A 72,089-nucleotide genomic window follows, 5' to 3' on the forward strand; every position below is an offset into this window, starting at 1 on the left:
GGGCTGACTACCCTCGTAGCAGAATTAATGAAAAAAAGAAAAAAGAAGAAGAAAACAATGTGGGAGTAAACTTGTAAATGTGATGGCAAAACAAGAAAGCTTGCGTAGAAAATTTTTAGGTTTTTTAAGCATGGACTGGATACAAACACTCACACACCCACACAAAGAATCTTGCCCTAGGGGACAATACTTGATTTCCCACGGCAAGTAATTATTTCTTAGTGGTAGTGTAGTTCAATTGTGCCTCATTCAAGGTGCGGCTAGCATAATATATAACATGGAAAATTTTACCTCTACGTTGCCCAAGCACAACTCCCACGGTAAAATCACTTGCATCACACATTAATTCGAACGATGACGTCCAATCTGGGAGAACCACGATAGGTACAGAGATAAGTCTTTGCTTCAACTATGTGAATGCGTCATGGCAATTCTGATCGAACATGAGCTGTTGATTCTGTTAAAACAGGGTGCACAAAGGCTTGGATATCGTGGAGAAGTCCTTGATGAATCGTCTATAAAACCCAGCATGTCCAAGGAAACTTTGAATGCCATTGATAGAAGTTGGTGGGGGTAGCTTCTCGATAACCTCGATCATGGATCTGTCCACTTCAATTCCCTTTGCAGAAATTTTATGGCTTAGAACAATGCCTTCGGTCACCGTGAAGTGACACTTTTCCCAGTTCAACACGAGATCGGCTTCCTCACATCACTTGAGTACCGTTTCCAGATTACCAAGGCATTTTTTTGAAAGTGATCTCTAGAAACATAGAAATCATCCATAAAAATTTCTAGACAATCCTCAACCATGTCTGAAAATATGGCTTGCATGCAGCGTTGAAAAGTTACCAGGGCATTACAGAGTCCAAAAGGCATTCTTCGAAAATCATAAGTTCCATAGGGACAAGTGAATCTTGTCTTCTCTTGGTCCTCTAGTGCGATGGCAATTTTATTATACCCCGAGTATCCGTCCAAGAAACAGTAAAATGCCTTGCCAGCTAATCGATCCAACATTTGATCGATGAATGGCAAAGGGAAGTGATCCTTCTTGGTGGCCTTGTTGAGTTTACGATAGTCCATGCAGAGTCGCCACTCGGTGACAACGTGTGTTGGTAGCAACTCATTGTCTTCACTTGTCACCACGGTCATGCCTTCCTTCTTTGGCACACATTGAACTGGACTCACCCACGAACTATCAAAAATAAGGTAAATCACTCTAGTGTCAAGCCACTTGAGAATCTCTTTCATCACAACTTGCTTCATAATTGGGTTTAATCTTCGCTGCAGTTTTATGGATTCGCCATGGCATTCTTCCAGCAGGATTTTATGCATGCAAATAGTTGGACTTATTCCCTTCAGATCTGCCATCGTCCAACCTAACGCTCTTTTATGCTGTGACAAAACACCTAGCAAACTATATTCTTGGTTAGGAGTAAAGCCAGAGAAAATAATCACAGGTAAAGTTTCATTACTACCCAGATAAGCATATTTATGATGTTGTGGAAATTTCTTTAGCTCTAGGGTAGGAGCATGTTGTAATGAGGGCTTAGGAGGAACAAACTCTTCGAAATTAAAAGGTTCAAAATGCGTACATGGGCTAGCTTTGAGGAAGCTAGCCTGCTGTTCCTTGGATGAAAAATCATTAGGCTCTTCGGCCTTTAAGTCTTCAAGTAGCATCTCATCAGTGAATGAAATTGTCATGGAAAAATTGATCCGCTTCTCTTGCGATTACTGTATCTACTTCTAAAATGCTCTGGTATTCTTCAGAGTCATCCGTGTATTTGAGAGATCGGAAGCCATTCACAGTGACATATTGGTCGACCACTCTCATGGTCAGCTCACCCTTCTCGCAGTCGATAAGAATGCGACCAGTAGCTAGGAAGGGTCTCTCCAAAATTATGGGTACTGTGGCATTGACCTCATAGTCCAGAATCAGAAAATTGACTGGAAAAATGAATTTGTCAACCCGCATAATAACATCTTCGCCCTTCGGGACGAATAGTCTCTGAGTCCAATATGCTCCATCGTGGAGCTGAAATTTGACTTGAATATAGTTAGAAATAATTCACTGCTATTAAGTTGAATTACGGATGACTCCTTCATCATGAAGTTGAGTCGATCTTGAGATGTCTTTGAGCACTATATGATTTGTCATGAAGTTGAAATCGTTGTTGACCTCTTCATTGTGAAGTCGAGTCAATCATGGATGTTTCGAGCATGATATCCTTCGCCGTGAAGTTGAAAACTAGCTTGATGACTGGGCTAGGTGGTAATTCCTTGTCGTTGAGTTAAGATAAATCGTATTTGATTTTAGGTCTTCTTTTAATCTAATATCCTTCATTGTGAAGTTGAAATTTAACTAGATGACCTTAGTTGAGAAATAATTCTTAATCATTAAGTTGAAGTATGTTGTAGATGACTCATTCGTCGTGAAGTTCAGTCTATCTCGAGTATATTGGGCACGATATCCTTCGTCGTGAAGTTGAAATTGTGGGTGACTCCTTCGTCGTGAAGTTGAGTCCAGATAGAATGTTCTTCTAAGTTGGAAATCATTCGTTGAGAAGTTGAAATCCAACTTTGATACGTTTTTAATCTTGAGTCTTCTTTGAGTTCAATATCCTTCGTTGTTAAGTTGAAATTGGCTCTGACATAAATCTGCAAAATTATATAAATGTGTACAATGATATAGATGCGATGTCCTTATGTATGCCTAAAAAGTATATGCATAATATGTTAGGATTTTCTGTTTTTGGTGAGAAATCTCAATCTCTTTCTGTCAGTCTTTATTTTTCTGACGTTTCTTGATTCTTGCCAATCTTTATTTTCTGATTCTTGATTCTTAATTTTTGGTCCTCAATGGATTTTGAACTAGTATCCTTTTTGGGAACTCTTGTTTTAGAAATAAGACTTTATTTTCTTCGGTAAATCTGATTTTGATCTTTAATCAATGCCTTTTCTACTCCTTAGTGAGTTTTAAACTAGTACATGTGCCATTCTTTCGAGCACTGTGCAATAAACATGTACTTATCAGAAAATCTTTGTGCAATAATACACAATTATCTTTTTTAAGGTGAATAAATCATTTTTATTTAAATTCAATTCAAGATGCTGAGAAATTGGGATTCTCTAAAAAATGGTCCTATTTATTTATGAGGAAAATAAAATACATGACAAACATTCTGAAAAGAGAAGACATTTGAAAAGATAAATAGATTCCCTAAATATTGATAATATGGACGCCTATGAACTGGGACGTCGTTTAATGACATTGAGTGTAGCTTTTGTCAAGGGGATTTGAAGATTGTGACAACGTTTTAAACAGTGTAAAGTTCCTCCCAAATTATTAAGTCTCCAAAGACTTGGATGTGATGCTTTATTGCCTTGATCCTGAACCTCCCCGTGGCAAATTCTGGATCGTTACCTAAGCTGCCCTTTTGGGTTTTCAACTTGGATCCTCCTTTGGTTTCAAGATGCCCTTTGTGGGTTTTCATCTTGGACCCACCTTTTATTTTTCTTTTTCCTTTTCAATTTAGAGCCCCCTTTCAAGTTTTCACTCTAAACATTTCATTTTTTATTTGAATCTTTGACTTAAGGCACCTTTTCAGGTTTTCACCATAAGAAAAATATCTTTTGACTGCATATGAGTTAACTGGAATGGATAGTTCTTGTCCTTCTATTTCAGTCAAGATTAGTGCTCCTTCGGAAAAGGCATTTTTCATGACATAAGGCCCTTCCCAATTCAACATCCATTTTCCTCTGAAATCTTTTTAAATTTGCCAAATCTTATTTAGCACGAGATCTCGTTCATAGAATACTCTTGGGCGCACCTTCTTATTGTGTGCTCGAATCATTTATTTTTGGTAAAGTTGACCATGGTGAATGATTTTCAATATCTTCTTCTCAACTATGTTCAATTGATCATAACGAGTTTGTTCCCATTCCTAATCGTCCAACTTTACTTCTGACAAAACCTAGAGTGATAGAATTTCTACCTCAATGGGCAACACAACCTCTATCCCATAAGCTAATGAAAATGGGGTTGCCCAAGTCAAAGTCATTATCGAAGTTCGATAGGAAAACAAGGCAAAAATTAACTTCTCCTGTCAGTGTCAGTTATTTTCTCTACTATTTTCTTGATATTTTTTGTTTGTTGCCTCTACCGCTCTATTCATATTTTGTCGATAAGTAGTAGAGTTGTGATTCTTTATGTTGAATTGTTCACATGTAGCAACCATCATCCTATTATTTAAATTGGTTGCATTCTTGATAATGATCCTTTCTGGTAAACCATACCTAGATATGATCTCCTTTTTCAAGAAATTACAAATAGTGAACTGAGTGACATTAGCATATGATGCAACTTCCACCCATTTGGTAAAGTAGTCGATTTCCACAAGGATAAATCGATGTTTGTTTGAAGTTTTTGGATGGATTTTTCCGATAACATCCATGCCCCACATAGAAAAAGGCCACAGAGCTGTCATGACATGAAGAGGACTAGGTGGGACATTTATTTTATCTCCGTAGACTTGGCACTTATGACACTGTTTGGCGTAGTTGATGCAACCACTCTCTAATGTGGACCAAAAGTATCCCATCTCTTGGTTTGTATTGTTATCATATGCCCATTTTCATGAGTTCCACATACTCCGTTATGTGATTCTTCTGAGATCATCTTTTTTCAGATGCATCCACACATCTTAACAAGACTTGATCATGACTTTTCTTGTATAAGATTTCTCCATCAAAAACATATCCTGCTACCATTCTTCTGATTGGTCTTTTGTCATTATTAGTAGCATATTATGGATAGCTTTAATTATTGACATACTGTAGAATGTCATTGTACTATGGGTTCTTGTCTTTTACTTCTTCGATGTGATTACAATGAGTCGGGTACTCGTATGACTGTATGCTAATCAGTATCATGTCGGATTCCCTACTAGCCTTGAATGTTACTACCATGGTATCTAAGGCATCTACCATCTGATTATCTTTTCTAGGCACGTAATGGAAAGTGACTTCATTAAACTCTTTAAGTTGATCCAAAATGAGCTTTATGTATTCCACCAATTTGATATCTTTTGTTTCCGATTCTCCTCGGAGCTGATAAATCACCAAGGCGGAATCACCATTTACTCTCAAAAGTCTTTATGTTATGTCCAATATCAACTCAAATCCCTAAAACACAAGCTTTATATTTCTCCATTTTGTTAGTGCAATCAAAGTTCAATATGCTAGTGAACGGGTAATGGTTTCCCTTGAGTGAGACCAAAATAGCCCTAATACCATGTCATAACACATTCAATGCACCATCGAAGTGCATTTTTCGGGAATCACATGTGGAAGTATTTGCTTATTATAAAGATATGACCATCAAGTATTCATCTAGGAAATCAAAGTCTAATAGTTCATAGTTTTCAGAAGCTCTACTTGCTAAGAAGGCATATATGATACTTCCCTTTATAGCCTTTTGACTCACGTACTCAATGTCGAATTTTGATAATAGCATCTGCCATAAGGCTAACCTTACAGAGAGAGCGGGTAAACCCATAATGAATTTTAGCGGATCTAACTTGGAAATTAACCAAGTGGTGTGGTAGAGCATGTATTGCCTGAGTGTTCATGTAGGCTAGACCAGAGTGCAAAAAACCTTTTTAATTGGTGGATATTTGGCCTCACAATCAATAAACATTTTCTATGGTCATAAATAGCTCTTCTCCCAAATTCATCATGTTTCCCAAGGAAACATCCCATTGAATTCTCAAAGATTGATAAATATAGGAACAAAGGTTTGCATGTAATGGGAGACACTAAAACATGGGTGCGAGAAAAATACTCCTTTATTTTCTCGAATACGAATTGAGAATCATCATCCCATGCCCTAGAATTATTCCTTCGAATAAGACGAAGAATCATATCATACTTACCTGCCAATTGAGATATGAACCAAGCAATGTAATTTAGTCTAAACAGAAAAACCTCAAACTTATTTTTGTGTTCATGGGAGAGGTAAACTTTGGATGGCTTTGACTTTGTCTCAATCAACCTCGATGTCTTTCCTGCTAACAACGAAGCCCAACAGCTTTCCAGATGTTACTCTAAAGGTGCACTTGTTTGGGTTCAACTTCAATTGAAATTTTCTCAGTCTTTGAAAGAGTTTCCTCAGATTCTCGATATGTTCATCATTAGTTTGTGCTTTGATAATCCTATCGTCAACATAGACTTTATTCTCTTTATGAATCATGTCATGAAAGAATATTACCATAGCTCTTTGGTTTTTTTCCCCAACATTCTTTAATCTGGAGGGAATCACCTTGTAACAGAATGTTCGCCACATTGTAACGAATGTAGTCTTCTCCATGTCGTCTAGATGCATCTTAATCTAGTTGTATCCTGAGAAATCGTCCATGAACAAGAAAAAAGAATTTTTGCCTGTATTATTCACCAAAGTATCTATGTGTGGCAATAGGAAGTTGTCTTTAGGACTTACTTTGTTGAGGTCTCGATAGTCAACACATGCGTACTTTTCCATCATTCTTTTGCATCGACACTATGTTAACCACCCATTCTGGATACTTGGTTACTTGAAGAAAACCATCATCAAACTTCTTCTTTTATCTTAAGGAGCACTTCAGGCCTCATCCTCAGTTTTTGCTGTACGAGTTTGCATTCTGGCTTGAATGGTAATTTGTGAACCACTATATTCGTGTCTAATCCAAGCATATCTTGGTACAACCATGCAAACACGTCTTTGAACTCCTGAAGTAAATCTATCAAACTTTGCTTTACTTCAGAGGAAAGTGTTATGTAAATTTTAACTTCATTCTTTTCTTATTCAATGCCCAAATTCAAAACTTCAATTTTCTCTTCATGGAGTAAGATTTTTTTCTCCTCTTTCCATCATTCTTAATAATATGGAATGTTAGTCTCACTTTTCTTCATTGTTACTTTCATCAATTTCCCCTAGACACTTGAGGTGCTAAAAATTGACATTCAGGTCAGAATCATCATTATCCACATATTAACATCCAAAGATCTGAAAGGAAAAGAGGGGGAAAATTATATATATATATATATATATATGCGAGAGGAAAAATATCCACATAGAATGTAGGAACAAATATATAGAAGAAGTAAAAGGAAAAAAATGTTTGCCAAAAAGGAAAATTGCATCTTTTATTGAAATATAAACAAAAATAGTTCATCCACTCTTACAAAAGATCACGTATTGCCCCGTGTATAGGCAAATAGGGAAAGTTTGAGTATTACTCTGAAAGAGATTTGTAAACCACATGTAGTTCTTCAACAGTCTAGTTGTTAAGAACGAACCCACGTGGTAATGGATGGATTCCAAATCTATCAACATCCTCATCATCATCCACTATTATGGCATTGATATTCAATTATTTCAGAGCTTTCTCCAAATAAATTAAGGCCATCATTGCTTCTCCCTCAAATACATAATCACAAGACCTAAATGTATTGTGTAGAGGTGGAAATATCATTGGTTCCCATTAAATTTCCTCCTCGATCAATCTTGCCCTTCTTCTTTCTTGGCATTTATGAATTTCCTTCTTTCTTTGTTGATGACTGGGCTAATATCCAAGCCCAAATTGATCCAAATTGGTAAAAGAAAAAATAAGGTTGATTTTTTCTTGTAAATAGCTCCTGAACCCTCTTTCTAACCTTGCACCTCTCCCCAAAGTCTGCTTGATTTCCATCTTGGTGCATTATGAGAGTGTAGGATTGGAAATCTTACCCCCTACAGCCACAAAGGTGGCATTGACAAACTCCAATGATCAAAATGAACACTCTAGGGCTTCGTCGTTCACATCTATATAAGGGGAATCAGTGGACACACTTTCCATTATATATTCCTCAACATTAATGATTATAAGATTCCCGTTAATAACGAACTTGACATTCTGATGAAGTGTTGATTGTACTGCCCCAGCTTGATGAATCCAAGGCCTTCCTAAAAGGAAGTTATACAAAGGGATAATTTCCATCACTAGGAACTCTATTTTGTACGTGGCATGACCAATAGTTAATGGTACTTTAATTTTTCCAAGCACCTCCCTCTTTATTTTGTCAAATGCTCGAACCTCACTCTGGCACATTCTTATGTGGGAAGTATCTATTGGTAGCCTTTTAAGAATGACCAAAGGCATTACATTAAGGGCAAAACCATTGTCAATTAATACACTTGGCAAAGCATGCCCTTTGCAATGTGTAGTGATGTGTAATGCTATGGATTGGCCCCTTCCTCTAGATGGAATCTCATCATCAGAAAATAAGATAAGGTTATCGGCTTGAATGTTGTTAACCAATCGATCGAGCTTATTGAATGGTATTTCCTTTGGCATAAATGTCTGATTCAAGGCCTTTACTAGTGCATCTCTGTGTGGTTTTGAACTCAACAATAATGCCTACATTGAGATGCGTGTTGTTAAGCTATGAAATTGTTCCATGATGCTATATTCGTTGTGCTTTAGAAACTTTAACAACTCCACCACTTCATTCTCTTTTATTCGCTCGTTTACTACTAGTTCATCCCCTCTAAATGGATCAAACGTTCACTAGGGTAAGTTAGACTTTTGGGAGTATCAATTCCCAATAGTATGCCACACTTTATTGATATATTTCTTCAAAGAGCTCACTTGGTATTCATACTTCTAAGGCACTTGTTTGCTGTCATTATAAGGAAAAGGTCTTGGTGCTAATATCACTACTTTTGATGATGCCTTATCTACTATTTTCACTTTAGGAGTGATTATCAAAGGGTGGCATGTGCTATATCTCTTATCAGATGAATCTCTAGTCGTGCAAACATCCGCTTCTGGAACGTCCTTACTTTTCTCGTAGAATTCCAACTCTTTCCTCTCTATCTTTAGCTGGATCAAAGACATAAATTCATAATATTCTTGCAATCATATCCTTCTTCATTTTGATAACATCAATGATTACCACCTTCATATTCTGATGTGGTAGGATGCGGAGTAAGAAATCTTACCTTTACCATTTACTTCCGTACCCAAGCCAAAGGACTTCTGAAACTCTGGTCTTGACTTTCTGGCCTTTCTCCTTGATGATTGCACTAACCCCATTTTCATGGTGATTAGGCAGAGGGTTCTGTGTAACATTACGTGGCTCTGAATTATTGAAGTGAATGTAGTTCTTGTTGCGTATTCTTTGGACAATCCTCTTAAAAGTGAGGCAGTTGTCAATAGCATGGCCCCAGACACCACCATGATATTCACAGTTTCCATTCTCATCATATCACCACATGTGTGTCGAAAAACTACTGGTAAAGTTCCTTATATGTCATGGGAATATGATCGAAATGCTCATTTTTTTCTTTCTCTCCTTGGTTCCCTCGAATCTTGCCTAGAAGTACCTGATGGTACAGTTGCAGTTGGTTTTGATTTAGAGATCATAACACTTTACTGATGTTGAAAGCGTCGATGTTGTTGATCTCTCATTCTCTCTTATTCATGGTATGCCTTCTACTTGACTCATATCCCTCTATCTTTCCTTTTCTTAAGGTCGTCTCCACCATTTCTCCTGTCATAACTAGATCAGGAAAGTTCCCTGATGTGATTGCGACCAGGTGCCCAAAGAAATGATCTTTCAAAGTATGCACGAAGAACTTCATTGTTTCTTTTTCATCCAAATATGGATGAACTTGCACGGCTAAATTCCTCCACCATTTTGCGTATTGCCTGAAACTTTTGTTATGCTTCTTCTCCATGCTTTGCAGCATAACATGATCTGGTCTCACGTCATTTACATTCTTGTATTGCTCCAAGAATGACTTGGCAAGATCTTTCCATGTCCTGATGTGAGAACGTTTCAGTTGATTGTACCATCAGATTGTTGAACCTGCCAGACTCTCCTAAAAGCAGTGAATCAGGAGCTGGTTATTTCTGACATATCCTATCATCTTTCGATAGAACATGGTAATGTGAGCTGAGGGGTAACTATTCACATCAAACTTCTCAAAATCTGAGACTTTAAACTTAGGAGGAAGAATCAAATTTGGGACCAAACTTAGTTCCAGAGTGTCAACTCCATAATAGTTGTCCTCTCCTATATATGTCTTCATTTGATCTTCCAAATGCTTGATCTTTTCTATTATTTTCTTTGCTTTAGCGTGCTCATCAAAATTCAAAATATGGTAATCTTCTGAATTATTTTGAGGTTAGTTATAGAGGCTTGTTCTTTTTGTAGCAGATGAATCCCCTTGAAGTCTTGGCAAGATTACAGGTAAAATAACCAATTGTGGAGTATGTGGTACATCTACCCCTTCATATGCCCTTTCCCCATGAGTATTCATTTGATTCAGACCAGACAACCTTGCAACAATCTGGTCAACCAATGAATCTTGGTTCCTAGTGATGGAATCCAAAGTATTTTGTTGATTTTAACTTATTCTCTCCTCAAGCTCCTTTTCCAGTCTTAGCATGTTTTCTTCAAGTTGAGCAATCTTTGTTTCCATCTTCTTTTTCTTTGTACGAGTATTGTGAGGATGATGTGTGTCCAGTGCTTGATGAGTTATGTCCAATGTTTGTTCCTTTATTTGAAAAGACATTTTCTATTAATTAATTTGAATGTAAATAAATGAAAATGCAAAAAAATATTAAAAAATGCATGATGCATGAAATTTTCGAGGCATTAATCTAAAGTGTGTATGTTATTATAAATAGTCTTTATTGGGACAAAAGTGTTATTTCTAAGAGACCAAAAAAAATTAAAAGGCACATTCTAGCTAGATATTTTAGACCCCGAACGGTTTCTAATAAGTTGACAAGTCTTATTGTTTCTTTTGTCACTGGAAGAATGCCTTGTCGAGCCACCCCTGCTTATTTTTCCAAACCATGTAAGTGACGACTCGCTTTCTGTACCTAGTCTAGGAAATCCTGAATGACAGTATCTCTAGCTTTTACCCTTTGTTGAGCTTGTTCCAAATGGAAATGCCACTGATGCCCTCCGTAAAACGGAACTATTTGGAGTTCATTTTCCTGCTTCTTAAATTCGTCCATGATGACCTCCAGTTCATCTATAGTTTTTCCATCTTGTTCCTGTTGCCTTTGAAGGGACTTTTCGAGATCAGTTACCTTGGTCTTCAATCGCTTGTTTTTGTGTTGACTTTATGATAATTGTCTTTGGGAAGCCCTTAACTGGTTTTTAGTGTTTCCCTGTCATTATGTCCTTCAAATTTTCTTTTTAGGTTGTCGGCTTCATCTTTCCAATACTCAGAAGATCTTTTCAAGCTGGTATTTGTCTGAAACTGTTCTTGATATCATTTTCTCAAATCTTTCAGCTTAAAGTAATCTTTCTTATTTTCATTTTCCAATCTATTTGCTCGGTCCATTTAAGTATCGACATCTATCTTCCATTGGAACTTTTTAGCTTCTAACACTCTCAATCTTTATTTCAGTTCCTCTTTTTCAGCTTCAAATTCCTTCTTTGCTATTTCTAACTAAGAAGGATCTTGTTTAAGATGTTATTCAATGGTCGGAGTGTCCTAGTGATCTATTATGGGAATAATGTCCTTTTTTCTTGACTTTCTCCATTCCATATAGTCTAGAGTAAGCATGTCTTTGGCATCCATAACATATGTATAAAATATCTTCTTCCATGAATCGACTATATCTTTTAATTTCTTATTGTAATTATCTTTATGATATGCATACTCGGATTCAGATATCTCAGGTGTGAGTGGAACAAACTAACATGCCCCGTACTATCAAAGTGCTAAAAATGAATAACCAACTCCTCCCCATAGTCTGAGTAACATTACTATTCCCGAATCTCCACACTAATAAAGAATGTCACTTTGAGTCAGTCAAGGGGCTCTCCATATGATGTCTTTGTCCTGGAAGTGTAATAATACCTTTACCCATTTCTCTTTTGGAACGCCTTCTCACCATTTTTGTGTAAGGAATTCCTCCAAAGGTGAATATGTCATATTGAACCGATGGTAAGAAATCCCCTCAGTTTTCCAAAAATGGCTATGAATCCAAACCTGAAGAAGTTGTGTGCATCCTATAAAACGTTCTCCACCAGTCTTTCTATAATGGTTTAGTGAGTAGAAAGTTTGAGCTAGGATTGTTGGTGCAGGGTTCACACGCTTAGGAAGTTGTTCGAACAATTCCACCACAACTACCTCAATGTGTCCCAAAGTTTTTGGGAAGAAAAACAAGCCATAGATTCCTAATGCAAAATGATCGACCAACTTCCATTCATCAGGATGATTCTTCATTAGTTTCCTGACGTGAGCCTAAGAAATTAATTCTTCTTTACCCTTGTGTTGAATTTGGTCAATTACCCATTTCTCATCAACCCCTGCAACCTTTTCCAATCCATTCTTAAAAGGTTGACCTTTGATATATTTAATGAAGACAAAGTCCATTCTGATTCCTTCACAACTTAACAGGGTGGTGTACTCCTCAATTGTGGGCACCATGTCTTCTTGGTTGAAATTAAATCACTTGTATCTTATATTCCAAATTTACACCAGGGATCGAATTAGGGGTTTCATCTATCTTGACATAAAGAAAGTGTGCAATTTCACCATATCACTGGTAAAACTTCTATTTTCTGTCAGTTTTCTAACTATCCCAAATATTTTGCAATTCCTAAGTATCATTCTATTTGAGGCTAATGGAAGCGTAGCCAGCCAGGTCTTACACATAGTTGTCTTACAAACTGTCCATTTTTTCCTTCTGAATATTTTTAACCATAGCTGTACTTCTGCATTTTTGACCTCTTGCATTATAACCCCTTTGTCTATTAATGCAAATTGTTTAAGTTTTAACGAACACTTTGTGGATCAACACCTCTTTGAATGATGCAAATGAAAAAAGGAAATAAAACAAAAATGAAAGGAAACAAGTTAGGAAAATAGCAATAATAATTAAAAATAAAAATAAAAACTCCTACCACACATAATATTTACCCCAGATGCTTTTTACTCCTACTCGGACATGATCTCTACCCCGCATGTTATTTTCTTACACAAATCCTAACCACATATATTTCTAATTCACATGCTTTGAACATAAATAAAGCAGGAAATAAATTAAGCATCCTAGGTTTTAAAATGAAGTTTTGGGTTGGGCTCTAATTCCCTGAAGCATCATGGTTTAGTTCTAAAAAAAGGTACCCCATTTCTCCTTGCTGGTGCCCTCTTGAGCCTGCCAGATGCTCAGTCCTAAGCCCATTACATGCTCATGTGGACCGAGTTAAACTCAAGAAGACACATTCCCTTATGTCTGTACGGAGAATAAACTCACACGAAGACATAAGGTATATGAATCCCGAAGGTTACTTGCTAGGCCTATACGGAGAATAAATTCTCATGAAGGCATCATTTTCAGCCCCATTTAAAAAGAGTTTGAAGCTCAGGAATAAAGCATGAGATGAATTTTTTGAAAAAAATTTGAAATCATTAAAAAACATTAGTAACAATATTTATTCGAAAAAATAATAATCAAAAGTAAATAACAAGGATCGAAAAGACAAATTATAATCTAAACTTGCAATTTTTGCTTAAAAATACAACATGAAATCAATTTTGGGTGTAACATCCATTTCCCGTATACATTTCCGTAGACGAGACACAAATGTCACATAACTTTTAAAGTGTTTCCTCTTTTGTAAGCTAGTAAAATTTTGTTTATATTCATAAAACAATTTAATTTAATAATAATAAAACTTTCATTAAACATTAGAATCAGTTAAATACTTTTTAGAGCGTGATCTTGATTCTATTACATGCCAACTAATAATATCAAAATGGACTTAGCTGATGTACAGTTACTGATGAGGTGACTCATGATTTACGATGTCAAATGCACTCCTTACTCTGCTTACTAACAGTTACGCGTGAAATAAATACACGTTAAGTATTTACTTAGAGAGGCAAGAACACTAATAAGGTGAAATCAATACATCATTATATCATATCTATCAATTATGAATTTATTGTTTTCAAATCATTATGATTTATTTGAGGTGTGCACGTAGTGTCGATACGGTCGTTCATAAACATATTATGAATTCCATGGGTTTTTCACACTTATTGATGATATGGTCGTTTATAAACATATTATGAATTACGTGGGTTGCACACTTAGTGCCAATACGGTCGTTCATAAACATATTATGAATTTTGTGGGTTTTGCACACTTAGTGCCGATATGGTCGTTCATAAACATATTATGAATTTCATGGTTTTGCACACTTAGTGTCGATACATTCATTCAAAAACATATTATGAATTTCGTGGGTTGCACACTTAGTGTCGATATGGTCATTCATAAACATATTATGAATTATATGGGTTTAACACACTTAGGGCCTATACAGTCGTTCATAAACATATTATGAATTACGTGGGTTTTACACACTTAGTACCGATATGGTTGTTCATAAACATATTATGAATTTCGTGGTTTTTGCACACTTAGTGCCGATACAGTAGTTCATAAACATATTATGAATTTCATGGTTTTACACACTTATGGTCGATAGTACACATAGTACTAATATAACACTGCAACATATGTATTTAACCAATTAAAACTATAACTCGTCATGTACATATTAAATGCACTCACCTGGCATGTCTCGTAAAATGCTTTAACGATGTCCATCTATTCAACAACCTTATCTTTGCCTTTTTTCTTGCTTGACTCGAGAGCTTGGTTACATTCTACACAAGCATCCAATAAGTACACATACGATACCAATGTTAGTATACTTTCTATCATTTATACTTTTAATAATACTTAAAAGTACTATTATATTCAATTTCTATCAAAATTCGTACTATCTTAATTTTCCAAACTCAATAGTATCGGTACCCCTACTATGGTATCGATACTTCTATATTATGGTACCGGTACTCCCTTCAGTATCGATACCATTTCTGTATTCTGGAATCCAGGATATCGATACCTTCCTCTTAGTATCGATTCCCACAGCAGTATCGATACTAATTGCATCGGTATCGATACTATTCATCGTAATTCTTCAAATTTAAGCCTATAGTATCAGTATTGTTCTTCCAGTACCGATACCCTTACCCATATTTTCCATTTTGCAGCTCAATTTTTTTTACCCAAATTCCCTTACTTTTACCTCCAACAATACTATTAAACTCTTCTTTACTTATCCCAACTAACTTTCCTTCATCTAGCTTCTTATAACATCTAAAATCTCCAAGAATCATCTCAACCGAAGAATTATACTACTTTTTCATACATGTTTTTAATCACATCAAATTCTTTTAATCTCTTATTTACTTATTTGACAAGTCAAATATACTAGCAAGCCTCAATAAAAACTCATGTTTCGACATAACATTCAAAAACTAATTTTCTTCAATATTCCATAAATCATTCATCTATTGGTTTTAATCTCAGTAACCCTTCCTTAAGCCTCTATAATACTCAAGGTTTTAATATCAGCCATTTAACTAAAGGAAAAACCAACTTGGAGGAACTCACCTTTGGCTATGGAGAGAACGGGCACACGAGAAGAAAGAGAAGAGAAGATAACTTAGCTTCTTTTTCTGTTTCCCCCGTTTTCTTATTCTTAAATACCCTATTAAAATGAATTTTAATTCCATCTCCCTCTAAAGGACTAAAATACCCTTTCATTATTCCTTTCTTACTAATTGGTCTTACATAAAATATCTAAATCATTTTCTTATACTTTACCTTTTATTCAATTTAATCATCTTTATTTTAAATTTCTTTCAATGTAGTCACTGATCTAATATTTGGGACATTACAATTCTCCCCTTCAGAAAATTCATCCTCAAATTTTAAAGAAATACTTGATATGAAGAGGTGTGGAAATTGCCACCTCATGTCCTCTTCTCTTTCCCAAGTAGCTTCTTCTACTTTGTGATTTTTCCAGAATACTTTAACTAGAGGAATCTTCTTGTTACGCAGTTCCTTGCTTTCTCTATCCAAGATCCGCACTGGTTCTTCCTCGTAAGTTAAATCTGGTTGAATCTCTATTTATTCGGGTGTAATCATATAGGATAGATCTGATTGGTTCTGTCTAAGCATCGACTCCTGGAAAATATTGTGGATCTTGTCCATATCAAGAGACAAAGCTAATTGATAAGCTACGTGTTCGACCCTTTTCAAGATCTATTAAGGTCCAATAAATCTCGGACTTAGCTTTCCTTTATGCCTAAACAACAATACTTTCTTCCAGGGCGATACTTTTAGAAATACCTTATCCCCCACGTGATATTCAATCTCATTCCTTTTAAGATTAATATAAGATTTTTGTCGATCTGAGGCTATCTGCATATTATCTTGAATAATTTTCACCTTTTCCTCCATTTCTTTCATCAAATCCGGGCCAAGTAAGTTTCGATCTTTTAACTCAAACTAATTTAAGGGTATTCGACACTTCTTCCCATACAAGGCTTCATACAAGGCAATCTTAATACTCGAATGGTAACTGTTATTATAAGCAAATTTCGCTAAAGGCAAATACCTTTCCCATGATCTTTTAAACTCAAACACACATGCCCTTAACATATCCTCTAATATCTATGTAGTTTGTTCTGACTGTCTATCTGATTGAGGATAAAAAGTTATATTGAAATTCAATCTAGTACCCAATACCTCATGCAAGGACTTCCAAAATCTTAATGTAAACCTTGGGTATCGATCGGACACTATCGATATAGGCACTCCATACAGCCTAAATATCTCTTTTACATACAATTCCACATATTTATCCATCGAGTAGTCTACCTGAATTGGAATAAAGTGAGCTTTATTGGTCAATCTGTCCATAATTACTCATATCGAGTCCCTTTTACCTGGTGACAAAAGGTAGCCCCAAAAAAACATCCATTGTAACTCTTTCCCACTTCCATTCAGGAATATATATCAATTGTAGCAATACGGAAGGCACTTGATGTTCAACTTTCACTTGTTGACATGTCAAACATTTTGCAACAAACTCCGATACAACTCTTTTCATGTCATGCCACCAATAATGGCTCTTTAAATCCTGATACATCTTATTCCCACCCGGATGCATCGTCAAAGTACTATAGTGTGCCTCAAAAAGAATATATTTCTTCATTTTATCATTATCGGGAGTGTAAAGTCTTCCACGATAATATAAACATCCATATGCCCTCATTTTAAAGTTTTTGACCTCTTCTTTTTCTAGTTGCGCCATTCTCGCCAAACATTTCTTATCTTGACCTTGCAACTCTTTTAGCCAATCCAAAAGCATCGGCTTTAACTTAAGTTCAACAATCAAGGCACCATCTTCCTTTAAAGATATACGCGACAAATCATAATCTTTCGGCTAAGTGCATTTGCTACCACATTAGCTTTCCCGGGATGAAAATCGATGATCAAATCATAATCTTTTAAAAGCTCGATCCATCTTCTCTGTCTTTAATTTAGTTCTTTTTTAGTCATCAATTCCTTTAGACTCTTGTGATCCGTATAAATATGGCACTTCTCACCGTATAGATAATGGCACCAAATTTTCAAAACAAACACGACCGCTACCAATTCCAAGTCATGTGTCAGGTAATTTCTCTCGTGAGTTTTCAACTGTCTTGAGGCATAAGCCACGACTTTTCCATCTTGCATAAACACACATCCCAACCCATTATGCGATGCATCTCTATAGACTACATAGTCTTCACCCGATTCATGTTGTATAAGAACTGGGGCTTTCGTTACGATTCTTTTTAGCATTTCAAAACTTTCTTGGGATTTCTTCGTCCAAAAAAAGGTGCATCCTTCCGTAACAACTTAGTTAGCAGAGAAGCTAACATTGAGAAGTTTTTCACGAATCGTCTATAATAACCAGCAAGCCCCAAGAAACTCTGAACTTCAGGGATATTCTTTGGGGGTTTCCAATCCAGTATAGCCTGAATATTTATAGGATATACTCTTATGCATTCTTTGGAGACTATATGACCAAGGAAACCAATCTCAGCTAACCAAACTTCACACTTGGACAATTTGGCATACAACTTCTTCTCTCGAAGTGTCTGAAGAACCACTCGAAGATGAGCATCATGTTCCTCTCTTGACTTGGAATACACCAAAATATCATATATTAATACCACCACGAATTGATCCAAGTAAGGTTGGAATACTAGGTCCATCAAGTCCATAAATGCTATAGGAGCATTAGTCAATCCAAATGGCATTACCATAAATTCATAGTGTTCATACCGAGTCTGAAAAGCTATCTTTAAAATATTATCCTATTTTATTATTAATTGGTGGTACTCGACCTCATGTCTATCTTAGAGAACATTACCGCGCCTTTCAATTGATCGAATAGATTATCAATCCTCAAAAAATGATACTTATTCTTTATCGTTACTTTGTTTAACTGACGGTAGTCAATGATAACCTCATAGACCCATCATTCTTTTTCATAAATAGCAAGGTGTTCCCCAAGGAGAAACATTGGGTTTGATAAATCCCTTGACTAGTAATTCTTGTAATTGGGCCTTTAATTCTCTTAACTCCGTTGGAGCCATTCGATACAAAGCCATAGAAAGAGGTTTGGTACCTGGGTAAACCTCAATCTTAAATTCCACCTCATGATCTGGAGGTAAACACGGTAATTCTTTTGAAAAAACCTCTGGAAATTCCTTAACCATTAGGATATCGTTTAATCTCACTTTCAGCACTCGAGTGTCTATCACATTAGCTAGAAAAGTTATGCATCCCTTTGACATCATTTTCTTTATAGTCATGGCTGATATCACATTCAATGGTGATTTTTCTTTTTTGTCGATCACTACTATTTTGGAGCCTTTCGCATCCTTCAAGAATAATCACTTATTGCGACAATCAACCCATCCATGATATGGAGACAACCAATCCATACCCAAAGTGATTTAAAACTCATCAAAGGGCAACTCCATCAAGTTTACCGGGAACACAACCCCTTGAATCTTTATTGGGCATTTCCTACGTACCTGAGTTACTCTCTACTATGGCCTATGGGGTTTACCACTATCATCTCGCTAAATATTGGTTCTAAAGGAATTCTTATAGCCTTAATCAACTTTGTACTAATATAAGAGTGTATAGAACTAAGGTCAATCAAAACAAACATAGGTTCATCAAAAAGATGGAATGTACCTATTAAAATTGTCGAGTCATCCCGATCTTCATTAGTCTTAATATTATAAATTCGAGCCACTCCCCGCGTCTCTTGTCAATGATTAGACTTAGATTGACCTCCAGATCTTCCTCTTCCTATGCTTCTACTAAGTGTTGCTACTGATATCTTGGTTTGTACTGATCTATCTCTGGATCTTTGTGGACAATTCCGAGCATAGTGACCAGTTTCTTCATAATGAAAACAAGCGCCAGAGAGCAATCTGCACACTCCTCGATGAAATTTGCTACATGTCTAACATGGATTAGTTCTTTCCCCATATACTATACCCGAGCTAGCAGCAAAAGATTATGATTGCCTAGTTCTCTTAGAAGCTATAGCAGAACTATCTCTGTCAGTATATCAGAAACTCGAGCCCTTGCCTCTCTTAGCATGATGGGAAGTTGAAGACATTTCAACTCTTTTTCCCGTCTGCATAGTTTTCTTTGCTGCTAGAGTCTCCTCGTTTATAACTTCTTGCAGGCTATGCAAATTTAACACCAACATCATCTTTTTCAACTTAGGCCTCAGACCCTCAATGAACCAATCACTTTGGGCTTTATCATTGGGAATTACCTTAGTAGCATAATGACTAAGCTTGTTATATTTAGCCTCATACTCATTCACTGCTTGATCACCTTGTTTTAAATTAAGAAACTTCAATAACATTGACCGCATAAACTACTCCCTGATGTACTTGTTCTTAAACTCATCTTGAAAGAATTGCCAGGTCACTTATTTAGGTGATGCATACATCGTAGTATTTGACCACCACACTCAAGCTGATACTCGAAGTAAATATATAACTCTGCCCAGGTTTTCCGAATCTGAGCCTTCAAGACTTTTTAGCATCACCATAACATCATTTAGCCATAAATCAACATCCATTGGACCTTTATCCTCTTCTCTCTGGAACTCAGGATCTCCCAAACTTCTCAACTCTTTTGGGATTAACATCTACGATGCTGGAGGAGTAGGGGGAGGCATAGGAGGTTGGATCCGTGTCAAGATGGCATTGAGGGCTTGCATGAAAGCTTCAAACTCAAGCACAGACATACCGTGATGTGCCGATGTGCTAGCATTTTCAGAAGGGATCAGATGCTCACTATTTGCTTCATAGCTCTCGCTACCCGACCCTTCTCTACTTTCTTGACTAGTCACTCTTCTCAAATATTTAGAATCTGACATCGAATATAACATACATAAGGATAATACTTAAATTATTAAGGAGAGACATCGATCATATTCTAACAATACCCTATCAGTAACCTTAACATCTTAGTGGCATGTAAACCCTTTTTACATTCAAATACACTCGATTTTGGCAGAGAATCAGCTAAACCTGTAGATCTAATACCAATAAATATAACACCCATTTCCCGTATATGTTTCCATACATGATACACAGATGTCACATAACTTTTAAAGTATTTCCTCTTTTGTAAACAAGTAAAATTTTATTTCTATTTATAAAACATTTTAATTTAATAATAATAAAATGTTCATTAAACATTAGTATAAGTTAAATACTTTTCAGAGCGTGATCATGACTCTATTACATACCAACTAATAATATCAAAATAGACATAACTGTCGTATAGTTACTGATGAGGTGACTCTTGATTTGCGATGTCAGATGCACTCCTTACTCTGCTTGCTAACACCTACGCGTAAAATAAACACACGTTAACTATTTAGTTAGTGAGACAAAAACACTAATAAGATGAAATCAATACATCATTCTATCTGATAAGTGCTTATTTTAGTTAATATTTTACTTTTAAATTACTCTTTAATCATTGATTTTTGTGTCTTATTTGTTCATTTTAATTCATTTTCAGTACAGGACGTAAGATTATGGAAATTGCACAAAAAGGACACAATTCTGTAGATTTTTTTATTTTTGGAATCAAAGCTGGCTAAAATTCGAATTTGGATTAAACTCAAATTTAGGATAATATTTTAAACATTATATTTATCTTTGTATTTTAGTTTAAATAGGTTTTTAGTATTTTAATTAAGTTTTAGGATATTATTTTATTTTTATCTTTGTTTTAGGTATTTTAGTTTAAATAGGTTTTAGTATTTTAATTAGGATTTAGAATATTATATTATTTTTTATAATTTTTAGGTATTATAGGTTTTAGTATTTTAATTAGGATTTAGAATATTATATTATTTTTTTAGGTATTTTAGTTTAAATAGTTTTAAGTGTTTTAATTAGGATTTAAGATGTTTTAGCTTGTTTTTAGGAATTTGAATGCTATAAATACCCTCTAAGGGTGAGCCTAGAAATATATCTCTCTCATTTGAGAATAAATTTTTTTTTTCCTCTCTAACTTTCTCACTATATTTCGTATACTTTTCTATTATGCTAAGTATGACTTTGATCGTGTTTAGCTAATTTTCTTTCAAGCCGAAGACAAAAACGAAGGCTCGATTCCAAATATGAGAATTGTAAGGTACTTAAATCGCTTCGGATTTTCTCTATGTTTTCTGAGCTTACTTTTCAAATCAAAACGATTTCAACATTGGTCCAGATATTGTTAGTGTTTGAAGAAGGGTTTGCTTATTGAAGCATATTCAACTTCCCGAGAACACACTTAGCAAAATTGTTTGCTAAGAGGAAACTGAGATCGGAATCAATTGTTATTGAAACGACACAATCCGAGTTGGCAGTGAAGAATTGTCCTTATAAGCTGACGTGAATCTTAAAGTACAAATCTATTTCGATGATCCGAGAAATTTGAGATGAAGCTAAAGTCTAAGGCTGCTTTCACAATAACTTTCTTTTTATCTTAATCTCTTTAACTTGTTTATTTAATTATTTTTCTTTTATTTAATTCTTATCGTTTATTTTAAAAACAACCTTTAAAAATCCCCTTTTATATTCATTACTATTAATATTTATTATTATATTATTTTTATTTTTTATTTTAATATACTTTTTAACTTTACTTGGAATTTTATCTTTTCCTAAAATCAAGAAACAATTTTATTAAATCATAAAAACCATAGTACCTATGGATCGATCCTGCTTCTATATACTACCTTTTCCTATTTATTTTTTAAGAAGCCAGGAATTATTTTGATAGCAAAACGACGTTGATCAAATTGGCGTTGTTGCCAGAGACTAACAACAAGTACTGATTTATTTTTCTAGTTTTTTTATTTATGACCAAAAGAAACCCAGGTGAATTAGTAGATCTAGATCCAGAGATAGAAGAACGAGCACGAAGAATCCACAAACAAACGCTTCGAGAAAAGAGAAAAAGACAAGAAGAACAAGAGAAAAATCAGAAACAAAATCAAATCCAGACTCTGAAGCAGTCGTAGACAATATTCCGATGGCAGAAGAAGAACAAACGATCTGATAACTTGCCACAACTCTTGTCACTCAGACGCCATTATGTAATAATTTTTCTAGTGGTGGGACTCCGTTTCAATTAAAGACGTGACTCATTCATCTTCTTCCCACTTTCCATGGCTTTCCCACAAAAGATCCATACAAACACTTGATGGAATTCCACATGGTTTACACTAGAACAAAACCACAGGGAGTTACCGAAGATCAAATTAAATTGAGAGTTTTCCCTTTCTCTTTAGCCGACTTGGCTAAAGATTGGTTATTTTATTTACCTCCAAATTTAGTTAATTCATGGGCTGACATGAATCGAATTTTTCTTGACAGGTTCTTTCTAGCGGCTAAAGTAAGCGAGTTACGAAGGAGCATTCTTTCCATTCAACAAAAGAGAGAAGAAAGTCTTTAGGACTATTGGGAGCAATTTAGAAAGCTTTGCGTATGTTGTCCACAACACGGATTAAGTGAGAAAATGTTGCTTCAATACTTTTATGAAGACCTTTTGCCAATGAAAATTGAAATGGTGGATGCCACCAGTGGAGGAGCATTAGTTAACATGACCCCAACAACAGCAAGGAAATTGATTTCAACCATGGCAGTCAACTCTCAACAGTTTTCAAGTAAACCCAGCCGACGGGTTCAGGAGATAAGTACCTTTTCCCTTGAGAATAAGTTAGACAAATTAACTGAAAAAGTTAATTCACTTCTTGCAGGAAAATCTGGAGCAACAAGAGCATGTGGGGTATGTACAAAGCTAGACCATCCGATAGATTACTGCCCACTGATACAAGAAGGAGGCAATGCAGAAATCAATGCCATAGGGAACTTTCCAGGTCCTACACAAAGACAATACAACCCATACAGTAATGCTTACAATCTAGGATGGCGAGACCACCCAAACTTCAGCTATGCGACAAATCAAAGACCAACTTACCAACCAAGGCCTCATCCTCAACAGAAAACACAAAACTTATCATTATAGGAACTCAAAGGAAAGTTAGCAATTTCACAAAAAAGTTGATTGCATCCCAGGAAAAATTCCACAGCCGAACCGAAACACATCTTCAAGTAAGCCGACTAGCTTAAACTATGGGAAAATTGGAATCACAAGGAAGACTACCTTCTTAAATGGAGTTAAATCTGAGAGATAATGTTAGTTCCATCATACTCAGAAGTGGAAAAGTTATCTCACCCGAAGTTCCAGCAAAAAAAGATGCACATCAGGAAGAAAAAGAGGAAACACCACCTCCATAAATACAAGTTAGGTCTGACTCACATCCTTCTCTTTCTTCTCATGAAATAACGCCACCACCATTCCCATCAAGGTTGATGAAGCGTGATAAAAGAGCTGAAGAAAATGAGATCTTATAGGTGTTCCAAAAAGTTCAAGCCAACATACCTCTTCTTGAAGTAATTCGACAAGTACCAAGGTATGCTCGATTTTTAAAAGAACTTTGCACTACAAAGAGGAAATTAATGGGGCACGAAAAGGTAAATTTGGAGAACATGTCTCTGCAATTTTTCAACTAAAACTCCCACTAAATATTAAGGGTCAAGATATGTTCTCTATATCCTGCAAAATAGGTGATTTTAAAATTAAACGTGCAATATGTGACTTAGGAGCTTCAATCAACATTATGTCATTATCTATTTATAAAATGATTACTAACGAGCCTTTGAAGAAAACGGGAGTAACCATACAGTTGGCTGATCGGTCCGTGATTTATCCAATGGGAATGATGGAAAATGTCTTAGTGAAGGTCGATGTATTAATTTTTCCTGTACATTTCTGTGTCATTGAAATGGAACATGATAGGTCGGATACTTATTCCGAAGTACTCTTAGGCTGACCTTTCCTAAGCACCGAACATATAAAGATCGACGTTAGAAGTGGCATACTGACAATGGAATTTGATGGTGAAATCGTTGAATTTGATGTTTACAAAACAATGAAATGCCTTGATCATGTTGAAAGAATTAATTCTGTTGATTTTATAGATCCTTCAATTGATGAATATATTGAATCTAATATTTCCATGGATCCTGAACTTTGGCACGAAGAGGAAGAAAGAGAGTTTGAAAATATTCATGCAATCAATTCTGATTTATTTTGACCTTCCTCTAAAACTAAAATTTTGCCTTTTGTTTTGCATGCACCTGAGATAGAACTGAAACAAATGCCGAAAAACTTAAAGAGTGTCTCTTTAGGAGAAAATACTACTTCACTGATTATTTTTGGATAAGTTTTCAAAGCTAAAAAAGATACGAAGAAAAGCCTATGAGAAAGCCAAAATCTACAAGAAAAATATAAAAGGATTATACAATCATAAAATTTCTCATAAGGAAGTTCTTAGTTGGAAAAAGCATATGAAGTGGAGGAAGTATTTCTCTCAAAACCTATAGTCTGAATCAGGTCGTCGAGCTAACGACATTAAACAAAAGCCCTTGATGGGAGGCAACCCATTTCGTTATATTTTTGTTTTTATTTTTGTTTTATTTCGTTTTATTTTTATTTTATTTTTTTAGTGAACTTTATTTCATTATATTTATTTTATTTTGATTTATTTTATTTTATTTTTCTCTGAACATATATGAATTCCGATCGAATATTTAACAAAAAGCAGTGTAGAAAAACTCACTTGGTTCGAACTGTGCAGAAAAATTCGAACAGAACAGTGCAGAAAAACTGATTTCATTCGAACAGTGCAAAAAAATATACAGCAGATTTGAATAATGCAGTGCAGAAAAAAACAGTCTAGAAAAAAAAAGATTTGGTTCGAACTGTGCAGAAAAATACACAATAAGTTCGAACAAAACAGTGCAATATCGGACATTCTACTCTACAACAGCTCGTCTCGACGTGGCCGTGGTCGCCACTAGATTGGGGAGTATTCTTTTTCCCTCTCTTTGTTTTTAAATTTAATATACGTTTTGAGAAAAAACGGAATAAGTGAGGGGGATGATAAGCATGTGTCAAAATTTTCCTTGACTTGTTTAATTGTTTGAAATGAGTTATTCTGATGTTGATATGTTGGGATCATTGGTTGCTAGTCTTGAATTTCGCTTTATACTCTTGCTTCCTTTTGGATTTTGACCATGTTTTTTATCGAATTTAATTTGCATGACTGGTGATTGATATAGCTAGTGAATTTTCGTTGAGTATTGATATCTCATGCTTTCGTCGATAGAGATGAACTTGACTCAATGCAGATAAATTTTTCTTGTGAGATTTGAGCGTAACGAGCATACATTTTCTTTCTTTCTCATTGTTTAACTTGTGTGTGCCGAACTAATTAGGATATTCTAGAACTTGTAATCACAATGCATATCGAGACTACATGTTGAACGTAATGTTTTAATATGATATGGCCACCTAGGATAAACCCACTTTTCCCAAAAAGCCTACCCATTTATATATCCACTGGTGAACCACGTTTGAGCCTATTTCTATTTTTTTTTATTTTTCCTCTCTATTCACACCCTTAAAGAAACTTAATATCTTGTATCATTTTTGTTCCACAAAAAAATTCAATGTTTAAAAAAATCAAAAAATAAACAGAAAAAAAGAGACCCTTTGTTCGAAAAAAAGGGAAATTGATCTCTTCAATTATCTTTCATCTATTCTTTTTCCTTATTTTGTTCTTCATTACACTTCATGTTAATTCGTGGATTGTTCTTAATTATTTTGATCTATTGTTTTGGTATTTTAAACCCTTCTTTTCGGCCTTTCCCTACCCTAACCTAAGCCCCGTTACACCTTTTTTAAAGAGCCCTTGATTATTGCATTATGTTCATTTTTCATAGTGGAGACTTGATTGGATTCCAAGCCTATGGTAATATTTTGTTTAGTTTCGGTTTGAGCAATTTCATTTACCCCAAACACTTTAAGTGGATATGTGTGAATCTTTGTGAGGTATTGAGTCATGTTTCATTGAAATTGGCAATTAATTGGGATACCTTACTTACTTTAAATTTTCTTGGTTATGTCTTTGCTTGATTGTAACTTGAATTCGGCAAATGTCATGGATTTAATTCAATTGGAAGTTTGAGGAATAAATTAAAATTGAAGATGACAACTTATGATTTTGATATGTTAATTGAGGAATGCTTGAGGACACGCATTGAATAAGTGAGGAAGAATTTGATAAGTGCTTATTTTAGTTAATATTTTACTTTTAAATTACTCTTTAATCATTGATTTTTGTGGCTTATTTGTTCATTTTAATTCATTTTCTGTACAGGACGTAAGATTCTGGAAATTGCACAAAAGGACATAATTCTGCATTTTTTTTATTTTCGGAATCAAAGCTGGCTGAAATTCGGATTTGGATTAAACTCAAGTTTAGGATAATATTTTAAACATTATATTTTATCTTTGTATTTTAGTTTAAATATGTTTTTAGTATTTTAATTAAGTTTTAGGATATTATTTTATTTTTTGTCTTTGTTTTAGGTATTTTAGTTTAAATAGGTTTTAGTATTTTAATTGGGATTTAGAATATTATATTATTTTTTATTATTTTTTAGGTATTTTAATTTAAATAGGTTTTAGTTTTTTAATTAGGATTTAGAATATTATATTATTTTTTTAGGTATTTTAGTTTAAATAGTTTTAAGTGATTTAATTAGGATTTAAGATGTTTTAGCTTGTTTTTAGGAATTTGAAGGCTATAAATACCCTCTAAGGGTGAGCCTATAAACATATCTCTATCATTTGAGAATAAAATCTTCTTTTCCTCTCTAGCTTTTTCTCTATATTTCACATACTTTTCTATTATGCTAAGTATAACTTTGATCATGCTTAGCTAATTTTCTTTCAAGCCGAAGACTAAAACTAAGGCTCGATTCCAAATATGAGAATTGTAAGGTACTTAAATCGCTTCGGATTTTCTCTCTGTTTTATGAGCTTACTTTTCAAATCAAAACGATTTCAAAATTGGTCCATATATTGTTAACGTTAGAAGAAGGATTTGCTTATTGGAGCATATTCAACTTCCCGAGAACACACTTAGCAAAATTGTTTGCTAAGAGGAAACTATGATCGGAATCAGTTGTTATTGAAACGACACAATCCGAGTTGGCAGCGAAGAATTGTCCTTGTAAGCAGACGTGAATCTTAAAGTAAAAATATGTTTCGATGATCCGAGGAATTTGAGACGAAGCTGAAGTCTGAGTCTGCTTTCATAATAATTTTCTATTTATCTCAATCTCTTTAATTTGTTTATTTAATTATTTTTCTTTTATTTAATTCTTATCTTTTATTTTAAAAACAACCTTTAAAAATTCCCTTTTATATTTATTACTATTAATATTTATTATTATATTATTTTTCTTTTTTTAATTTATTTTAATATACTTTTTCAACTTTACTTGTAATTCTATCTTTTCCTAAAATCAAGAAATAGTTTTATTAAATCATAAAAACCATAGTCCCTGTGGATCTACCCTGCTTCTCTATACTACCTTTGCCTTTTTATTTATTAAGAAGTCATAAGTTATTTTGATAGCAAAACGATGGTTATCACTATCACATCTATCAATTACGAATTTATTGTTTTCAAATTATTATGATTTCTTTGAGGTGCACACGTAGTGCCGATACAGTCGTTCATAAACATATTATGAATTATGTGGGTTTTGAACACTTAGTGTCGATACGATCTATCATAAACATATTATGAATTCCGTGGGTTGTACACTTAATGTCGATACTGTCATTTGTAAACATATTATGAATTCTGTGGTTTTGCACACTTAGTGCCGATACGGTCGTTCATAAACATATTATAAATTCCGTGGGTTGCACACTTAGTACCGAAATGGTCGTTCATAAACATATTATGAATTCCATGGTTTTTCACACTTAGTGTCATACGGTCTTCATAAATATATTATGAATTTCGTGGGTTTTGCACACTTAGTGCTGATACGGTTGTTCATAAACATATAACGAATTCCATGGTTTTGCACACTTAGTGCCGATACAGTCGTTCATAAACATATTATGAATTCTGTGGGTTGCACACTTTGTATCGATACGATCGTTCATAAACATATTATGAATTCCATGGTTTTACACACTTAGTGCCAATACAGTCGTTCATAAACATATTATGAATTATGTGGGTTTTACAAACTTAGTGCCGATACGGTCGTTTATAAACATATTATGAATTCAGTGGTGTTTGCATACTTAGTGCCGATACAGTCGTTCATAAACATATTATGAATTTCGTGGTTTTTCACACTTAGTGTCGATAGTACACATAGTTCTAATATAACACTGCAACATATGCATTTAACCAATTACAACTATAACTCGTAATGTACATATTAAATGCACTCACCTGACATGTCTCGTTAAAATGCATTAAGGATGTCCATCTATTCGACAACGTTATCTTTGCCCTTGTTCTTACTGGACTCGGGAGCTTGGTTACGATCTACACAAACATCCAATAAGTACACATACGATACCAATGTTATTATACTTTCTAACATTTATACTTTTAATAATAATTAAAATTACTATTATATTCAATTTCTATCAAAATTCGTACTATCTTAATTTTCCAGACTCAATAGTATCGATACCCCTACCATGGTATCGATACTACTATACTATGGTACCGATACTCCCTTCATTATCGATACCATTTTTGCATTCTGGAATCTATGGTATCGATACCTTCCTCTTAGTATCGATACCCACAATAGTATCGATACTGTTCATCGTAATTCTTCAAATTTAAGCCTATAATGATACCCTTACCCAAATTTTCCATTTTTCAGCTCAATGTTTTTACCCAAATTTTGTCAAATTCCCTTACTTTTACCTCCAACAATACTAGTAAACTCTTTTTTACCTATCACAACTAATTTTCCTTCATCTAGCTTTTTATAACATCTAAAATCTCCAAGAATCATCTCAAAAAAAGAATTATACTACTTTTTCATAAATGTTTTTAATCACATCCAATGCTTCTAATCTCTTATTTACTTATTTGACAAGTTAAATATACTAGCAAACCTCAATAAAACCTCATATTTCAACATAACATTCAAAAACTCATTTTCTTCAATTTCACATAAATCATTCATCTCTTGGTTTTAATCCTCTGTAACCCTTCCTTAAGCCTCTATAATACTCAAGGTTTCAATATCAGCCATTTAACTAAAGGAAAAACCATCTTGGAGGAACTCACCTTTGGCTATGGAGAGAACGGGCACATGAGAAGAAGGAGAAGAGAATATAACTTAACTCCCTTTTCTATTTTCCCCTTTTTCTTATTCTTAAATACCCTATTAAAATGAATATTAAATCCATCTCCCTCTAAAGTACTGAAATACCCTTTCATTTTTCCTTTCTTACTAATTGGTCTTACACAAAATTTCTAAATCATTTTCTTATTCTTTACCATTTATTCAATTTAATCCTCTCGATTTTTAATTTCTTTTAATATAGTCACTGACCTAACATTTGGGGCATTACAGGTCCCCAACGGAGTCGTCAAGCTGTCGTAACCGTCCTTCGGGTGGTCCTAGAATCGAGTTCCAACTTAAATTGATGTGTTGGATCCGCCAACTTAAATTAATGTCGTAACCATCTCGATTTTTATTTTTTTATTATTTAAAATTTATTGTGCATAAAAAATTGAGAAAATATATTTTAAAACTAGTTGACAAACTTAGTAGGACGGAAGTATTAAGCACTTTAGATATTTGTTATTCATTTGACAAGTTAATTTCATATTTTTTTTTAAAAAAAAATCGTCATTATCCTGTTTGGTTGTTTGTTCGAAAACAAACAGAACACCAAAAATTCATTATTATTTGAAGACTAATAATTTTTTTCCATTAAAAATGTAATGACTAATTATTATTTCTTATCGATCTTTGATTTTGAAGGTCTAATACAAGTGATGGGAAGATGAAATTGAGAGCGATATTTCCATCAAACATGACATCTAAGATCGTAACAAGGAGTGTACATAACAAGGGTCTCATTAAAATTCTTGATTATATCCTCAATATTATCCCCAACAAATCATAAAAGTAACTGTTGACTACCCTTCACTATTTATTTGTTTATTTTAGATGTTTCTTGAACATAATGTTTGAAATGTTGACTATGCACCGAAAGGTGTTAATAAATAATAAAAAATTCCATCGAAAAAAAATGTCAAAAAGGGTTGGTTTTGTTTAAAATTAGAAATGGTAAAATCTCAATTTTTGTCAATGTACTTTAGGGTATTTACAAGATTAGTCCTTAAGCTTCAATTATAAATACCCTAGCTCATTTAGCTTCAAAACCATCCCAAATCATTCTAGCTTTCTCATAATACTAGAGAATTTAGAGAGTTTCTTTAGAGTTGTTTTCTCATTTTTATCAAGAGATAATTATCATTGTTTTCTCCTTGGTAAATTGATCGCTTTTGAATGTATATGCTAAGGCAAGCTAATCTGTGCAAGTATACACAATCGATGCAAGTAATATAGTAGTGAGTGAGTATCGTCTCCATAGGGATTGGATTAGAAATATCTTTTCACCACAACTAGAACTAATGCCACAAATTAATCCTACTAAGTATTAAAGCTAAGAATAATGATTCAATGATTGTAGACAAGTGTGGTTGAGGCAAAGAAAATATACAGATAGATAAAACAAAACAAAACAAGTATTGGATTAAATATAATGCAAACAACCTCAGATATTCAGACGTTTCACAGACCACTGATGCTAAACTATTATCTCGACAACAATTATTTTAAGCCCAGAATGAATTATTATGACTCACTAAATTGCCCGATAGGGTTAATAGGTATTCTTAGATGGTTGATATGGCAATACCTCTCGGCGTTAACTATAGATTTTGTCTCAATCTACTCTTGCCTTTATTCTTTTTAGTCGTTTAAAACTCACTCCTTATCTCTAAGGTAGACAAGTTAGAATTTCACCATCCTGGATTCATTCATTTGCTCACATTGATCTCTCTCAATTCCCTCTAATTCAAGAATCACTTTCTAGACAAAAGGCTATCTCTTAATGCTCTTACAATGCCCAAACATGCTTTACCGAAACCCCAGACGATCTCTCGATGCTCTTACACTGTTAAGGCAAAATATTTAAACTATGAGCAAAACAATCATAAGCAAACATAATTCATTATTCATAAACATAAAAATTTTGTTTAGGCAAAACAAAGTTTAACACCAAGTAAAACATTCATGGTGTTATAAAAGATCATCCAAGATTAAATCGTTTAATACAACCCCAAATAGAATTAGAGTTTAGGAAAAAAGGAAGAACGACTCCCAAAGCTGGGGCTCTGTCGCGATAATCTTGATTAGCACCACGCCTGCCTTGGTTATCACCCTCTCTTGAGGCATGATCACCGCTCTGCTATCGTCTGGCTATGGAAGACACCAAGGAAGACTGGGGGTAGACGGAGGGAAAGCACTGCAGCTAATTACTCACGCCTAAGGTAAAGATCTTCTTTCTTCTTCTTTGCCACTTTCCTTTTGCGACTACGGCTGGTAATTATAAGGAGAATATCCTAGGGCTTTGCATGATTTTGGAGTTTTCTTAATTAGCATTATTAATTTCCCAAACTTAAAAAGGAAAGGCGGCTGGTGGTTGGCGGCTGTCAGAATAATCAAGGATTGCTTGCACGTGAAGTAGGTCATCTAGCTGGCATGTGACATAGGCGGTTTCGCCACATGTGCTTCAGACTTCTTTAGATAAATCTTGCCTTGGCAAGATAAATATGCTCCTCACGTTCGCATCTGGTCCGTTGGCCTTGCACTTTTCATTGTCACAACTTAAATGTTCTTCGTCTGTAGAGTTCCTGCACAAACACAACTCAAACAACCCCTTCTCCTCCGTAGCATCAGTTAAGCCAAATAAATCTTGCCTAGGTAAAACTTATCCACCACAAGCAAATATAACCTATATACAACTAAATACAACTAAAAATGCAATGCGTACTTTGTTTAGACGAGCAATAACTTAAGTGAAAAGACTATAAATTAAGTCTTTTTAAAGAGTTATCATATCCCCAAACTTAGGCTATTGCTTGTCCTCAAGCAATGGATAATAACTAGAAGAAAATTAAAATTGTTATGGCAAAGCAGTATCAAGAACATCATCAGGTTTGTGATTTTAGCCCTCAGCAAAAATATGTGGCCTCAACATGTTCGACAGTCATATTAGTCAAGTCCCTTCCCTAGTTAGGATCATTTGCTATTGTGTGTGCACGATTGTAACCAGTCTATGCATAGAGGTAATTAGAAAACTTAAAGTAAGCACTTTTAGGTTGTCAGGGCAACAAATTATTCATCAGGCTTAGTTTATACTCCTAGTTATTTATCAACTTTTATTCTCATTATTCATAATTTTTTATAGGGAAATGAGCTTATCACAATTACCGTTCCACACTCTAGGTGAAAGAGAGCATACCTTCTACCCCCAAGCTAGTCGAGAAGAGTCATCATGTGACTACTTTCATTCACTCATATGCCTTGGCTACTCTTAATTTCTTTTGGAGTTTTTATTATTCATTCCTTTGCACAGAGGAGTATCCCTTTGTATTTTCTGAGTTTTCAAGTTTTTAAACATTAGAGAGTTTTTACCTTATCCTTAGAATATTTTTGAAGTCTTCGCAATTAGAAAGTTATTTCCCTAAAATTTTACAGATTATCTAGAGCAAAGACCACCTACAATCGTGTTTATAAGTTTCAAAGGATCAAGACTAGGGTTGGTTCTCTTCTTTAGACAGTCTTTACAATAATTCTAGATTAGGCAATAGAATTTTGCATTCATCATTGGGCATCCCTAATTCATTCCTAACAATAATCTTAACCTACTTATGTCATGAAAACCAAAATTTTTAATCAATTAACATCAATTACTATTTAACAAAGTAGGCAGAATAGACAACACCTACCCCAAACTTGAGGGATACATTATCCTCAATACATGAAAACTACACTAAATATTGTTATATGCAAATGCAAAAAAAAATGAAGACAAAAAAACTTACTGTGGTGGTGTGGCTTGACTTGACCCCCTTGTGTGGCATCGTTTGGGAGGGGAAGGGCTCTCGGATCATGAGTCTACTACTTCTGGCTGAGAAGGAGATGGCTGAAGTATACGACCAACCGTTCTCTTATATCGCTTCTTGCTGGTCGAAGCGCGAGCTGGAGTGGACTGCTCGGTCGCGGGAGTCGGTTGTGCTGGAGCTGGTGGTGGAGTAGGAGCTGCTGTTGGGGCTGGTGGTGTCAATTGAACTGGGGATGGAATGGGATCCTGCTCAGGCTGCTTCGATGCTAGCATGAAATCTTCATCAGAAAAGAAGTGGGGTGAAGTATCATTGCTGATTTTGGTGGTGGAGAAAGATGAGGAAGTGAGGAACTCCTCGGTGTCACCATGGCTTTCTTTTGGTACGGGTGAGACATGGGTTACCAATGGTGGCACATCAGTGGGCACCCCTGGTGGAACGTTTGGAGGGACATAAGATATCGATGCATGGAATGTGTTGCCACCCGCATTGTAGTTGAGGATGACACTAGGGAAGGTTGGCAGTCTGATAATTGTGGTTGGGAGCAACTCCTTGATGAAGGCGTTGAGTTGCATGTCCCTTGCCTTAGCTATTCAAAGTAAATTTTCATGTGGTCCTCCAGGCACCCGATATTTTCACACGTCTCACACGTATGTGTGACCACAATGGCCATTCTAGTCGCGGCAATCGATTTTGCTCCTTGCTCCAGACCCTCCTTTGGGTTGTCATCATTGAAACCCATCAACTCGGGGAGTTTTTTCTTTACAATACCCTCCTTGGGTTTGATGAAGTCTTCGAATGGGTCCTCAGGACCTTTTTCTTTCTGTACAGTGCGGTTATAAGGTTTGGGAATAGTAGGTTACCACAGTTCCTCTTGGCACAATCCTGAATCTGCTCAAAGATGATTTCACCCACATCGATTGTCCTGTCGTATATGATCGAGTGCAATAGCATCAATCGCTTGACGAGGACAGTGGTGTTGCGGGATGTTGGCATCAGCTTGCCTTTAATAAAATGGTTCCATAGTTTCATGTGTGGCTTAAGGGCTCGGTGATCTTCTTTCTTTCTTGTGGGGGCATTCCCTTTGAACTTGGCCCACCCAAAACATAAATCCTATAGAACTCCACTGTACATTTCTTGATCTGCCTCGACCATAAATTTCTGGTGCTGATCATCCACCTTCCCCAACTTAAGTATTTGTTAAGTGCAGAAGGGGAAACGCGAATGAGTTTTCCTCGAACACATACCGTGTGGTTGGAGGTGTCTGTGAGGTGGGCATAGAACTCCCTCACCATTGCTGGTGCTACGGCGTTAGGATTACGAGCAAACTTCTCCCAGTTATGCTTCTTTATGAAGTCCATCACCTCAGGGCCAAACTGCTTTTCTCCCTCGGCTAGAAAAATGAATCCATCTTCCAAATAGACTTGGTGTTACTGAATTGTGTTGAAATGTGCCTCTGCTTTGGCTGTTTGGAAACGTTTAAAACTCTGTCTGGGGGGTGGGGGCGGTCTCGATCTCACCATTTTTCTTGGCTGATTTTTGTGGTGGCGATGGGGAGTTATTTTTGAGATAAAGAAAAAAAAATTTTGGTTTGTAGAGAAAGATAGAAACATGATGAAGAAGAAGAAAAATAGTGGGTAGTTTTTTTCTTGGAAAGTGATGGTTGGTTTCGGGGTATTTACGTCTTTTCTTTGTGGGGAAAAGATTTCTCATTAAATGAGAAATATGTGATTTGATATAAAGAATGGGAAAAGATTTCTTTCCCTTTTGTTATGTCGCCAAAACCTTTTGCCCTGGTTCATCCTTTCTTCTTCATGCATGCTTCAACTCCCCATGTTGCCATGTGTTCCTTGTTTGCCTACAATATGATAGAATAGAATAATAAAATAAAATGGATTAAAGCATAAAATAACTTAACTTATTTATGTATAGAATTCAGATTTTCGTTGCCTAGGCAATGAATATTTGCTCAATTAAGAAAAGCAAACTCTTGGGCATCGTGTGCCAACGATGCCGGTTTGTCGCGCATGACTAGGGTTCCTTTGTACTCCTTGAGTCTCTGCCCATTCACTTTGAAGATGGGACCATCGTTTTGGTTCTAAATTTCAATCACTCAATTGTCATGGACTTGGTGTACGATAAATTGTCCTGACCAACGTGATTTTAGGTTGCCTGGAATAACTTAAGGCGTGAATTGTAGAGCAGTACTTGTTGTCCATAATAAAATTACCTTGGCAATATTTTTCTGTCATGCCATCATTTTGTTTTCTCCTTGTAAAGGCGGGCATTCTCGTATGCATGTGCTCTAAATTCATCAATCTCATTTAGTTCCAATAGTCTTCTTTCTATAGCAAGATGAGCATCCATATTTATCTTTTTGATGGCCCAATAAGCTTTGTGTTCGAGTTCAACCAGTAGATGACATTCCTTTCCATAGACTAGCTTGAACGGGGACATTCCCAGCGGTGTCTTGAATGAAGTGCGATAGGTCCATAGTGCTTCATCTAGCTTCGGCGACCAATCTTTTCGACTTGGGTTGACCACTTTTTTGAGGATCTGCTTGATTTCTTGGTTAGATACTTCGGCTTGTCCAGCGTCTGAGGGTGATTCGCCATAACAATTCTATGTCGTACTCCATATCTTTTCAGTGCCCTGGCAATCAATTTATTATCAAAATGTGTCCCTTCATCACTAATGAGAGCTCATGGTGTCCCAAAGCGGATGAATATATTTTTGTACAAAAACTTCAACACCGTCTTGGAATCGTTCTTAGGTGTTGCAATGGCTTCAACCCATTTTGATACGGAATCCACTGCCAAGAGAATGTACATATCTCTGAATGATGTTGGAAAAGGTCCCATGAAATCTATGCCCCCATACGTCAAAAAGTTCGATCTCCAGAATGTTTTTCCATGGCATCTCATGCCGTTTTGAGATGTTTCTTGTTCGTTGGAATCTATCACATGACTTGTAGAATTCGTGCACGTCTTTGAACAGAGTTGGCTAATAAAATCCCGACTGAAGTACTTTTGTTGTTGTTCTCATCCCACCGAAATACCCTCCATATGCTGACGAGTGGCATTGGACTCTGATATCTTGCTGCTCTTCTTCTGGAATGCACCTTTGGATTATTTGGTCTCTGCACTGCTTGAATAGAAATGGTTCATCCCAGTAGTAATGTCGCACATCATGTAAAAAATTTCGTTTGCCCTGGCTAGATAAATCAAGAAGAACAATAGCACTAACAAGAAAATTAACGATGTCAACATACCACGGTGCAGCAGTGACAAATAATATTTTTTCATAAGGGAAATCCTCTTTAATATATGTGATGTCATGATAATCAGGGTTGTTATCTAGCCTAGACAAATGGTATGCTACTTGATTTTTTATACCTTTTCCATCCTTGATCTCTAAATCAAATTCTTGCAGTAATAATATCCACCAAATTAGTAAAGGCTTTGCATCTTTTTTATTAATCAGATATTTAATAGCTAAGTGATCTGTGTGCACAATTACCTTAGTGCCTATTATATATGACCTAAACTTATTGAATGCAAATACTACTACTAAGAGTTCCTTTTCAGTGGTGGTATAGTTCACTTGAGCATCATTAAGTGTTCAACTTGCATAGTAGATAACATGAAAATTTTTACTTTTTCGTTGCCCTAGCACTGCTCTGACTGCATAGTCACTAGCTTCGTACACAAGCTCAAATGGTTCGTTCCAGTCTGGTGGGATAACTATTGGCGCTGCTGAAAGCTTTTTCTTCAAATCTGTGAAGGCATTCAAATAATCATTAGTAAACTTAAATGGATGATTTTGTTGAAGCAAAAGACATAAAGGTTTAGAGATTTGAGAAAAGTCTTTTATGAACCGCCTATAGAATCCTGCATGTTCAAGGAAACTGTGTACACCTCGCACATTAGTGGGTGGGGGAAGATTTACAATTAAATCTACCTTGCCTTTGTCGACTTCGATTCCATGGCATGAAATTTTGTGTCCCAACACTATTCCTTCAATTACCATAAAATGGCATTTCTCCCAATTCAGTACTAGGTTAGCTTCTTCACAACGTTTCAACACATTGGATAAATTGCCGAGGCATTGGTCAAAGTCATCACCCGAAACGGAGAAGTCGTCCATAGATATTTCCATGCACTCTTCCACCATTTCTGAAAAGATTGCCATCATGCATCATTGGAATGTAGCTGGAGCGTTACACAGTCCAAACGGCATTCGCCTAAATGCAGAGGTACCATACGGGCATGTGAACGTTGTTTTCTCTTGGTCTTCGGGTGCTATGGCAAATTGATTACACCCTGAGTATCCATCGAGGAAGCAATAAAATGCCTTTCCTGCTAATCTATCCAACATTTGATCGATGAAAGAGAAGGGAAAATTATCATTCTTTGTGGCTTTGTTGAGCTTCCTAGAATCCATGCATATGCACCAGCCCGTGACTATTCTCGTGGTGAGTAACTTATCATGCTCGCTTTTAACCACGGTTACCCCACCTTTCTTTGGCACGCATTGGACTAAGCTAACCCATGAATTATCGGATATAGGATAAATCACTCCCACATCCAGCCATTTTATTATTTCATTAATGACAACCTTCTTTATGATCGGGTTGATCCGTCTTTGGAGTTCTACCGAGGTGCTATGGCTATCTTCAAGATTGATTTTGTGCAGGCATATGGTTGGACTGATTCCTTTCAAGTCTTCCATCGTCCATCCTATAGCTTTTCTGTGTTGTGACGAAACATGCAACAAACTCTTCTCCTATTCGGAGGTTAAGTTGGCAGAGATTATCACTGGTAAAGTTTCATCAACTCCTATATAAACATATTTCAAATGTGATGGAAAAGTCTTAAGCTCCAATTTCGGTGCATGTTGTGAAGATGACTCTTGAGATTTAACTTCATCATAATCTAAAGGTTCAAATTTCATACCTGACCTATTAAGAAATCTCAATTGGTCATTTGTCTTTCCTTCGTGTTTTGCATTGTCGTCGTTTTCAGGGTGTTCAATGTGCAGATTTCTGTTGTCGTGGCCATGATTGTTAGAATCGTCTTCTGAAATAGTTCGTCTGGGCCAAAGTTTTTTTCTTCATGCATCTTTGTTGTAGGTTCATGGTACAAAGTATTGTACTCATCGAGCCTTAGGGATTCACCTCATCCAAGGATTGCCTTTTCTTCAATCTTACTAATGCATTGACATTTCTCTGGATCATCTGCGTATTTCATAGAGTTGAAAACATTTATCGTGACGTTTTCCTCGCCAACTCTCATGGTGAATTCTCCCTTTTCACAATCTATTAAAATTCTCCTGGTGGCTAAGAATGGGCGTCCCAAAACCAAAAACTTGATCATGACGCTTTGCTCGCCAACTCTCATGGTGAATTCTCCCTTTTCACAATCTATTAAAATTCTCTCGGTGGCTAAGAATGGGCGTCCCAAAATGGTTGGTGCATTTTCATCGGCTTCGCAATTCAGAATGAGAAAATCCATTGAAATATGAATTTATCCACCTTTACTGCAACGTCATCAATTCTGCCCTCAGGTCGTATATAAGACTGATCAGCCAACTATAGAATGACCGAGGCGGGATGGGCATGATACCCATATAGTTTCATGAATATCAATTTTGGTATCAAGTTTACACTTGATCCTAACTCAATGAGAGCTCGTCCGATGAAGTCATTACCAATGGAACATGGTATTACAAAGCTTCCAGGGTCTTTTTGCTTTGGTGGGAGTTTGCTCACTGCTGAGTAGATTTATGTTGCCGTGGCGACACGTTCTACCTTCCTTTTCTTTGTAACACTTTCTTTCAGATACTTGGCATAGGAAGGCATTTGCTCGATGGCTTCAAGTAGGGGCACATTGATACATAACTAGTCCAGAATATCAACAAATTTCTTGAACTGTATGTCATCATCATGTTTCTTTAACCATTGAGGGAACAATGGTGGAGGTCTCACATCGACTACTGATGGTGCAGGGTAATCGCTGGCCTTGACCATGAATTTCTTGTTATCCGGTTGATACTTTTTTTAGCCTTCACTTTTTTCCTTATCTTCATGTGCTTTCTCTTGTTCAGCATTCTTAGATTCCTCATCCGGTTGTGTTACGCCTTGGAGAGAATTATTCAGCTGTTCTCCCCCAAACTTGTCAACTTGATCAACTTGTTTTCCATTCCTTAGCGTAAGTACATTGCATTGCTTCTTTCCATGATGCTTAGTGACTTCAGTATCACTAGGGAGATTTCCGTGTGGACGAAAATGTAATGCCATGGCAATCTGTCCCACTTGATTCTCTAATGCTCTGAGAGATGAACTGTGGCTTTGCAAAAGTGTTGCCTGGCTTTGTAACAAATTTCCTTGATTTGTGATTGTTGCAAAATGTTCTTGCATCAAGGTCTTTGTAGACGCCATGAATTCCTGCAAGGATAATTCCAAGGAGTTAGTATTCGAATGAGTGTTAGAGGAAGAAGCTATACCTTTATTGTTCTATCAGGGCTGCTGATGATGCTGATTCTGAATATGTTGATGGTCCGAATTATTTTGTTGTGGCCTGTAATTTGTGGCTTGATTATTGATGTTCCCTTGATTATTCCATGAAAAGTTGGGTGCTATCTCCAACCTGGTTTGTACGTGTTCGAATAGGGATTATTGTTGTTTCGATTGTAGTTGCCCACAAAATTAGTTGACTCATGGTTTTCAGAACATTCACTCTCATGATGGTTGTCGTGACAAAATAGGCACACATTATTGGTCGCCTTGACTTCTCTTACCTCTTTAGGATGTTGCAAATTTTTCAACATAATGGTTATGGCAGAAAGTTGGGTTGCCACCAAATCTTTGCTTTCTAATTCATATGCTCCAGAGGTTTTTCTACTGGTTCCCAATCTTGCACTTGGAAATTGATAGTCATTATTCGCTATCATGTGGAGGATGTCAAAAGCTTCCTCGGGTGATTTGTCTAATAAGGTGCCATTTGCTGAGGCATCTAGCATCATTCGAGTTGGTGCATTGACTCCATTGTAAAACATCACCACTTGCGTCCAATCATGAAATCCATGATTAACACATTTGCGAAGTAAACTTTTATATCTATCCCAACATTCATACATTGAATCATCATCACCTTGGCGAAAACTTGTAATGTCATTCGAAAGTTGTGTATTCATATTGGGCGGATTATATCGGAGTAAGAAACTCTTGCATAAATCTGCCCATGACTCCATTGATCCGGAAGGAACTCCGCTGAGCCAAGCTCTTGCTCTATCACGTAAGGATTAAGGAAAAAGCTTCAGTTTGAGCACATCTTCATGTACTCCTTGTTGTCTAAATGAATCGCATACTTCAAGGAAAGCACACACATGATGTCTAGCGTCTTCTTTGGGTGTACCACCAAATTGGCCGATAGAGTTCAGCATATTAAACATCACCGGTTTGAGTTCAAAATGATTGGCTTGTATCTCAGGTGCCGCTATGCCAGGATTGAGGTCATCGAGAATTGGGTTCAAGTGATCTCGTATCGCTCTTGGTCTTGTAACTTGATCTCCTAAATCTCCCATGTCATTTTGCATTTGATTCAATTGTTCTCTGGTTCTTTGGGCACGCAACCTTTGTTTGAACGATTGCTCAACTTCGGGGTCGAATGGTTCTTAAGGCTTACCAGCAAATCTCAAGGTCATGCAATAATAAAAACCTATAAAAGAAAATAATAAACTATGTTAGACTAAATAATTATAAAGTAACACAAAGAACTTGTTATGGCTAGAAATTTCGTCAGTTGCCAATCCCCGGCAATGGTGCCAAAAACTTGATCGCTTGTGAATGTATATGCTAAGGCAAGCTAATCTGTGCAAGTATAGACAATCAATGCAAGTAATATAGTAGTGAGTGAGTATCGTCTCCACAGGGATTAGATTAGAAATATCTTTTCACCACAACTAGAACTAATGCCACAAATTAATCCTACTAAGTATTATAGATAAGAACTAATATTAAGGAGCTAATAATAATGATTCAATGATTGCAGACAAGTGTGGTTGAGGCAAAGAAAATATGCAGACAGATAAAACAAAACAAGTATTGGATTAAATATAAGGCAAACAACCTCACATATTCAGACGTGTCACAGAGCACTGATGCTAAACTATTGTCTCGGTAACAATTATTTTAAGCCCAGAATGAATTATTATGACTCACTAAACTACCCGACAGGATTACTAGGTATTCTTAGACGGTTGCTATGGCAATAGCTCTCAGCGTTAACTATAGACGTTGTCTTAACCTACTCTAGCCTTTATCCCTTTTACTCCTTTAAAACTCACTCCTTATCTCTAAGGTAGACAAGTTAGAACTTCACCATCCCGGATTCATTCCTTTGCTCACGTTGATCTCTCTTAATTCTTTCGAATTCAAGAATCACTTTCTAGACAAAAGGCTATCTCTCGATGCTCTTACAATGCCAATACATGTTTTATCGAAACCCCAGGTGATCTCTCGATGCTCTTACAGTGTTAAGGCAAAATATTTAAACTATGAGCAAAACAGTCATAAGCAAACATAATTCATCATTCATAAACATAAAAATATTGTTCAGGCAAAAAAAAGTTTAACACCAAGTAAAGCATTCATGGTGTTATCAAAGATCATCCAAGATTAAACCATTTAATACAACCTCAAATAAAATTAAAGTTTAGCAACAAAGGAAGAACGACTCCCAAAGTCAAGGCTCTATCGTGACAATCCTGATCAGCACCACGCCTGCCTTGGTGATCACCCTCTCTCGAGGTCTGATCATCACTCTGCTATCTTCTGGCTATGGAGGACACCAAGGAAGACTGGGAGGTAGACGGAGGGAAATCACTGCAGTTGCTTGCTCACGCCTAAGGTAAAGCTCTTCTTTCTTCTTCCTTGCCTCCTTACTTTTGCAGCTACGGCTGATAATTATAAGGAGAATCTCCTAGGGCTTTGCATGCTTTTGGAGTTTCCTTAATTAGCCGTTATTAATTTCCCAAACTTAAAAAGGAAAGGTGGTTAGTTACTATCAGAATAATCAAGGCTTACTTGTACGTGAAGTAGGTCATCCAGCGGGCATGTGACATAGGCAGTTTCGCCACATGTGCTTCAGACTTCTTCAGATAAATCTTTCCTCGGTGAGATAAATCTACTCCTCACGTTCTCATCTACTCCATTGGCCTTTGCACTTTTCATTGTCACGACTGAAATGTTCTTCGTCTGTAGATTTCCTGTACAAACACAACTCAAACAACCCCTTCTCCTCCGCAGCATCAGTTAAGCCAAAAAAATATTTCCTAGGCAAAACTTATCCACCACAAGCAAATATAACATATATGCACCTAAATGCAACAAAAAATGCAATGCATACTTTGTTTAGACGAGCAATAACTAAAGTGAAAAGACTATAAATTAAGTTTTTTTACGAAGTTATCATAGATCGAGAGAAGTTGTAATTCTTATTTTCTCATAGTGAAATTCTTCTATTGTTGCCCGTAGTTTTTACACTATATTATTTAGGGGTTTTCCACATAAATTTTGTGTCTCTTTTATCTTCATTTTTATTTTCTCAAATTATGAGTTACGATTTTACTCTATCCGATAGTCGTCTTCCACAACAATTGGTATCAGAGCCAGATTAGAGTGTGTAATATATGATTATTGTCTTTGTGGTTGCCACCAAAAGGTGGATCCTCCAACATAAAAAAGTAAGAATACATTACCCATTCTTTGAAGGTTCCAGAGAACTATTCATGATAGTGAAATAGTGGGAGCTATCCATAATAGAAACTATGGCAACAAAATTTGATATTGAAAAATTCAGTGGGAGAAATTTCTCATTGTGGAAATTGAAAATGAAGGCCATCTTGAGGAAAGACGGTTGTCTAGCAGCTATTAGTGAAAGGCTGGTAGATTTCACAAATGACAACAAATGGATCGAAATGGACAGGAATGCTATGGAAAACTTTCATCTAGCATTAGCAGATGAAGTATTGTCAAACATCAAAGAGAATAAGACAGCTAAGGAGATATGGGATCATCTCACCAAATTGTACGAGGCCACATCGTTGCACAATAAAATTTTCCTTAAGAGAAAATTGTATACTCTCTGGATGTTAGAATCTACTTCAGTGATAGAGCACTTAAACATGCTGAACACTTTATTTTCTCAGCTTACATCCTTAAGATGTACCATATGAGAACAAGAATGTGTTGAACTTCTACTTCAAAGTGTACCAAATTCGTATGATCAACTCATCATCAACTTGACAAACAGTAATGTCCTCAGTCTAGTCTTCGATGACGTTGCAGCTACTGTATACAACAAGAAAATCGACGCAAGAACAAGGAAGACATATAAGTAAATCTGCAATAAGCAGAAGCGTTGACAACGATGAGAGGAAGATCAACAAAACGTGACCAAAGTAGTAGTCACAAACCTGGTAGATCGAAGTCAAGAAGTAAGAAGAATTTAAAGTGCTACAACTGTGGAAAGAATGGTCACTTGAAGAAGGATTGTTGGAGTCTAAATAAAAACTTCAATCCACAAGGTAATACCACAAACACTTCAGATGATGGAGATGCTTTATGCTGTGAAGCGTTAACCACCGTGGAAGGAAGAAAATGATTTGCAGATATATGGCTCATTGATTCGGGAGCAACATATTACATGACCTCGAGAAGAGAATGGTTTTATCCTTATGAACTTATCTCAGGAGGATCTGTGTATAGTTGCAATGATCATGCCTTAGAGATCGTTGGCTTGGGAACCATCAAATTAAAGATTTATGATGGAACAATTAAAGTTTTTCGAGATGTATGACACGTGAAAGGCCAGAAGAAAATTTTATTATCCTACAGATTATTGGATAATAATGCAAGCAAGATTGAAACACGAAAAGGAATCATGAAGGTGTTTCGTGGAGCGCTTGTGGTGCTGAAAGGTGAAAAGATAGCATCAAACTTGTACATGCTGAAGGGAGAGACTGTGCTAGAAGCAGAAGCCTGTGTTACCTCATGTAGTTCAGATTCGGTAATGTTATGGCATCAGAAACTTGGACATATGTCAGAACAAGGAATGAAAGTCCTTGTGGAGTAAAAGCTACTTCCAGGCTTAACAAAGGTATCACTTCCTTTGTGTGAGCATTGCATAACAAGTAACCAGCACCAATTCAAATTCAATATGTCAAATTCTAGAGGCAAAAATGTTCTAGAATTGGTTCACTCTGACGTATGGCAAGCACCAGTTACATCCCTAGGCGGAGCAAAATACTTTGTCTCATTTATTGATGACTACTCCAGGAGATGTTGGGTGTACCCTATTAAGAAGAAGTCATACGTGTTTTCAACTTTCAAAAACTTCAAAGCGCGGATGGAACTTGATTCTGGAAATAAGATCAAGTGTTTCATAACAGATAATAGAGGAGAACACACAAGCAAAGAATTTGATGACTTTTGCATGAAAGAATGCATCAAAAGACAGTTCACAGTGGATGAACAGAACCTTGTTAGAAAGAACAAGAGTAATGTTGAGGGATGCAGGCCTAGAAAAATCATTCTGGGCAGATATATTCAATACCGCTTGTTATTTGGTGAATCGAACTCCATCAACTGTAATAAAGCTGAAGACACCAATGGAGTTATGGACTGGTAAACCAGCTGATTATTCAAACCTCCATATATTTGGAAGTATTGTATATGTGATGTACAACTCCCAAGAATTTCAAAGTTGGATCCAAAATCTAGGAAATGTAAATTCTTGGGGTATGCTGATGGAGTAAAGGGGTATCGCTTATGGGATCCCACTGCCCGCAAAGTGATCATTAGCAAGGATGTTATCTTTGTAGAAGATAAGCTACAAAGAAAAGAATAAGATGGTAGCGCTGAAAAGTCAAAGACTAAACAGATACATGTGGAAAAGGAGTTTGAACAAGGAGATTCTTCTGAAGCAGAAACAACACATGATGAACAAGAACCAGAGAGTTCTGAAGATCCAATAACTCGTCAATTAAATCATGTGAGAAGACATCCCAATTGGCACTCAGATTATATTATAGAAGGTAATATTGCATACTGCCTTTTAACAGATGACGGTGAGCCATCAACATACCAGGAGGCAATAAACAACTCAGATGCTTCACTATGGATGATGGCGATGCAATAAGAAATCGAATTCCTTCATAAAAATAATACATGGGACCTTGTGCTACTACCACAAGGAAGGAAGCCAATTGGTAACAAATGGGTCTTTAAAATCAAGTAAAATGGTGACAATCAAATTGAAAGGTATCATGCAAGACTGGTGGTCAAAGGATATGCTCAAAAAGAATATATTGATTTTAATGAAATATTTTCTCTTGTGGTTCGACTAACAACAGTTCGAGTAGTTTTAACAATGTGTGCTACATTGAACTTACATCTAGAGCGGCTAGATGTTAAAACAACTTTTCTTCATGGAAATCTTGAATAATAGATTTACATGCTCCAGCCTGAAGGTTTTGAAGAAAAAGAAAAGAAGAACTTGGTTTGCATGTTTAATAAATCTTTGTACGATCTAAAGCAGGCGTCGATGTGTTGGTATAAGATATTTGATTCCTTCATTATGTGTCTTGGATACAACAGACTTAATGCAGACCCTTTTGCTTATTTCAAGAGGTTTGGTGATAACGATTTTGTTATATTGATGTTGTATGTGGATAACGTGTTGGTTGCAGGACCCAACAAAGATCATATAAAAGAATTGAAGGAACAACTAGCTAGGGATTTTGAAATGAAGGACTTGGGATCAACAAACAAGATTCTAGGGATGCAAATTCACCAAGAGAGAATTAATAAGAAGATTTGACTTTCACAAAAGAATTACTTGAAGAAAATCTTATCACGATTCAACATGCAAGATTGTAAGCCAATTTCTACCCCTCTTCCTAGTAACTTTAAATTATCCTCCAGTATGAGTCCTAGCAGTGAAGAAGAGAGGATGGAGATGTCTCGGGTGCCGTATACATCAGCATTGGGAATTTTAATGTTCGCTATGATATGCACAAGACCAGACATTACACAAGCAATGGGAGTGGTTAGTCGGTACATGGAGAATCTAGGCAAAGAGCATTAGAATAAAATAAATAGGATCCTGAGATACATCAAAGGGATTTCAAATGTTGCATTATGTTATGGAGGATCAAACTTACTAATCAATGGGTATGTAGATTCTGACTATGCAGGGGATTTGGATAAAAGCAAATCTACTATAGGATATGTGTTCAAAATTGATGGTGGAGCTGTAAGCTGGATTTCAAAATTGCAGTCAGTTGTGGCTACATCCACAACAGAGGCAAAATATGTAGAAGCTACACAAGCCAGTAAAGAAGCAATTTGGTTGAAGATGCTATTAGAGGAGTTTGGGTACAATCAATAGTATGTCTCTCTGTTTTATGACAGTCAAAGCGCCTTGCATTTAGCAAGGAATCCAACATTTCATTCAAGGACAAAGCACATACGAGTTCAGTACCACTTCATTCGTGCAAAGGTGGAAGAAGGGACGGTAGATATGTAGAAAATCCAAACCAAAGACAACATAGCAAATTTCATGACGAAGACGATCAACGCTGATAAATTTACTTGATGTCGATCCTCTTGTGGCCTGTCAGAGACGTAAGCAACATGAAGGTACAAGGTAGAAAGAATGGTGTGAAGATATGATTGTTCCAATCAAATCTTCAAGTGGGAGATTGTTGACTATGCACTGAAAAGTGCATAAATTAATGCACCGAAAGGTGTTAATAAAAAAACCATCGAAAAAAAATGTCAAAAAAGGTTGCTTTTGTTGAAAATTAGAAATGGTAAAATCTCAATTTTAGTCATTTTACTTTAGGGTATTTACAAGATTAGTCCTTAAGCTTCAACTATAAATACTCTAGCTCATTTAGCTTCAAAGTCATCCCAAATCATTCTAGCTTTCTCCCAATACTAGAGAATTTAGTGAGTTTCTTGAGAGTTGTTTTCTCTTTTTTATCAAGAGAGAATTATCATTGTTTTCTCCTTAGTAGATCAAAAGAAGTTGTAATTCCTATTTTCTCATAGTGAATTTTTTCTACTGTTACCCGTGGTTTTTACCCTATATTATTTATGGGTTTTTCACGTAAATTTTTTGTCTCTTTTATCTTCATTTTTATTTTCTCAAATTATCAGTTACAATTTTGCTCTATCCGATAGTCGTCTTCCGCAACATGAAATGTGACAAAATGTGAGGTAGTATCTTATGCATTTATACAGAAATCAGAGCTGAAATCAGAAACTAGGAACCTGACATAGTTTTAAATAAGCCGAAGCTTGAACACGATGATAAAAACGAGGTTAGAACAGATTCCGCCGGTGTTATTTTGAGGCCAAAGCAAGAAATGGTTTCAAAGTCTGCAGCACAAATAGTACATGAGCAGCGGGAAAAGTAAATTTCGTTAATTTTTCTGAAGTTTAAAGTTCAATGTTATTTGTTATCATCTACAAGATTTACATTGTTCTTGGATTTACAGTATGGCTCCGTATGCCCGGATGGTAATGACAAGGAGAGTGCATCCTCTACTTTCATTGAATCCTTACCAAGGGAATTGGACGATTAAAGTTCGTCTCACTAGCAAGGCAAACATGCGTACCTATAAGAATGCTAGAGGAGAAGGTTGTGTTTTCAGTGTGGAGTTAAACAGATGAAGATGTGAGATGCTATTTAACTTGTGATTTTGTTATGCTTTGTGCGTGGGGCAATTTTTTAATAGCTTGTACAAAACTGGGTTCTAATTGATCGAACGATTGGTATTTTGTAGGTACACAAATCCAAGCCCCAATGTTTAATGAAGCTGCAAGGAAGTTCTATGAAAAGTTTCAACTGGGAAAGGTCTATTACATATCAAAATGCACACTAAAAGTTGCTAACAAGCAGTTTAAGACTGTTAAAAATGATTATGAAATGACTTTGAATGAGAGTTCTGTGGTGGAAGAGGCTTCTGATGAAGAAACATTTATTCCTAAAGCCAAATTCAACTTTGTCCCTATTGATCAGTTAGGCCCTTATGTTAATGGACGGGAGCTTGTTGGTAAGTACATATTCCTAGAAGTTCAAAATATGGTGTATTTTACACCTTTAATGCTTTTGATTCTTATTGTTGCTCGTATTTCATTGAATTCCATATAATATTGGAGTTGTTCAAAGTGTTACAGCTGCATCAAATGTTAAAAGGAAGATTGACAATGAGAATATTCCTAAGAGGGATATGATTGTTGCAGATGAAACGTAAATGTCCACTTCTGTTCTGCTATCTGTTTTTCCTTTATTATTGACTTATTGGTGCCATACACTTTTGAATGACAGGAAGAAGACAGAGGTGGTTTCTTTGTGGAATGAGCTTGCAAATAATGTAGGCCAGGAATTGTTTGACCTTGCTGATAAATATCCTATAGTTGCAATTAAATCACTCAAAAGTTATTGATTTTCAAGGTACTCTGGAGCTGGTGCCTTTCTGACAGAATAAACTAGGAATCTTGAAATAAGATACTTATCCTGAAATCTTGGTGTTGATGCTATAGGTGAATTGTCGAGGCTAATTAACATAACATGACTACTCTTTCACACAATCATATCAATAACAAGTTACCTGGTATCATCTAACATTGAATAACAAAATAACAATAATATCTGATATCACTTACTAATTATGTAGTATATATCCACAATACATACATATAAATAGGTGCCTATAAACCACACATCGCAATAATTTCCTTCAAGACTAATTAACATAACATGACTAATTGTTACCATATTTACCATTTTTGAGGCATAAGTATTTTTCAGTAGTTATCACATAATTTATTCACTGCTATGATTCATTTTTTCTTATATCGTTAGGCTTAAGGGTATAATAATCTTTTAGTAGTTTATGACCATTAATAAATCTTATAATAAAATTATTTAAGTTACAAAGCATTCATAATCTTATCTATCATATGGGGTTAACATAGTCACGCTAGCCATTAAGAGCATTTTGATAGTTTACACCACGTAACAATATTTTAATCATTTAATGAATAAGGTTTTCACTTAGGCTCATCTAGTAATCATGAATCATGTTCAAGGTTTTTTACTCAATTTTGAAGTTAAACTAGGTTTAAAAAACTTTAGGTATTGATACCATAGGTATTGATACCAAACATAAATATCGATACTCATCTTAGAGTATCGATACTTTCAAATAATATCAATATCAAATTGATACACTTGAATCTCATATTTCATATTGGTATCAATACTGAAAGTTGAGCATCAATACCATTAGGACAATATCGATACTATAAGAATGAGTATCAATACTCCATAATTTCTCAAATTTTAAGGGTTTTTTCATACAATATCAATACTAAGAATAATACCAATACTAAAGCCTAAAATTATCCATTCTAAACTCAAAAATCACTACCAACACACCTCTACACACTTGTTTTATGGTCCTACTTGATTTCTAAGGCATATGGAAGTGTTATAAGGGTTATCTAACACCATTTTTATTTAACAAGACAATAATTAAAAATGACCATCTAGTGCGCTAAGCACTCAAAATATCCAACATACATCATATCAACAAGCAAATCATTAAGTTTATGAAAAGAAGGAAGTATTTCAGAGTCGATTCTGTTTTTAATTGTTTAATTATTCTTTGTCTTTCCATTTTAATCTTAGCTCAAAAATCTATTTTTAAATGCCAATTTGACCCAATTCTCTTCCGACTAGGCCCATACTTTGTCTAAAAACTTAAATCATATTTTCAAATCAGTCAATAGACATCATAGTCAATCCTTATACATTGACTTAAACATTTGAATCGTTACATAACATTATTTGAAACTCATCATGACCCAGTATATAGTTTTCTAACTTTATGCAAAAAAGTAACAAATGCATGCATGTTTGCTTGCAAAATGCAAAAAAGATACAATATATACAAGTGCACACAATCTATGTGATAGGAGATGGACTGAAAGTCAGTCCATATCTTTCTAGTTTGCACAGACTAATCCCTTTAAAGGTAGTCCAATTGTATTTTTTTTAATAGTGAGGCTACACGGGGTCAAGTATATATTATTTCTAGTCATGATTCTCTATTTACTTCATGATTTTAGAAAAAAAAATGTATGAGGATCTAGGTACTAGGCTTAAATTAAGTATGCGTTTTTATCTGTAAATTAATGGTTAATTAGAGTGGGTAGTCCAGATTTTGAAGGACATATTGAAGACCTGTATTATAGACTTTTGAGGTGACTGGGAGGAGTACTTACCATTGATAGAGTTTGCTTATGACAATAATTATCGATTAAGCATTCATATGGCATCTAAGAAGGCTTTGTATGGATGTAAGTTTCAGACATCGTTATGTTGGATTGAGTTAGGTGATAGAAACATTATGTGTCTAGAATTGGTAAAGGAGAATGATGATAGAATCAGATAGATTTATGATCGATTAAAAGTGACTATCGACAGACATAAATCATATTCTAGTCTTAAAAGGAAAGTCATTTAGTTCGGTGTAGGAGACCAAATTTTTCTCAAGGTATCTCATAGAAGAAAGTCCTCAGATTTAGTTGTAAGGGCAAGTTGAGCCCGAGGTTTATCGGGTTGTATCAAATTTGTAAGAGGATAGAGCCAATTGTCTATTAGATGGAGTTGCCACCTAAATTAGAGTGCATCCATAATATTTTTCATGTTTTCATATTAAGGTGGTATTAATCTAACCCATTGCATATCATTTTAGTTGGGGAGATCAAGTTGAAACCTGACTTGACTTTGAATGAAAATGTATTCTATTAATTAAGGTACTATGGTGTAATCATAGTATTGAGGAGGCTATATGGGAACCAAGGAAGTTTATTTATAGCCAATATTTATATCTATTTGATTCACGTGCAATTTTGATGTTAAAATTTCATTATAGGGAGAAAGTAGTCATGCCCTGAATCTTAAGTAAGAAGTCCAAGCAAAACTATAAAATTTGGATATTTATATTTATTTGAAATTTTGGTTCTAAATTGTAGGAATGTGAATTCTTGAAGGTAGAATTGTGAGCTTCTAACAGTTTTGTACCACTTCTTGAAAGACTAGGAAAACCAATGGTTAAGACCTTATTTTTCCCATTTATTTATTTTTATTTAATAATTCCTCTGTCGACCCATTTGAGGAATGAGAACCATGAAGCCTTTTTACCTACGGTCATCAGTCCAAAATTCCTATACCCAAACCCAATCAGATAATTCGCGAATTTCCTATACCCAACCTTAATGAGTGAATTAATAATATTATTTGGGTAAATTATGCGTTTAGTACTTAAACTGTCAGTTTTGATCCATTTTAATACATAATCTTTCAAATTTATAAATCATACTTAACGTTTAGTTTTTGTTTGATTTTAGTATCTCGTCATTAAAACTTAACGACAATGCATTTTTTATGGGTAAATTACATCTTTCATCATTCAACTATCTTCTCACTCCTATTTTGGCACTAAAATTTTAAATTTTCAATTTAACTACTCAATTTTCAATTTTTTGCTATTTTAATCACTCTAATTTATTTTATTAATATTTTTTGTGACATGACATTTTTTCATTATTTTATTAATATAAAATATTTTTTTTAAAAGTTAGAGTGATTAATTAGGAGTAATTTGAAAGTTAAGTAATTAAATTAAAAAAATTAAACTTTAGTGACTAAAATAGGATTGAGAAGATAATTGAGTGATGAATGATGCAATTTACCCATAAAAAATGTGTCACGTGCAAATCACCAGTTATGTTTTTAACAGCGAGGTACTAAAACGAAACAAAAACTAAATATTAGGTATGGTTTTGAAAAAATTGAAAGTTTAGGTACAAAAATAGATTAAAATTTATAGTCTATGTACTAAATGCGTAATTTACCCTATTATTTTTTATTTTTAGTTAGGTGTAAATACCCATATTAATTGGAACGTTCACATCGGTTAGCTAGTACTTGTCTATAGGTTCAAATCATACTAGCTTCGACATCTAGTTTATTTGATCATTTTTATTAAGTCTAATTAATATTTTTTGATAGATAAGTCTAATTAATCTATTATGCTAAAATATGTTTTAAATGTTGATGTAATCTAAGATAACATTTCTAAACCATTGTATGACTTTATTGTATGACTTTATGTGATGCATTAAACTTTGTATTGTGGACTAAATTATATGATTACTTTGGTTGATAATTAGCATGTTTCTGATTACACATATGATCCATGGTTAAGCATGCCTTTATGTTATCCGTTAAATATTGAAAATATCTATTATGCCTGAAATATGTTTTAAGCGTTGATAACATTTCTAAACCATTGAATGACTTTATTTGATGTATTGAACTTTGTATTATGAACTAAATTATATGATTACTTTGGTTGATAATTAGCATGTTTCTGATTACACATATGATTCATGGTTAAGCATGCCTTTGTGTTATCTGTTAAAAATTGAAAAGATCTATTATGCCTAAAATATGACTTTATCTGATGTATTGAACTTTTTATTATGGACTAAATTATATGATTATTTTGGTTTATAATTAGCATGTTTCTGATTACACATATGATCCATGGTTAAGCATGCCTTCGTGTTAACTGTTAAATATTGAAAAGCATGTTTCTATCTCTATTAGTATCCGTATTTTTATGTGCATCTGAAAAGTACTAAAATTTGTACTGCATGCCATGTTGCCAATTTGTACATCTATCACGTGCCATATGCATTTTGTTGCATATGGGTGAGTAATTGTAGGAGGAATATCTAAGGTTCATTACTCCTTGTGGTTATTCCATTACTTGTAGCGGTTTACCACTCTGGTTTACGTGATTCACTGTAAACTGTTTGTTGTATGGTTGTTTATGGGTTTTGGTAAACTCGTCTTGTTAGGTTTAACGAATGGTTTGGCAGATAGAAACTTGCTAACTCATATATGCATTTATGTGATTTTGTGTATTTTAAATTACTATGTACTTAGAATCATGTTTGATCTTTGATTATTTATCGGTTTGATTTACTACACTAGTCGACTATAGTGTAGCTTATCTCTTTCCTTTGTCTTACCCTTTTAGATACTTTAAGAAATTAGGATCATGATTGTGCTCGTCACTCAAAAGATATGGGTCTTAGATATTATCATATTATATGTAGCATATCGTATCATTAACCATCAATTTCGATACACAGTATATGTGCCTCAGATGAGGGAATATAGCTCCGATGCGTTTTCACATTGAATTACCAATTCAAAACATTTCATAACACGATACAATCCTATACAATCTAAGTCGCAACATTATATGTAATAAGAATTAGCTTAACTTCGACTACACTCGTATTTCTAGCTTTCGAAATGGCATCAATTCAAGTTATTTCATCATCCACTTTCTCTTTGCTCTTGTTACTTGAAACACTAGCTTGGTCTTGAGCTTCAAAGTAATATATATACGCTAAAACAAAATTGTTCTTTAGTGGCGTTTTGAGAGTAAATGCCACTAAATTTACACATATAGCAGCCGTTACATTCCAAACGCCACAAAATGGTAACTTTAGCAGTGTTTTTTCGATAAACGCCACAACAAAGTAGTACTTTAGCAGCGTTTTTATACAAACGCCGCAATAGATCTATCTATAGTGGCGTTTTTTAATAAACCCGCAATAAATTAGTACTTTAGTGCTTTTTTATACAAACGCCGCAATAGGGTTCACCTATAGTGACGTTTTTCTTATGAACGTCGTAAAAGTGTAGTGATTTAGCGGCGTTTTTATACAAACGACGCAATAGGTTTCATTTGTTCTAACACTGACAACAGGACTCGAACTAGGGTTTTCACACTCACTTTTTATTAAAGCCCAAACTGTTTATGTCAGTTCTTATTTCCCTCCAAAGCAACAATTTTCATTTTGTCCTCAGCTAATAAAAAAGAAAACTTGTTTCAAGTCTTCAACTTTTTTCCGACGAAATAAAATAAAAATGTCTCTTTTGTTCCGTTAACAGAGCACATCAATGGGTTCGCATTTCCAGACGACAACACTGCTGGGTTTACCATCGTACCGTAACTCCATCATCCGGTCCGACGAGAACCTGATTGCCGTTGCATCTAGTCACCTCGTCACTATTTCTGGTAAGTGTTTGATGTTTCAGTTTTGCTCGCTATATAAATTGCTACAATGACATTGCTTTGAGAAAGTTTAGTTCTGCAACCATCAGGTTTGGATCCAAACCTCTGGCTCACTCTCATTTAAGGTTTAAATATGGTCTTCATAAAACCCTATACTCCTACTCACAGTTTACTGTTCGGACACTTTAAAAAAATTTACTGTTCAGACACCATAAAAATCGCAGACAAAGAATCCTTCATTTTAGGGCATTGGTCCGAATTCTTTTCACTCTTTTTTGGCAATGGCGGAGGAAACAGAGAGTAACCAATTGACGGTGGAGCCGGTAATGGAGAATATCAGCGAGAAGATTCACAGCCATGATTCGTCTTCTTCTTCGGATTCTGATTCGAATCATGGGAAACCCGCTTCTCCTAGCTCCGTTAAGGCTAAGATTTATAGGTTGTTTGGAAGGGAGAGACCTGTTCACCATATTCTTGGTGGTGGAAAGCGTACGTACTCTCAAACCCCTCTTTCACTTTTCTTTTCAAGTAATGAGATCCGGGTTTTGTGTTAGTTTTGTTTTTATGAAGTTGATGAACTCTGGGGTGAAAATTACCGTGCAGTTAGTTTTAGAATGATCCAAAACGTTACTTTGATGGAAGATTAACAAATCTGCATTTTATTTCACATTTTATGATCTTTTTGGTAGCTAAGAAAATGCAAGGCTTGAGTTCTTTTTTTTAAATTATTTGGTGCAGCTGCTGATGTGTTTTTGGGGAGGAACAAGAAGATTTCGGCTGGTTTTCTCGGTGGAGTAACTGCAATTTGGGTCCTATTGACTGGTGCAGAATTCTAAAACTGTTTTCTTGGCTGTGTCTATTTTAAGCATGAGTTCACTACCATCCATATTGACTGGATATATAGAAAAAAGGGGCAAAATATTCATGGTTTGTGATTTCCAATTTATCCAAAAAAATGCATAAAAACAATGGTCTAGAGTGTGCCATATTGGTATATATCCCATGGATTTTTGTCATAGTATTTAGGCCTCATATTGTAAACCTGTTACCATAATTTCTGGTTAGAGTTAGACATTCATGATTTCAGCTTGTTTCCCCACACAGTACTTGAGACAGATGCTTCATCTATTACCAAAGAAAAAGGAGTAGAAATGTAATGCATGTATATGCTCTTCTCCATAGGATAATGAAGTTGCAGTCTATTCTTGTTCCTTCTTTTACATTTTGGTTGTGCTTTACATCACTGTTAGACAAGGAATTCAATATGCTAATTAACATTTATTACTATTATATTGTTGGATATTAAAATTGTAATTGCTGGCTTTCTTAAGTTTTTTGTTTTTGTTCTATTTTCTAATGATTTTAGTCCATATTTATTTTACTATTAACACTTTTTTTTAAAAGATTCATTAAACTAAAAGGTTTTTTCAGCGGGGAACTTTTTGACTGCAAAACCAAACTGGCAGGAACCTCCAGAATCCCTGCATGCAGATAAAATTGTTGGAGCTGGTGCTTCAGCTTCAATGAGTGAGAGGCATAGCGGCTGTGACCTTGCTACTGTTCCTAAAGAAATTCCTTCTAGTCTTGAAATTGCCTCAACGCCATTGGGAGAGGTGAAGATTTCTATAAGCTACAATTCTGCTATTGGAAGACCAAATTTCCAATTGCCTACTGTAGATGAACTTAGAGAACTGATGAAGCAGAGGTGCCTCCAGTCATACAAACTCATTGACCCTAATTTTGATGTATTCAAAGTTTTGAGTGATATGTGTGAGTGCATATTTAGGTGATGTTTATAAATTTTAATTTATTACATGATATTTAATTTTAATGTTTATAAATTTTAATTTATAAATTTTAATTTATTTTGTTGTTAAGTATTTTTCTGCATAACTTGTGTCTTAATTAAAATGTATGGTTGTTGTTAATTAGATAAAGCTACATGATATTAAATTTAGGTGATGTAGAGAAATGAAATATGCAAAATCAATTAATCTTAGCTAAAGAAAGGTAATTAGCGGCGTTTGTATCAAAAAACGACGCTATAGATTTGACCTTTTGTGGTGTTTATATCCAAAAATGCCGCTATAGATCAGATCTTTTGCGGCGTTTGTTCCAAAACTACCGCTATAGATCTGACCTTTTGCGGCATTTGTATCCAAAATAGCCGCTATAGATCTGACTTTTTTCTACGTTTGTTACAAAAACGCCACTATAGATATCAACCTTTTGCAACGTTTATTCCAAAAGCGCCGCTATAGATATCTACCTTTTGCGGCGTTTTTGGATATTTACCTATTGCAGTGTTTTTTGTTCTCAAACGCCGCTAACTTTAGCAGCGCTACTATGGTCGGTGCTTCTTGCGGCATTTTTCCTATCGTCGTAAGTGGTTTTAGCGGCGATTAAAAAAGCCGCTATAGGACTAAAAAACGCCGCTAAAACTCTGTTTTGGTGTAGTGACACAATCAATGATCAATATCATAAGTAAGTTACCAAGTTAAAAGCATGGATGATGGTGTAAGGTTCCAAACTTGTTTTACCTTGCTTGTAAGACAACTTTTAACACTAAATGTTTTGATGTTTACTTTCACAATTCAAAGCTAAGTTTTCATAACATGTTTCACTCAATACTCTAGGAGATTATGGGCATGGAAGGGGATGAAAGATGATAACTTGAATTTTTCTCCTTTCATTCAATGGGATAATGATCTAAATTAAAAGACTTAATTCTCCTTTTAAGAAATGAAGGGTTGGAATTTCCCCTTACAAAAGATGGTAAGGATCAAAGGGTGGAGAAAGCACCAACATCTTCCAATATCTTTCAAATTGGCCCAATTATCAATAAAGGATCCCAGTTTTTAAAGCAAATTGATTACCAAAAACTCACAATATACAATGTAAGAAATAAAGCTCCAATGTAATAAAAACCAGTTTTATCATGTAATAGTTTCCCACAATCTTCTTCTCATCATATATAACACTTAATTACATGATTAAAAGAAGCAAGAGGGTTGAGAGTGCGATTGTGGATATGTGAATGCGATCAACATGGGTGGAGTTGGGAAGAAAAGGATAGGTAGCAGGAAGAGGCAGCAAGCATTCATCTCCATTGAAGTAGACTTTTCGAGGAAATGCCCAGCCATGCTTGAAACTAAACGTGTCCTTGTTTTTCCTTAACAGCACCTCCGACTGTACATTTCCTAGGGGCCTGCTTCCATCAGTAGGTCATTGTAGAATTTCATGCCATAAAACATGCCCGCGTCATCTGCATAAGTTGATCGACAAATGTTAATGATTCTAGCTAGGGTTTTATATAGACAATGATTAGTGATGGCAGTAATGGAACTTCACTTATGGCTTCATACGGCAGCAATGATTAGGGTTTTATAATAACTAATATCACTATGTAATCATGTATTATATATCAATAGTACTTGATAGTATATATCAATAATAGTTGACACCACTGAGCAATTAGGTATCGATTACATATGTGATACTTAATATCACTAAGTAGTCAAGTATTAATTTCACCAAACACAAATATATGGAGTCGTTACATGATATCACTAAACAATAAAGCCGCTAAATCACAGATATCCCGATAGTTACCATTCTACACGATCACACACACAAATACGTGGCTATAAACCACGCATCGCTATAATTGCATTCAAGGCTCATTAACATCATGACTAATTGTTACAATGTTTATTTATTTATTTAGGCACAAGCCCTTTTCACTAATCACCACATGATTTACTCACTACTATGATTAATTTTTTCCTATAGTGTTAGGCTTAAGAGTATAATAATCTTTCTGTAGTTTATGACCATTAATAAATATTATAATAAGATTATTTAAGTTATGAAACATTCATAATCTCATCTACCATATGGGGTAACTTAGTCACACTAGCTATCAAGAGCGTTTTGGTAGTTTACACCACGTAACAATATTTTAATCATTTAATGCATTAAGATTTTCACTTAAGCTCATCTAGTCATTATAAATAATGTTCAATGTTATTTGCTTAATTTTAAAGTTAAACTAGGTTTAAAAAACTTTAGGTGTAGATATCAAACTTAAGTATCGATATTTTCGAATAATATCTATACCAAATTGGCATACTAGAGTCTCATATTTCATCTCGGTATCAATACTGAAGGTTGAACATCAATACCATTAGTACAATATCGACATCTCAAGAAGAAGTATCTATTTTAAGGGTTTTTTTCATACAAAATCAATACCATAAGAATAATATCAATACCGGAGCCTAAAATTGTCCATTTTAAACTCAAAAATCACTCCCAACACACCTCTACACACTTGTTTTAAGGCCTTGATTGATTTCTAAGGCATATGGAAGTATTATAAGGGTTATCTAACACCATTTTTATGAAATGTTTAACAAATCAATCATTAAAAATGATCATTTAACATGCTTATCACTTAAAATATCCAACATATATCATATCAACAAACAAATCAATAAGTTTATGGAAGGAAGTATTTCAGAGTCAATTCTCTTTTTAATTGTTTAATTACTCTTTTAGTCTTTCCATTTTTAATTTTAACTAAAAAATCTCTTTTTAAATGCCAATTGGACCAAATTCTCTCTCGACTAGATCTTTACTTTGTCTATAAACTTAATCGTTACATAACATTATTTGAAAACTCATCATTGGCCGAGTATATAGTTTTCTAACTTGATGCACAAAAGTAACAAATGCATGCATGTTGGCTTGCAAAATGCAAAATGAAAAAATAAATACAATATATACAATTGCACACAATTTATGTGAAAGTAGATAGATTGACCAAGTCAGTCCATATCTTTCTAGTTCGCATAAGCTAATCCCTTTGAAGATTAGCCCAATTGTATATTTTTGAGATAGTGAGACTACACGGGGTCAAGTATATATTATTTCTGGCTATGATTCTTGATTTACTTCATTTTAGAAAACAAATTATGGGGATCTAGGTATTAGACTTAAATTAAGTATGAGTTTTTATCTATAAATTGATGGTTAATTAGAGTGGGTAGTCCATATTTTGAAGGACATATTGAGGACTTGTATTATAGACTTTTGAGGTAACTCGGAGGAGTACTTACCATTGATAGAGTTTTTTTTATGAAAATAATTATCAATTGAGCATTCATATGGCATAGAATAAGACTTTGTATGGTGTACATTTCAGACGTCGTTATGTTGGATTGAGTTAGGTGATAGAAACATTGTGGGTCTAGAATTCATAAAAGAGACTGATGATACTATCAGATAGATTCATGATTGATTGAAAGTGACTATTAATAAACATAAGTCATATTCTGATTTTAAAAGGAAAGTCATTTAGTTATGTGTGAAAGACCATGTTTTCCTTAAGGTATCCTATAGAAGAAAGTCTTGAGATTTAGTCGTAAGGACAAGTTGAGCCTGAGGTTCATCGAGTTCTATCAAATTTGTAGGAGGATTGAGCTAGTAGTCTATCAGATAGAGTTTCCACCTAAGTTAGAGTGCATCCATGATATTTTACATGTTCCATATTAAGGTGGTATTAATTTAACCCGTTATTTATCATTTCAGTTGGATATATCAAGGTGAGACTCGACTTGATTTTTGAGGAGAATCATATTCAAATGGAAATATATTCTATTGATTAAGGCTTAATATAAAAATAAATGCCCAAACTATATCGTTTTTCTTAAAGTGGTACCTGTCGGAACTGTCCTTAAGCCTTTTAGGGCTCAGTGCGGGGATCGATCCAACTTAATCTTGGGAAAAGGTTAGGTTTCAAAATAAAACAAATAAATATTTTCGGAGTCGCCATCGACCTTTGGGTTAGGTAGGTTGGATACCTAAAAATACATTTTAAAATAATTTTAAGAAAAATTCATTTTGAAAAAGGGTTCGGGAGTCGATTACGTGTAAGGAAGGATTAGCACCCCGACAACGGCCGAAATCGGTACCTAAACAATTATACGTCATCTAAATATTGGTAAATTGGCAAATTCAAATATACATTTAAATTATGATCCTTTTTTAGAAAAATATCAGGGGTATTATTTTGCACTTACAAATACCTTCCTTGTCAGTTAAAGGGCCACCGTATTTTACCCGGACGTTCGCCTTGGCCTCCCTATCCCCGATCTGGCCTCTGTTTCTTCGGGGGATGCATTGAATATCGTAAAATGGCTGAAAATAGTTCGTTTTTCCTGGGTTTCGATCGTTGTTGTCCACATTTGGATCGGGCCATGGTCAAGATATGTCATTCTTGTCCTCCTTACGTAACTTCTCACTGTTGGGATCAACCAGCCATCTCTCCGATCACTTGGAAATGATGATGGTCGGAGGTAAGGTTATCCTCCCCTTTCCTTTCTTCAATTTTTTTCTCTTTTTTTCTTGATTTTTCAGAATTCTTTTTCCTTTGTTTTTTTCCGTTCTGGTTCGAAACCTCATGCCCTTTTGTTTCACTTGGTTCTATCGAGCCCCCTACGACAAGACTTAACTCCGACCGAGGGGAAATTGGGACTCATTTAAGTGAATCCTCCTCTATTCCTTATTTTGGTTTCGAAAACACATGCACACACAATTCACTTTAAAAAATGAAATCTGGAATCAAAATGAAACTGAAAAAAAATCTTTCTCTTATATTGTTTGATCCGAAAATGGGGAAGAGAAACAAATCTCTAGTAAAATTTTTCAATTGAGAGAACTCCCTCCTGTTACAATTGATTTCTCCATTTTTCAAACCCCCTCTATTGTTACTAGAAAAACCGAGAGAAAACCCCTCCTAAAAAATCGAGACCCTCTATCTTTTTTCCAAAATTGATACCCCTCTCCCCTTTTCTTTTTTTTATCCCATTACATCCAAGTATATCAAATAAATTGATTGTTGCCTTCTGATGACTTTGTTAATTTGAAATGTTGAGTGTTGCAATGGTTTTTGGGAGATAATGTTGCAGTGATCATAGGATGGTAGGAGTAGCTGGTGGGCGTGACAGAGGGATAGGGTTGGCAGGGGGTGACCAAACTGGGTCGGGTCGGTTGAATTGGTTCAGGTTTACTTTGTGTTGGGTATGTTCCTTGCTTGGCCTTCGGGTCTTGGGTGTAATGTGATTGGGTTGTAATTTTGGGTCCCATTTGGGGTTGTTATAATTCGTGGCCCAATTTCAGGTTTGTTGAAATGGCATGAAAAAATAAAAAAATAGTTAATAATAATAATAATAATAAAAAGATGGGTCCGGGCAAAAACGACCGTTAAAAGATACGCCTATTTGCTCATTCTTATGTTAACAAGGATAGGGCAAAGACGAAGAGATAACGAGTTTTCATCCGACCGAATCTGTGATTTGAAATTTGATAAGGGATATGCTCCACTGTTTCTGCGGGGTAGATCAGATCGAGAAATACTGATTCAAATGAATCGATTTGCTTCACTACTCTTCAGGGAATACTAAATTTGAAAGAAGAAGAATATGCTCCACTACTCTTTATGGGAGATCAGACTTGAGAAAACTTTGATCCACTTAACTGCTCTTCAGGGAAGATTGAATCAAATGTGATTTCCTTCGCTACTCTTCAGGAAGACCAAATCTGAAAGAAGAAGAATCTTCTTCACTACTGTTTAGGGAGATCAGACTCGAGAAATATTTGATCCACTTCACTGTCTTCAGGGAAGATTGAATGAAACGTGATTTGCTTCTCTTGTCTTCAAGAAGACCAAATCTGAAAGAAGAAGAATATGCTCCACTACTCTTTAGGGGATATCAGACTCGAGAAAACTTTATCCACTTCATTGGTCTTCAGGGAAGATTGAATCGAACATGATTTGCTTTGTTGCTCTTCAGGAATACCAAATATGAAATAAGAAGAATTTGATCCACTACTTTTTAGGGGAGATCAGACTCGAGAAAACTTTGATCCATTTCACTTCTCTTCATGGAAGATTGAATCAAACATGATTTGCTTCGCTGCTCTTCAGGAAGACCAAATTTTAAAGAAGAAGAATTTGCTCCACTACTCTTTAGGGGAGATCAGACTTGAGAAATATTTGATACACTTCACTGCTCTTCAGGGAAGATTTAATCGAGCATGATTTGCTTCACTGTTCTTCAAGAAGACCAAATCTAAAAGCAGAAGAATCTTCTCCACTACTCTTTAGGGGAGATCAGACTCGAGAAATCTTTGATCCACTTCACTGCTCTTCAGTGAAGATTGAATCAAACGTGATTTGTTTCTCTTGTCTTCAAGAAGACAAAATATAGAAATCAAACATCACTAATCATTAGTGCACATTTGAGAATTTGAAAACATCATACTGAAGGTTCAGAATCTGAGAAAATCGATTTCTCCTGTGGAAATTTGTCTCGCAGCCATCAGATATTTGAATCTTCCTTGACTCGAATGCCATTTGAACCTCTCCATTCTTGGGACTTTGGATTGGTTGATGACTTCTGATGGTCATGAATATTTTGTTTTCCTAAAAATCCTATAAAATATTCATCTTGAAAGTGCAATGTATCTGAATAATGAATGCATTAATGCAATTCATTTATCATTAATCTTTTGAGAAAGTGAAAAGGTCTTTAAGAAATACAAGATTAGAACTTTCACAGAAATGACCCAAAATAGACAAGGTTAATTTCTATAGTTTTATGGAAGACGAGGTTGAGGTTTATAGGGAAACAATCTCAAGAAAGACTAAATTGAGGCTTCTAGAGAAACGAGCCTAAGAAAATCAAGAATAAGGTTAATTGGGGAACACTAATTGGAAAGATTAAACTATACTTTCTAGGACACCAGTCCTAAGATAGTCAGGATTGAGGACAACATTACAGAAAGATTGACTTCTCTATAAGAGAAAGTCACGTTGAGGAACGATACTACTTAAAAGTTGACTCCTCTCCACGAGAATGTCAAGTTGAGAATGAAATCACTAAAAGATTGACTACTCTTCACGAGAAAGTCAAGAATAACAATAATAAAATAATGAATCCTCGTCACAAGAAAGTCAAGGAAGACAACACCGAAAGATTGAATCCTATTCGCGAGAAAGTCAAGAATAATACTGAATGATTGACACCTCTTCACGAGAAAGTAATGTCATGGTTTGAATGCAATCTATTCATAATGTTGGGGCTTTTGAGTTTCCTCTATAACCAATTGCTTTAGTGGAATAACTTAGCTTTATTGTATAATCTATAATAATAGTAAATTTATTAACTTTTTGAGTATTCAGATTAGAATTTCTTAAGCTCATCAAGAAGAACATGTTATAGTCTATGTGTCTTTGATGGTCAGACAATCTCATATTTAGAGTTAAGTTACCAAAAAACTGACCTATACTAAATCCATCCACTCCACTATTTCATTTGTGAAGATTAGGATCATCACTGAACATCCTCAACAGAAGTGTAGTCTAGTCAGTTTTGCAATGTTATACACAAGAGATGCCCCATATTGTTCACTTCTATGTATACCAAGCCTCTTGTTCATTTCTTTATAAGAGGAGAAGGCTATATTGGTCCCTACAAGAGAAGAGTATGGTGTTTGAGTATATCTTCTGGTAAGGTTGAGGGTCCTTGTTTTATCACGGTTCAGTCTTGTCACTTTGTCAAAGATTTATAACTCTAATTATTTAAAGAATTTTTGCTTCAGTTGATATTCAAAAAACTGCAATATAGAAAATTTGATTAATTGTTCAAAGTAGCACAAATTCAATTACCAAACATGTTGACAAAATATTTAGGTAAATAAAGAAAGAAATAACAAAAACAAACACAAATTAGACAATGCTAGTGAAATAGAGCTTCATGATAGATGAAATGGTCTTTTCCTAATTAGGATACCCCATTTCTAATCTGACATGTGGATGCTTGGCTGGATCTTCATGGTCATTACAATTTAATACCCCATTTGCAGAGAAAAACCATGTCTCCGAATCGATCAAATCATGTAACTTACTCCTCGGTATCCCACAGTTCTTAATAGCATGCCCCAAGCTTCATATCTATGGCTTTCAAACCTTCTTTAGGTAAAAACAGGGTGGCTTCAATTTACCTTCAATATTTCTTGAACCAGATTCTCTGCGAGGTACTACCAAGATCCGTGATTAATGTATGTTAAGATGTAATATATATTATACAATGTATGACGTATACATGTGAATATAAAGATGAAAAAATGCACATAAAAATGCGAAAATGCATAAATGAAAATGCAAAAAGGTGTGATGCAAATGCAAGAGGTGTCATTCTAGAGTGGCCATCTTAAAACAACTTTCATTGAACACAAGGGTTTCGGTATGCCAAACAAACTTTACATACAAGGGATAACCTCAACTCCTAACTTTTATATTTCTCTCAGAAGCCAAGTTAACTTCCTCTCATGGTCGGGTGATGAGTTGTCAACCTGCTTCAATTTTCTTACAAAGATAGTTAAATCAACTAATTTGTGAGCCACATTGCTTGCTTGAGTGATAGCTTATTTCATGACATCGTCTTTTTCCTCCATCTTACGTGTCAGTTCTTGGAGCTGTTGACAATATTGTTCATTATCCCTTGCAAGAAAGCCTTTGTGGTGAAGAAGTCCTCGTACAAGATCTTTATAATCATTTGCAATCTTCATCAAATATCTTGTTCTTAGTTATAGTGACTTCTAGCTCAGCATCAATCTTATGCTTGTGGTGCTTATACAAAACTTCCATGTTGGCTATCCAACATCTGACTCTCGACTTGGCATCTTTCCAAATCATCCCTGGTTGTATTGCGTCTTTTTTCTGCAACTTGTAAAAGATGAAAGGACTTCTTGGCTTGACCTTTATGCATCTTGCTATTCTTTATCCCATGTTCAACATCATTTTTCAGTTCAGTGACCCCTGTTGTCTACTCCTCAAGGGATGCACTTAAGCTTCGTACCATAGCAAACCTTCTTCCTCCTGGATCCCCCACTGATATCCTTACATTTGAATGCTTTTGGCTCTAACCTAATAGGACAATCAGTTATCAAACTAGGTCGACCTTTCATCTTGAACTCCATGATATAAAAGGTGTTGGACTCAATGAAGGCGGTGCAATTCTCAATGGCATGTCCTTGAGCTCCTCTCGACTTGGATTGAACTGGAGTCTTCAGGTTTATTTCCCGTGATGTTGGGAGCAGACTCTCAAATGACCACAAATTCTGATTACAGGTTTCTTTTCATCTTTCTGAACTTCTACAGTTGTCACTATTTCCTTGGGGTCTCTAGATAACTTGTTGATACGAATGGCGATTGTGCGTGACTTCTCAGATTGGCTAGGATTAGCTTGCTCTAACGTACTCTCTTGTGTATTTGATGTTTCATGATCATTTTCATCGAGCACTTTCCTTTCTCTTACAGAAATATCTTTTACCTTGGCCAGGGAAGCTAATCTATCCATCCTCTCAGACATTTGCTCTCTTATCTCCTCCAGATCTTCATCGGATATACGATCTTTGGGTGCATAGCTCTCCACTATCCTCAGAGTCTCCTCAAGATGTCATTCCATAGTTGTGTTGTAGTTTAGTTGACCATAAAACCTTTTTTCCATCATGAAAACCTTTTACTCTGATGACCACTCACAAATCAACACCTTTTGATTATGTCATGATCATGCGATGCAAGCGAAAACATAAAAACACGTTAGTACAAAATGACAAGAATTACTGTAAAAGCAATCAAAATAAATTAATAAGCTAATACAAAACCAAAATGCAAATGTAAACGTAAAATGTGTTAATTCTAAAAGCGACCACCATATAACAACCTTCATCAGACCATAAGTGCTCCTTACACTAGACAAACAAGCCTTTCTCAAGATTTAATGTTGTCTTTGTAGTCATTGTTGGATTCCTCAAAGTATTGACCCACCTTTGTTCGTTTTAATTCACCAATTGTGATTATGGGATCTCTAGACTTCCATTTTCATGGGATTTTACTGATATCTCATGAAGGATCTTCTCATTCTTGACTCAACTAGCACATGGCTATCTAGTACCATCTCGATCTTTGTTTAATGGGAATCTTCGATCATTCTTTAAGGTATTCTCTCATCTATCAACTTTGTTTGTAAGTCGTCGCCCTCAAAGATTTGACTACCTAGTTATGGAACTCTTATGTCAATATGAAAGTCTTCTAATTTGATCAATCACTTATGAATTAACCCCTCATTTGGTTATAATGTGAAAAATGTAAATACAGACATGAGGCAGATGAAAATAAGTTAAAACAAAAGAAATTGTTAGTAACCAAAAAGTAGAAGAAATATCTACGAAAGAAAAATATTCTACCCAAATTGGTATCTATCCTGACATGCTTTTATAACAGTCCTACCCATACATGTTTTCTACCCTCATGCTTTTTTCAACATATAAATCCTAACCTCATGCCATATAGTTCGTATGCTTTTTTGAAAAAAATGAACATAAATCACATACTCTTCTAGTTCTCATGCTTTTTGCAAAATAAATAAATAAATTAGAGGAAAAGGTTAGAGTTAATTTTTTCTTTTGTGACTTTTGAAGAACTGCGAACAGAGACTCAATATGAAACAAACATAAATTCGGTACTACTAATAGGGTCCTCAAATTATCCTTGGCTGGTGCCCCCTTGGGCCTGCCAGACCCTTGATCCTCACCCATTACAGGTTTAAATGAGTTGAGTTCAATTCGAGATGATCCATTTTCCCATGTTCATGCCAGGAAATTCAATGTTTTGTTCATAAACATGAATCATATGTACCCCAGAGGTTACTTGCTAAAGCCCATGCGGAGAAAAATAATTTTTCTAATTTAAGCGTAGCGTTCACCCCTACTTAAGAGGACAGAGCACAGTTAGAAGCTCTAAATATTAAACGGTTATAGCGTGTGTGAGGGGAAACTCACAATCTTTTTTCTTGATACAAAAACAAACAAACTAAAAAAAGGTCAAAAATCTGAAACAAGTAAATCACATGTTAGTACAACTAATAAATAAAAGATGTACAATGTGATGCAACAAAAATATGAGGATAAATATTTAAATATCGTTCAAATTTACCACTTTCAATTAAAATGATGGCATATAATCAATTATGGCCTGACTCTCTAACGTCCCCAGTGGAGTTGCCAAGCAGTCGGAACTGTCCTTAAGCTTTTTAGAGCGCATTGCGGGGATCGATCCAACTTAATCTTGGGAAAAGTTTGGGTTTCAAAATAAAACCAATAAATATTTTCGGAGTCGTTACAGACCTTTGGATTAGCTAGGTCGAATAACTAAAAATACCTTTTAAAATAATTTTAAGAAAAATAATATTAAAAGATTAAAAAATGAGATGCGTTTAACTAAAAATTTATTTTGAAAAAGGGTTTGAGAGTCGATTCTGTGTGGGGAAGGATTAGCACCCCCACAACGCCCGAAATTGATACTTAAACGATTATACGTCATCTAAATATTGAAATTGGCAAATTCAAATATACATTTAAATTATGATCCTTTTTTAGAAAAATACCAGGGGTATTATTTTGCACGCACAATACTCAAAAATACCTTCCTTGTCAGTTAAGGGGCACTTCCCTGAATTTCTCGTACAAAATAATATTCCCAAGTTTTTAGATAAAATACATATATTAAAACAAAAATTTATTCAAAAATAAAATATATTATTTTGTTCAAACAATTCTTGGAAACACATTCCTTGTTAGTTAAGACGCGTTTTTATAAATTCCTCGAGTTAAATAATATTTGAAAATATTACAACTAGAGAATAATTAACAAATATATAAATGATGGACCAAAATAATAAAAATGTTAACTTTAGGGATTAAAATATACAACCAATAAAAATAAAGCCAATAATTGCAAATATTTCACAATCCAAACACTACAATTGTAAATAAATCAATTTTAATAATTCAAGACTAAAATGGAAATCATTAAAAGTAAGGCACTCAAATTAAAATATTTCTAAAAAAATAAGATAACAAGTGAAATGGGACTAAAATGAAATAAAAATAAATAAAATATCCAAATCATAAACCAACAGTGACTAAAATGCATAAATTGAAAATATCGTATCTAAATTATAATTAAATAATAAATAGAATACAAACCGTGACTAAGTGAATAAAAATAAAAACCAGTAAAAAAATTCGAATGAATCACAATAATAAAAATGACTAAATTGAAACAAGCATGAGTTATAGTACAAAATTAAAGAAATAAATAAACATGGGACTAGTGATGGAAAAACAAGCATGAAATAGAGGGAACTGGAAGAAAATAAACCAAAAAGTTAGTACTAAGAAATAAAAAAGGAAAAACCAATAAATCAGTTCCTAAGTATTTTTAAAAAAATTAAATAGTCACTACACATGAATAAAATGTAAAACACGCCTAAAAGTACATGGACCAAACATATATTAAACCAAAAATATATAACATGAATCATAAATGGGTAAACTACAAAAACGGTTCATGCAAGTGACCATTTTACAAAAACACACCAAACTTATGGGAACCTAAGTGTAATTTCCCCTAAAGTTTTCTATAAATATCAACCTTTTTTATTTATTTTCATTTTTAGCTTTTATAGATTTTAGAGAGAGAGACTTCTCTCTAAAAAAACCGACCACTATCGGTGACTTACCACCGCAGGTCGTCGTCGGCCGCCGGTGGCCGTTAGCCATCAGATTTCACCTGATGGTTCGCCTTGGCCTCCATATCCCTGATATGGCCTCCATTTCAGCGAGGGATGCACCAAACGACGCAAAATGGCTGAATACCGTTCGGCTTTCCTAGGCTCTGATCGATGCCGTCCGCCGTTGGATCGGGTTGTGGTCGAGATATGTCATTATCCTCGTCCTTACACAACTTATCACTGTTGGGATCATCCATCCATCTCTCCGATCATTGGAAAACGATGATGGTCGGAGGTAAGGTTCTCCTCCCTTTTCATTTCTTCGATTGCTTTTCTTTTTTTCTTGATTTTTCGGGATTCTTTTTCCCTTATTTTTTCGGTCTGGTTCAAAACCCCATGCCCTTTGATTTCTCTCGATTATGCCGAGCCCCCTACGACAAGACTCAACTTTGACTGAGGGGAAATTGGGACTCAGGTAAACGAATCCTCCTCTTTTCCTTATTTTGGTTTCGAAAACACAAGCACACACAATTCACTTAAAAAATGAAATTTGGAATCAAAAGGAAACTGAAAAATAAATCTTTCTCTTATATTGCTTGATTCGAAAATGAGGAAGAGAAACAAATCTCTGTTACAATTTTTCAATGGAGAGAACTCCGTCCTGTTACAATTGATTTCCCCCTTTTTCGAACCCCCTTTGTTATTACTAAAAAAACCAAGAGAAAACCCCTCCTAAAAAACTGAGACCCTCTATTTTTTCATACCCATCTCCCCTTTTCTCTTTTTTATCCCATTACATCCAAGTATATCAAATAAATTGATTGACGCCTTCTAATGACTTTGCTGATTTGAAATGTTGAGTGTTGTAGTGGTTTTTGGGAAATGATGTTGCAGTGATCACATGATAGCAATAGTAATTAAGTGATGTGATAGAGGGATAGGGTTGGCAGTGGGTGACCAAACCGGGTCAGGTCGGTTGAATTGGGTCAGGTTTACTTTGTATTGGGTTTGTTCCTTGTTGGGCCTTCGGGTCTTGGTTGTAATATAATTGGGTTGTAATTTTGGGCCCGGTTGGGCCTGTTGTAATTCGGGGCTCATTTTCGGGTTTGTTGAAATGGCCTGCAAAAATAATAAAAAAATAGTTAATAATAATAATAATAAAAAGAAGGGTCTGGGCGAAAACAGTTGTCGAGAGTGCCAAAAAAAATTTGATCAATCTAGGTGCCTATCGTTACAAACGTTACCACTTTAGGTGCCCGAGCCGTAACCTCCGTTAAAAAATTTTGTTAAGCGACACATGTCACGTTATGGTAATTTTGTTTTTTTTTTCAAAAAAAATTAAAAATAAAATAATTTTTATTAAAATAAAGCTCAAAATTTTCAGAGATGTTAAAACCCCAAAACTTCTAAAACCCTAATTTTAATCCTATACCCACATTGGCTGTCATTGTCATAGATCGAGCCTACCCCTGAACATGCCTCCACTCGATGATCATTTACCCTCGAATAACCCTTCGAAAAAACACACTTTGGCAATAAAATCAATGGTAAATCTGATGTAACAACGAACCCCATTTAACTCCCATCGACTCCAATTGTTGTGGCTCTTCGTTGGGAAAGTAGTGGTTGGGTGAAGGCACGACCAGGTGTAGGTTCGATCGACGGTAATGGCAGGCAACATGAGTATAAGGATTAGATTTAGGTTTTTTCAAAGTTTGAGTTTTTTTAATATATTTTAAAAAATTGGGTTTTTTTTATAAAAAAATATAATTTTGAGTTTTTTTAAATCAAATTTACCAAAATGTGACACTTGTCACTTAATGGTGGAATTTAACGTCTGTTATGGACCAGACACCTAAAGTGATAACGTTTGTAACGTTAGACGCTTGGATTGACCGAAAAAAACTTTAGGCAGCACTTTAAGAGAAAAAAGGTATAGTTTAGGTATTTTTTTATATTAAGCCATTGATTGAGGTATCAGGGTGCAATCATATTATTGAGGAGGCTATATGAAAATCAAAGAAGTTTATGTATAGTTAGTACTTGTATCCATTTGGTTCACGTAAAAATTCGATGTTAAAATTTCATTAAAGGGAGAAAGTATTCATGCTCTGAATCTTCAGTAAGAAGTCTAAACAAAACTATAAAATTTGAAAATTTATATTTAATTGAAATTCTGGTTCTAAATATTAGAAATATGAAATATTGAGGGTACAATTGTGAGTTTCTAAGAGTAGCCTAAGAAAACCAAGGGTTAAGATCTTCATTTTCCCATTTATTTATTTTATTTAATAATCCCCTCCGTTGACCCATTTGACGAATGAGAACCAAGAAGCCTTTTTACCTATGGTCATCAATCCAAAATTCCTAAACGCAAACCCAATTAGATAATTCGCGAATTTCCTATACCCAACCTTAAATAGTGAATTAATAATATTATTTTGGGTAAATTTTGTGTTTAGTGCATAAATTATCAATTTTGATCCGTTTTAATACCTAAACTTTAAAGTTTTTTAAAATTATACCTAACGTTTAGTTTCTATTTCATTTTAGTACCTCTTTTTAACGACAATTCATTTTTATTGGTAAATTAGATCATTT

At 35.1% G+C, this 72,089-nt stretch overlaps 1 protein-coding gene and 1 pseudogene across 1 annotated transcript; both read left to right on the forward strand.

Moving 5' to 3' along the window:
- The first annotated feature begins 27,402 nt into the window (after positions 1-27,402).
- LOC120196548 lies at positions 27,403-49,162 on the forward strand (annotated as a pseudogene).
- Positions 49,163-55,047: 5,885 nt separating this feature from the next.
- LOC120196549 lies at positions 55,048-56,636 on the forward strand. The gene is made up of 3 exons (XM_039198335.1): positions 55,048-55,335; positions 55,585-55,668; positions 56,278-56,636. Exons 1-3 carry the CDS (start codon positions 55,128-55,130, stop codon positions 56,634-56,636), a joined length of 651 nt encoding a protein of 216 aa, XP_039054266.1. The 5' UTR covers positions 55,048-55,127.
- The last annotated feature ends 15,453 nt before the right edge of the window (positions 56,637-72,089 follow it).

This window comes from Hibiscus syriacus, unplaced genomic scaffold (assembly GCF_006381635.1).
Source record: "Hibiscus syriacus cultivar Baekdansim isolate YM2019G1 unplaced genomic scaffold, ASM638163v2 tig00117034_pilon, whole genome shotgun sequence".
Taxonomy (NCBI): domain Eukaryota; kingdom Viridiplantae; phylum Streptophyta; class Magnoliopsida; order Malvales; family Malvaceae; genus Hibiscus; species Hibiscus syriacus.

Excerpts from the sequence above, each read along its gene's own strand:
- LOC120196549 (XM_039198335.1), top strand. The coding sequence starts at position 55,128 with ATGGCGGAGGAAACAGAGAGTAACCAATTGACGGTGGAGCCGGTAATG. Across the intron at positions 55,336-55,584 it reads TATTCTTGGTGGTGGAAAGC|CTGCTGATGTGTTTTTGGGG; the intron begins GTACGTACTCTC and ends TATTTGGTGCAG. Across the intron at positions 55,669-56,277 it reads AATTTGGGTCCTATTGACTG|CGGGGAACTTTTTGACTGCA; the intron begins GTGCAGAATTCT and ends AGGTTTTTTCAG.